The 72089-nt window shown below is 45.4% G+C and overlaps 1 protein-coding gene across 1 annotated transcript; it reads right to left on the reverse strand.

Annotated features, from left to right (window-relative positions):
- Window positions 1-13745: 13745 nt before the first annotated feature.
- On the reverse strand, window positions 13746-41674 carry LOC144828449 (fucolectin-5-like). Its single transcript, XM_078686625.1, has 3 exons — window positions 41589-41674; window positions 23578-23854; window positions 13746-14938 (listed from the first exon to the last, which is right to left on the reverse strand). The coding sequence occupies exons 1-3, from the start codon at window positions 41671-41673 to the stop codon at window positions 14764-14766; spliced, it is 537 nt and encodes a 178-aa protein (XP_078542751.1). The 5' UTR covers window position 41674; the 3' UTR covers window positions 13746-14763.
- Between the last annotated feature and the right edge of the window lie 30415 nt (window positions 41675-72089).

The following is a 72089-nucleotide window of genomic DNA, read 5'->3' on the forward strand; positions in this document are numbered from 1 at the left end:
GCAAGTAAATGGTGTTCTTAATATGAAGTTTGAAGTAAATTTGAAGGACATAAATAGAAGGGCAGCTTCCCTTGTGACTTTTGTTACAGCGACTTGCACTGCAGGTTCACCTGCCAGTTCCCCCTGCAAAATGTCTCTTGCCCAGCTTGCCCGCAGTCTGCCACCCTCTGCTGCCTGTCTACCTGCTGCCCTCTGTTTGTGCCTCCTCTGCTCGTCGCTTACTCTGTTTTTCCTTTCTGCTCATCTTTCTGCCCTTTTCTGCTGTGTTTTTCCTTTTCTGCTATTTTTTCTGGCCTCTGTTTTGCCTTTTTCTATTCGCTTCTTACCTCAACCCAACATTTCTATCCTCCCACAGGACCTACATAATAGAGGCTGCAGCACGACCCCTTTGAGCCGATGCTCGTGCAAGCACTCCTGCAACAGTTCTCCTGTCTAGGTTGCCTGCAGTCCGCTACAAACTGCTGTCTGTCTACCTGCTGCCCTCTGTTGGTGCCCCCTCTGCTCATTTCTTGCTCTGTTTTGCCTTTTCTGCTTGTTTTTCTGCCCTCTGTTTCTCCTTTCTCTGCTTGTTTCTTCCCTCTTCCCACCATTTCCCTCCTCCAGTCATCCAGTGCCCCACCCTTTCCATAACCTACAAAATGGAGGATGCAGTGCGACCCCATTGAGCAGGTCCGTGTCCCAGCTCCCCTGCGACAGTTCTCCTGTTCAGCTTGCCCACAGTCCGCTACCCTCTGCTGCCTGTCTACCTGCTGCCCTCAGTTTGTGCTTCTTTTGCTTGTTTCATTCTCTATTTTGCCTTTTCTGCCCTCGGTTTTCTGCCCCGTTTTCGTTTACTGCTTATTTTTCTGCTCTCCATTTTGCCTTTTCTGCTAGTTTCTCTGCCATCCATTTTGCCTTCTTTTGCTCCGTTTTGCCTTTTCTGCTTGTTTGTCTGCCCTCTGTTTTGCCCTCTTCTGCTCTGTTTTGCTTTTCTTCTCTTTTTCCTGCCCTCTGTTTACCTTTTCTGCTTGTTTTTCTGCCCTCTGTTTAGCCTTTTCTGCTCCTTTTTCTACCTTCTGTTTGGCCTTTCCTGCCCTCTGTTTTTACCCTCTTCTGCTCTGTTTTGCTTTTCTACTTTTTTTCCGGCCCTCTGTTTACCTTTTCTGCTTTTTTTCAGACCTCCGTTTTTCCTTTTTCTGCTTGTTTCTCCCCACTATTTCCTCAAGACCTGGCTTTTCAACGAAGACTTCGCACCCCAGCACCCTGATACCCCAGGGGTGACAGTGCTGTGCTCTACAAATGCTGATTGATTTAAGGCATCACTATATTTAAAATTCATGTTAAATCGGTATCAGAGCACTGTGCATTTATTTGAAAGATCTTTGAGCTCTGCTGCTCCAACCAAAGCATACATTTAGGAGAGAAGCACAGGTATGGTTCATGGATCTTTTCCAGATTTTCTTTCCAGCAGCTAACACTCTGCTCTCCCTGACTCCTCTCCAGCTTCTACTTTTAGTTTCCCTGTTTCCTGTGGGTATAGCCTGCTCTTTAAAACAGCAGTTTTCCAACTCTTTACTCCTTCTATAAGTCACATCGTGGCATTGCTTGTGTTTCAGTCGAAGGACAAAGGTAAGGAAGATAAAAAAGGGCGCACTGGCCCATGTCTTCATTTTTCAAAACAACCATAATTGGAAATCAGTTTAATGGGGATAGCATCCCCCTATGTCCCAGGAATTAATGCAACTGCTACACTAATCATAGCCATCCTTTCTCAGTCATTTCGAATGCCTCTTTTTGTAGTTTGGATTGGGAGGAATTATTTTTAAAATTATCCAAATAACCTGTAAATGTAATCAAGGAATACAAGCACAATATTTATAACACCACGCAAAGCTCCTCTCCAAGGTTTCACTATTTTTCATGTTAATAGCTCACTCAGTCCATATTTTTTTTAATTTGCAACATGCTATTTGTAGATGTGTGTGTGTATAATGGTACAAGCAGGACTACAAATACCAGAGCGTAAAGCAAAAAATATTTACATAATGGGGTATTATGGCATGATTTCAGGAAAGTGGAGAGTTCTGAGTGAGTTGTGATAAGCCTGAAAGCTGGACATCGCATATTGAATTTTTTATCTGCTCAATACTTAGGCCATCATTACGATGGTGATCGTAAGGCCCGCCGACCACCATCGTATCGGGCAGGTGACCATCTGACAATGAGTCAGTTGTCCCACCTGCCCTCTTATGATAGGACTGCTGTGCAGGCAATCATAAAGTGCTCTTTTCTATTGCAGCTTCTGCTGCAGCCCATGAAAAGAGCTGCAGCACAAGCTGCAGTTGAAAAAGGCATTTTGTGTACATCCACGCACTGTGTGCCAAGTACCATCTGGTGCCTGGTGACGATGCCTGGATGTGTGTTCTGCATTCTGTCCATCAACTGTTGTTTTTGCATTTGTCACCCCGAGTGAGACGGGTATGCTCAGACGTGAGTTCCGTGCTCTCCATGCCACTGGAATCAAGCTATCCTGGCTGATGAGGGCTGAAAGCCCGAACCCGGTCCTAGGATGCTTGTTTCCAGTCCAGGGAGTACCTTGCTTTGCAGTTCGGGCTGGACTGTTCCCATGGGGCACACAGTCAAGACTGATTTGCATATGGCTGGGTTCAAACTGGAATGGCATGGTGAGCATAAAAACAATGGATTTAGGCCCAGATCCCTGTACTGGGGTGAATGTATGACATTGTTCTGCATTCTGTCCATCAACTGTTGTTTTTGCATTTGTCACCCCGAGTGGGACGGGTATGCTCAGACGTGAGTTCCGTGCTCTCCATGCCACTGGAATCAAGCTATCCTGGCTGATGAGGGCTGAAAGCCCGAAACCGGTCCTAGGATGCTTGTTTCCAGTCCAGGGAGAACCTGGCTTGGCAGTTCGGTCTGGACTGTTCCCATGGGGCACAGGGTCAAGACTGATTTGCATATGGCTGGGTTCAAACTGGAATGGCATGGTGAGCATAAAAACGATGGACTTAGGCCCAGATCCCTGTACTGGGGTGAATGTATGACATTGTTCTGCATTCTGTCCATCAACTGTTGTTTTTGCATTTGTCACCCCGAGTGGGACGGGTATGCTCAGACGTGAGTTCCGTGCTCTCCATGCCACTGGAATCAAGCTATTCTGGCTGATGAGGGCTGAAAGCCTGAAACCGGTCCTAGGATGCTTGTTTCCAGTCCAGGGGGAACCTGGCTTGGCAGTTCGGGCTGGACTGTTCCCATGGGGCACACGGTCAAGACTGATTTGCATATGGCTGGGTTCAAACTGGAATGGCATGGTGAGCAAAGAAGCAATGGATTTAGGCCCAGATCCCTGTACTGGGATGAATGTATGACATTGGTCTGCATTCTGTCCATCAACTGTTGTTTTTGGATGTGTGTGTGTGGGGGGGAGCACTACATATGCCCCCTAGGCCACTTAGCAGTAGTAGGTGGGATTGCCATGAACAGGCAGTCGGAAAGGGTTATCCTAATCCCTACGGACTGCCTCCGCAGGCACCGCCTCCATTATAGGGTTAGAAATCCAATCGCTGTCCCGATGGGATCGTTGATCGTGTTGGAGGTGTAGGTCCTACCCGGACCTCTGCGGTTGACTGGCTGCATTGTAATGCAGCGGTCGGACTGATGCACTGGATGGAGGTCCGACCGCCATCGTAATAAGGGCCTAAATGTCAAAAGACAGTGCTTTCCTTTGAGCAGTGTGTATTCCAAGCACATGATGTGCCTGCGAGCCTGCTTTGTGCAAATATTAAAACAGGAGACTATTATTGACTTTCACACTATGGCCGACCAAATGAGAGTTTTCTTGGGTGACCTTGAACACCTAGGAAATAATGTTTGAAATACGGTGGATTGAATAGTAACAGTAAAAATAAGCTAGTTCACATAGAGTTGAGATGATGGCATAATGAGTGTTTGACATGCACAAAGAGGGTCACTGGATACTTGATTTGTTATCAGCTGAATTCTGAAGTTCTATTAATTGGGCAGCATGTAATGTGCTTGGACCAGTAAATTGTAGATGCTTCTTAACTGGGTTGTATCTGCCACACTGCATTGCTCAGTATATGCTCTGAGCACACAGCGTCACTCATCATTTTGTATGCTAAGCACCGTCATATATTTAGAGCATTGCAATGTTAATGCTTTTCAAATTAGCGTTTTGTTTTTGGTTTAGAGTGTTGAGTGAGTGAGTGATGGTATTTATAAAGCGCACTAATGCCGAGGCATCTTGGCGCTGTGCAGGGTAACAAGCTGAGAGTGCTGACCACCATCCTATCTAGTGAAAAGCCACGTTTTGATTTCCTTCCTGAACTGCAGGTGGTTGGAGATCTGCCTGCGCTGTTGAGGTAATGCGTTCCAAAGCCTTGATGCCAAATGGGAGAAGCTCTTCCCTCCCCACCGTTGTCTATTGATCTTAGAAACCAAAACCAGCCCGTGAGAGGCAGACCTCAGCGGGCGGGTTGGCATATACCTGGAGAATAGGTGTTGAAGATCGAAGGCCCCCATTCCCGCCAATGCTTTATGAACTAGACACAGCGCCTTGAAATCAATCCGCCTCTGGACTGGGAGCCAGTGCAGCTTCCTGATGGCCTGTGAGGTGGAATGGTATTTGGGCAGACCGAGTAGCAGTCTGGCAGAAGCGTTCTGGATAGATTGCAGTTTGGCCAGTTGTGCACACCCCGCTCCCAGATAAAGGGCATTGATTTGATTTTGATTTTTTTGATTTTTAGCATTTATAGAGCGCCTGGCTACACATAGAACAGTGAGTCCCCGCGCTAATTACTGATAAATTCTACCTAGGGCCTGAGAAACAGGATTATAAAGTGGGGAAGAGGAGTGTTTTTAATTTCCTCCGGAATCCTATTTCAGATGGCTCCATTCTCATGTTCAGAGGTAGAGCATTCCAGTATTTAGGGGCTAGGTGCCTAAATGAGCGGCCGCCCATTCTGGCCCTAAGAATACGGGGAGTTTTAAACAACATCGCACCAGAGGATCTTAGATTGCGAATGGGGCGATGTATGGCCAGGAGGTTTTTGAGATAATCCGGGCCTTTGTTCTGGGCTATGCGATGAGTGTAGCAGAGGGCTTTAAATTTAATACGCTCCCTGACGGGAAGCCAGTGGAGTTTAGCCAAGGCAGACTTTCCTGAAGCTCTGCGCGGAAGGCCAAGCACTAAACGTGCGGCGGCATTCTGCACGCACTGGAGTTGGTGTAGTGCTTTTTGGCTTAGCCCCAACAGCATGGCATTGCCGTAATCAAGGTGTGGAGTTACTAGGGCGTGAACAATAGTTTTTCTGGCTACAGCAGGCAAGAGGTCCAAGACCTTACGAATACCATTGCCATAATCTATTCTAGAAAAGATAGTGGCAATTATGACCATTTTCCTGAGGTGGTAAGGAATAAACGGCAAGACCTTTCTCAGCCCCTTATGCACAAAAAAGCATGAAGACACTACCTGGTTCACCTGTGGCTTCCAAGCCAGATCTTTATAAAAAATGAACCCCAGGTTCCCTGCTTTCACCACTGGGACCGGACAAGCTCCCGCAGACGCAGGCCACCAGGTGTGGTTCCAGATGGAGGCTTTCTGTCCAAACTCTAGAACTTCTGTCTTTTCAGTATTCAATTTCAGAAAGTTCGATTTCATCCACTGCATAACTGCCAACATACAGTAGGTGAAATCAGCTGACGTCGAGTCTGCAGAATGGGGCATAGAGACGATCAGCTGGGTGTCATCAGCGTATGACACCAGCTTAAACCCCAGGTTCTTTATTATCTTGGCCAAAGGGGAGACATAGATGTTAAACAGGGTGGGCGATAACGCCAATCCCTGGGGAACTCCTCCAGGAAGGGTAAAATTGTCTGACTGATGGCCATTCCAGGAGATGGCTTGTTCCCTATCTGACAGAAAGGAGGAGAGGAGGTCTAACGCTAGGCCCTTGACACCGATATCCTGCAACCGTTGGATAAGTACCTCATGGTTTACGGTGTCAAAGGCCGCCGTGAGATCCAGTAGAATCAGCGTGACCCTGCCTCCCTCGTCCATCCCCTTCTGGATTTCCTCTGCTGCCATCGACAGGGCCGTTTCAGTGGAATGATTAGCCCGAAAGCTATGCTGAGTGCTGTCTAGAATGTGCCATGTCTCAAGATAAGAGGATAGTTCGACATTCATGGCTTTTTCCACTATCTTAGCTGGCAGCGGCAGACAGGAGATGGAACGGTAGCTCTTCTCGTCAGAAGGGTCTAACTTGGGCTTCTTTAACAGGGGCCGAATACAGGCCTTTTTCCATATTAGCGGAAAAACTCCCGAGCTCACCACCTGATTCAAAACCGGCAGTAGTAGGGCACTAATTTCTGCCGGTGCCAAGTGGAGCACAAAAGGTGGACAGGGATCTATTGGAGAGCCTGACTTGGTGTTCAGCAGTAAGTCAGCCAGCCTGTTCGCATCCAGCGAGGAAAACGATGAGAGAACACCTTGTGCATTACCTACACCATCACCCCTGCTTTGCTCTATGGATATCCTGTCTGCTGTTGTAGACAGATCATTGTAAACAGCTAGCACCTTATTCTGGAAGTAGGTCGCCATTTTATCAGTGAATGCCTTATCTGGTTGAAAGCTGTTGTTCAGAGGGCAACTCAGTAAGGTGTTAACTGTGGAGAATAATTCTCTGCTGGAATGGGCGGCCTCTTGGATCTTCCAGGAATAAGAGGATTTCGCCTGAATAATTGAATTCTTGTAATCCTGTAGTGCAGCACAGTAGTTTATCCTCTGTGCTGGGTCATAGTTCGTTCTCCAGATCCGCTCTTTCTGCCTACATTTAATTTTAGCGGTTTTCAACTCTGGTGAGTACCAAGGGGCAGATACCCGTTTTTGCCGCACTCTAAGTATTTTCTCCGGTGCTACCAAGTTGGCAGTCTTCATAAGGCTTGCTTGTAGAGCCAAGGCCCCCTGGTTAGCATCTGAGCAGGCCACTACTCTTTCCTCAAGGGAACCTAGTAAGTCAGACCTTGTAACTGACTTCCAAGCCCGGTATTTCTTAATGGAGGGCCTAAGTCGCCTTCTGTGGGGGGCGTTGGGGAGCAAAGTAGTAAAGAATACAGCATAGTGGTCAGACCATGCCGTTGGAGTTATATTTTTTGTGACAACATGAGGCATACTGGTACAAATACCATCCAGGATATGACCAGCCTTTGGGTAGGTTCGTTAACAATATTGTGGCAGGCAAGTATATCAAGGAGATTGATCGTCTCTGTGTTATTTGTGTCCTCCAAGTAAAAGTTCAAATCTCCCAGAATGGTGTAGTAATCGTGCTCGAGGGAATTTTCTAAATGAGCTTGCATTATTCCTTTCCAAATGGGTCATAATTGAAATGGGTGCGGTTGGCATGCTGTCACGTTTAGAACAGGACCTGCACGAGGCTCCGGGATTTCTTCAGAGGATTGTATACTACTGTGCATTTCTTCTAACTGGACTCTATGCATAGCTCTCGACCGGTCTGCTTTTCTTATGATTCCTATTAAAACGTAGGCGAATCTATACATTGTTAGGGAAAGCCACTAGACCAATAATATTTTTGGGCGGATTAAAACAGCGCAATTAATAAGGCCAACTTGATAGTTGTTTTGTCATGCCCAGGGAGCTGCATCATACACTTTTTGAATTAGACAACATATCATGTGAAGAGGAATTTCACTGAAGCATTTCAGACTGGTCTTATCTAGCTAGCTTGCCCAGTTTGAAAGGAATTGCTAATGAAACATTACAAGCTTACCACATATAGTATGCTATTGGCTGTTATGGGGTTGGTGCATTGCATTTTGCAGGTTTTTGTAATCTGATTCTGAGCAAATGCCAAGCATGTCTTGTATTGCACTGCACATGTTCACAGCTGGGCACATCATGCTTCTCAATCTGTAACGAGGGGGCGTTTGATACTGAAGTGTTGGTGTAAGTCAAATTTACTATTGACAATAATTAGACTGAGTGATGACTTTTTGAGGGTCTCAGCAAGAATATAATTTTTTATGGTGAAGATTTAGCAAAATAAGGGTTGTTATACCTCTCAAAAAGGGTAACTTTAGAGTATGTCATTTGTAGGGCTTTACACTTTACCTCTAACAACTGACCAGAGTCGCATTAAAGCCCAGAACACAGTGTCACCACACACTATTAGTAAGTTATATTTCGTGATGTTATTTTCTGTAATTTCATCAGGTCAAGGATCATGTAATATCATTAATAGGTCAAAGGGCATGTAATGTTACTTCTGCTACTCCTGGCATTTTGGTGAATCAAATTTGGTGATTTGGTGAATCAAATTTGGGTCTACAAATGGCAACCATTTATTCATTCAATGGGTACCACAACCAGCTCCAGGACAAGTAACAAGGGTAGAGGCAAGAGGGGACATCCTTGTATTATACCGTTCACATTAGGGAAGGTGTCTGACAGAAAACCACACTATCAGTTTTGGTGCTGGGATCTGTGTTTAACCCCTTCACTCTGGCAATAAAGACCTGGCCATTGCCTGTTCATTCCAACGTTCGAAACAAGAATCCCCACTTGACACGATTGACCCTTTCTCAGGGTCCAATGAAACCAGTACCATTCAGTCGGGATCCCTTTAATTTGTCAGGTGATGTTTGCAAAAGAGTTGGTATGATTTCTAGAAGCACAAAGTCCATCTGAAAATCATGTCTGAGGCTTGGTTTTACATTTTGTAAGCTGTGAGCCAGTGTTTTTACAAGGATCTTCACATTCATGATAATGAGGGAGAGAGGTCCGTAATTGGCAGCTGCAGGAGGGGTAGGTAGACAAAATTTCGATTTTTAAATATCGACATGCAATAATGTCGATGTTTAAATATTGAAAGGACAGAATATAGTAGGTAAGTAATCTCAATATTTTTAATATCGATGGGACAGCATTTCAAAGGTAAGTAATATCGATTTTGTTAATATTGATGTTAGTAATATCGATGTTACTAATACCGATGTGAGTAATATCGATGTTACTAATATCGATTTTTATATGATTTGTATGTATATTATTATGTATTTAATATGTATTCGTTTTTTAATGTAATTTATTTAAATTTTGTATTTTAGTACCGTAGCGGGTTGTGGGTTTATAGGGGAATAGGGTGGGAAGTAATTTAATTATACTAATTTAATTATTAATTTTTAGGAATTATAAATTAATTTCAATGAAGTAGTCATTCATTTTTATTAATCGGTAATTAATTTAAATTAATTGATTAATTGGTAATTATGTTCTGTAGCGGGTTGTGGGTTTATAGGGAAATAGGTTGAGAAGTAATTTAATTATACTAATTTAATTATTAATGTTTATGTATTATAAACTGATTTTAATTAATTGGTAATTCATTTTTATTCATTGGTAATTAATTTAAATGAATTGATTAATTGATAATTATTTTCTGTAGCCGGTTATGGGTTTATAGGGGAATAGGGTGGGAAGTAATTTAAATGTAATTAAGTAATCATGTATTTTAATTAATTGTTTTTGTTACTTATATAATTGTTCATTAATTTTTAATTGGTAATTCATTTTGATTAATTGATTAATTGATAATTATGTTCTGTAGCGGGTTATGAATTTATAGGGGAGTAGGGTGGGAGGTAATTTAAATGTAATTGAGTAATAATTGATTGTAATTAATTATTTTTGTTAATTATTTTATTGGTGATAATTATTAATTGGTAATTAATTATTATTAATTGATATTTATTATTCATTTATTTTTACTTAATTATTTATTGGTAATTATGTTTTTAATAATTATGTATTGGTATTTGTAAATAGTTTAGATTTATTCAATAATTACTTTTTTAAATATTTAAAAATATTAATGTATTTATAAGTATGGTATTTTTAACTTCTACGCTATCCAACACTTTCCCTACTGTTGCACTCTGTGGAGTGGGAATAGTAATTTTTACCCCCCACGCTATACAACACTTTCCCTACTGTTGCACTTTCTGGAGTTGGAATAGTAATCTTTACCCCTTTGCTATCCAACACTTTCCCTACTGTTGGACTCTCTGGAGTGTGAATAGTAAGTTTTACCCCTACGCTAGCCATCCAACACTTTCCCTACAGTTGCACTCTTTGGAGTGGGAATAGTAATTTTTACCCCTCGCTATCCAACACTTTCCCTACTGTTGCAATCCTTGGAGTTGGAATAGTAATTTTTAATCCCTACGCTATCCAACACTTTCCCTACTGTTGCTCTCTTTGGAGTGGGAATAGTAATTCTTACCCCTACACTATCCAACACTTTCCCTACTGTTGCACTCTTTGGAGTGGGAAGTAATTTAAATGTAATTAAGTAATCATGTATTTTAATTAATTGTTTTTGTTACTTATATAATTGTTCATTAATTTTTAATTGGTAATTCATTTTGATTAATTGATTAATTGATAATTATGTTCTGTAGCGGGTTATGAATTTATAGGGGAGTAGGGTGGGAGGTAATTTAAATGTAATTGAGTAATAATTGATTTTAATTAATTATTTTTGTTAATTATTTTATTGGTGATAATTATTAATTGGTAATTAATTATTATTAATTGATATTTATTATTCATTTATTTTTACTTAATTATTTATTGGTAATTATGTTTTTAATAATTATGTATTGGTATTTGTAAATAGTTTAGATTTATTCAATAATTACTTTTTTAAATATTTAAAAATATTAATGTATTTATAAGTATGGTATTTTTAACTTCTACGCTATCCAACACTTTCCCTACTGTTGCACTCTGTGGAGTGGGAATAGTAATTTTTACCCCCCACGCTATACAACACTTTCCCTACTGTTGCACTTTCTGGAGTTGGAATAGTAATCTTTACCCCTTTGCTATCCAACACTTTCCCTACTGTTGGACTCTCTGGAGTGTGAATAGTAAGTTTTACCCCTACGCTAGCCATCCAACACTTTCCCTACAGTTGCACTCTTTGGAGTGGGAATAGTAATTTTTACCCCTCGCTATCCAACACTTTCCCTACTGTTGCAATCCTTGGAGTTGGAATAGTAATTTTTAATCCCTACGCTATCCAACACTTTCCCTACTGTTGGACTCTCTGGAGTGTGAATAGTAATTTTTACCCCTACGCTAGCCATCCAACACTTTCCCTACTGTTGCACTCTTTGGAGTGGGAATAGTCATTTTTACCCCTCGCTATCCAACACTTTCCCTACTGTTGCAATCCTTGGAGTTGGAATAGTAATTTTTAATCCCTACGCTATCCAACACTTTCCCTACTGTTGGACTCTCTGGAGTGTGAATAGTAATTTTTACCCCTACGCTAGCCATCCAACACTTTTCCTACTGTTGCACTCTTTGGAGTGGGAATAGTAATTTTTACCCCTCGCTATCCAACACTTTCCCTACTGTTGCAATCCTTGGAGTTGGAATAGTAATTTTTAATCCCTACGCTATCCAACACTTTCCCTACTGTTGCTCTCTTTGGAGTGGGAATAGTAATTCTTACCCCTACACTATCCAACACTTTCCCTACTGTTGCACTCTTTGGAGTGGGAATAGTAATTTTTACCTCTACGCTATCTAACATTTTACTTACTATTGTTTTGTTTGGAGTTATAATAGTATTTTATTCCCTCTGTTATTTAATATATTTTGTATAGTTTTAGCTAATGTAGTATATAATTATTTTTAAAAATATTAAAAGTAAATTTCATTTTTTAAATTTGTTTTGCATAATTATTTAATTTTTATTTATGTTAATATTTTATGTGTATAGATGAATTTGTAATTTATAATATTTTATATCATTTAAAATATTTTAAAATAATTATTAAAATGATTATTAAGTATATATTATATGTATATGTTTAATTAATTTGTTATTAAATTATGTATATTCATTATTAATTTTAAATATTATAAAATATGTCTAACTATGTTTATTATATTTTTAAGTATTATTTAATTTATTGTACATATTTTTTTAATTTAAAAAAAGATTTTTTTTAAAAACGATATTTTTGACATTGATATTTTTTTCTCGATATTTTTGTACTCACCTTGTAGTAGATAGGATGTCGATATTGTTTACATCGATATTAATGCTCCGATATTTTTGTACCTCGATATTATGTTTTTCTATATTTTGTCAGACATTCGCAGGAGGACCTATGCCCGATTCGGGGATGAGGCTTAATTAGGAGCTTTCGATTGTTAAATTCTTCCGAGGGATGGCCTGTAATTTCCTTCTCGTTGTAGGCAGCTTGCAGAATGGGGAACACTAGGCATTCGTTAAACCTGTAGTATTCCATGGGTAATCCATCATCTTAATGTACTTGTAATAAGGCGGACGGGATAACTGTCATGTTTGTGATCAGGCCCTTGGTTTCTCATGAGGGTCTCCAAAGTATTTTCCACCATTTCATCAGGAGTCGTTGAGGCAAAACCCCATATCACTGTACACACAAGTACATTTATTTGGAACATATTTTATGATCAGCTTTGTGTTGTGCAATTTATATGATTCCTTTTAAGACATCTATGTATTTGAAAGCTGATTTGCTGCTTTTTTGAGTTGGGAAAACCGAAAACAATTTGAATGCTAAATTTGCAGCTTTCATAGAGAGCTCCTACAATTCTTTAAACGTTCTGTGGGGGTAAATTTATGATTTTTAATTTTGAATCGAGCCTCCAGAGAACCAGTCACCTCACCATAGGCCTATCTTCCCTTACGTGGTGAACTTGGCATCCTGAGAAAATCTATAATGTGTCAAAGAGGAAATTCCATCAGACAAGATGACATATTGGCTGCTTCTTGGATCTTTATGGATAACTTCTTTTATGTAGGATGGTTTGTTTCGATGGTCTTTGTGTTTATTTTATTTTGGCTGCTTACCTGATTAATTTTCATGTGTTTATCTTACCATTTGTTTTGTGTATTTTAGTTTTTTTACTTGGAGATGAATATTTGCAAAGGCACATTTCCAATCGTGCAATCAATTTGCTTGTCTGTGTGTTTTTTGTGATCTGTTGGGTATGTACTTTCTCTTTGGAGTGTTAATAATATATTGAAAATGTAAAGAGAAAGAGAGGCAGATACAGTGAGGCGACTTTACAAAGTGCATCTATTATGGACTAAGAAATCTGACCAGAGATGCGCAGAGCTGTCTCACCCCACGCTTCATAGCGCTGTCTCAACCCACACTTCATAGTGCTGTCTCACCCCATACTTCATAGCGCTGTCTCACCCCATACTTCATAGCGCTGTCTCACCCCATACTTCATAGCGCTGTCTCACCCCATACTTCATAGCGCTGTCTCACCCCACACTTCATAGCGCTGGCTCTCTCATAAGGGGGCACAGAGGAGGCAGATCTCTGACCGGAACAGGCTGATCTGTGCTCACCCTGTGCACTAGCAACATTGTAGTGACAAAGGGCCACAGCAGACGACCCCTCGTGCCCATGCACAAGGGGTGAGACAGCTGGCACTATCAGCAGCAGCAGATTACAGAGCTCAAAACTCAAGGGGCAAAACAGAGCATTGACATGAGAAGAGGTGGGAGCCACACACCTGGCACTCACCAGTGCCTTCTACTACAATAAATACAATAATGATGCAGCACAGGGTTTTATTTTATTTGTTTTGTAACAGGATGTACAAAAGCTGAACAATTCTTCAGAAATGACCCCTTTATTAAAATTCAGTCCCTCAGCTATTGATTATTTAATTAGTACCCCAAACTTGGGTCTTATAATTATTTATGCACCACGACTGTTTCTAGCAGTGTGGAGTAACACAACATGTACACACAGAGTAAGGCATATGAGCTGCACAAAGCAGTGAATAGATGAGCAGACAATCACAGCTTGGCAATGGATGTGTGTCTCAGCAGACCTGCATGCCCACTGGTGCTGTGCCTGGCACTGTGCCAGCAGACAGGTGCCAAGGGAGAGCTGGGAGGAGAGGAAAGGTATGACACTGTCACGACTTGTCTGTAGTTTGTGTTGCTGCCCAGTAGTCCATGCCAACAGGGGGCAACATTCTCCTTCAGCACAAGGTGTTTGCACCACCAAGTATAACCAAGAAAACACAAAGGTGAGGAAACGTAGGTATCTGTTGGATCCTGGGTGTCGCGAAACAGTCGCCACTGGATACGAAATAAACGCTTTGATTGCTCATGGAGTGCATCACCTGTGGTGTTTAATCTTCATGGCTATCCTATCACTAAGGAGATAAGTAGTGTTGTCTGTGAGGGAATGATAAAAGTAGTTTATTAACTAATGTAAGGGGACAAGTAGTTTCCCATCTGAGATAAAGGTCTATCTGTGGGAAGGGTGAGAGGAGTGCCTTATGTCAAGGAAAGTTGAAAGTAGTGTCTTATTTGAAGTAAAAGTAGTGTATTTGTTCAGGGAAAGGTAGTGCCATATCTGAGGAAGAAGTAAAGTAGTGTATTTTCTCAGGGATAGATACAAATAGGTGGCTTATCTGGGAAAGGGTGAACATTGAGCTTTATCTCAGCGAAAAATAAAACTATTGGATTTTCTGGGGAGGGATAAAAAGTAATGCCTCATGCCAAGAGAAGCTTTTCTGAGGGACATGTAAAAGTAGTGTCTTATATCAGGGAAAGGCAAAGAGTCTTAGCTGAGCATAAGGTAACAGTAATGCCCTGGTGGATTAGAGAGAGAGATCGTGAGACCAGGATCTCATCTTCGCTACCAACACACATTTGGCTGCTGCTTCTGCGGCACAACACCGTAAACCTCCACTCCGCACAGGGTGAGGAATTCGCTGCGGCCCGGGATTACGACAGTGACGTAGCGGCCCGCCATCCCTTTACAGCAGAGCGTAGTAACAGATCCGGCACTCAGGTCAGTGATGGTGCCGCACCTGTAGAACCAGAGACAAAAGCAGAAGGCATTATTAGGTAAGCAGTTTCACTTATGTCCATTCCCAAATACAGAACATCAGACCTTGAAATTAGGATGCACTTTAAGATAGTGCATTCATGAGGCTCAGGCATTATCTATTGATGCTACCTCGACAGCCATACAAAGCACGGTGTGCACCCTGAATATCGAATTTACAGTATCGATGGGACATAATGTTGAGGACAGAATATCAAAAATAAAATATCGACCGGTAAGTCTAGATTTTCTGTACCTAACTCCACATATAGGTACCTACACGGGACATATATCTTCAAGGTTCTTATATGTGAAGATGGGAATAGTAAATATACTCCTCTATCTACACTTCCCTTTCGATATTTGTCCCTCATTATTCTGTCCTGCATATTCTTCTATCTTGATATTGTTGGTGTCAATATTAAGTAGTACCATCACATAGCATAGTTATTCAGCTGATTGTGACAAATTAGCCGCTCAAATTAAAGAGATGCCATTAGCTGCCAGGAGAAGAGGTCGAACCTGATTTAGAGTTGTGGGGTAACAGAGAATCCTTCGATTTCTGCATAAAGTTAAACATCCAAGCGAGACGCTCCCATCAGATTTTCCTCCGCCATTGGATGGTATGGCACTGGTATCTGGCTCTGTCATGGTCACCCCCAGTCACCTCCTTCTTGAACTGACGTCTGTCTCTTTCATGATTCTCCCCCAACCACATTCCACGGTCACTCCCTTCTTCAATTGGGTTTTGTATTTATTATGACCCATGCCCAGTCACCTCCTTTTTCCACTGAGTCTGGCTCTATTATGAGCCTCCCCTAGCCACCTCCTTCTTTCACTTATGTTTGGCTTTATCATGGACTTTTTCCCGCTAAAGCGGCAATATTTTTATCGCCCTATTAGCAAGCTGTCGCTAACAGCAGTTAGCGACAGCTTATAGGAGATAGCTACAGGTTTGGGGCCCGCTTTGCATGTCAGCGATATATATCGCTAATGACATGCAAAGTGGGCGTACCCAACCTGTTAGCGACTGAAAGCTGTCGCTAACACAGCTATCACCTATTAGCAAGGCAGGCGAAGTGATTAAAAAATGTGCCCTAAGCGCGAATAGCGCCAGAACCTAATGCCGCTTAGACCATGACTTAACCTGAATATCCACCTCCCATTGGATATAAAGGTTAAGTTCCCATTAGGGATAATGCCTGAATATCGCTGGATTTCCAGCTATATTAATGCATTGAGCAGCTATCGCCGGAAATGTTATCGCTTTAGAGATAAACGTTGCTAATAGCACGGTCTCTCTGCGATAATATCTGGCGATAGGCGGAGATAAAAAAAATGCGCTAAGCGCATTTAGCGATAATTATCGCTATTTGTTGCTAATATGCCCCCACCTTCTTCTACTGACATCTGGCTCTATTATGATCCTTCCCCATTTATCTCCTGTTGGAAAATGTGCCTTTCTTCAGGGTCACCCTCACATTTTTTGCTGAATTCATTTTGGGTGGCCTTAGGAGTCTGAGCACTTTATCACTACTAACCGGTGCTAAAGTGCATGTGCTCTCTCCTCTGAACATGGTCACATTAGCTTATACCCAATTGGCATGTTTAATTTACTTATTAGTCTGTAAACCATTACACACTTCTCCACACACTAAAACATCAAATGGGTTTTGAAGGCATAGTTCTTAAATGGTTTGAATCATACCTATGGGCAGATCTCAGATGATCAAAATTGAAAACTTTCTCTCAACATCAAAGGCTGTTGATCATGGTGTCCCTCAAGGCTCTGTCCTTGCTCACACCCTATTCAATCTCTACATGGAACTTCTAGAACTACTACAAAAATGTGGGATTCCTTAGTAGCTCTATGCTGACGACAGCCAACTCTACCTCAAGGTGTCCTCAACACATGACATTTCACTCCTCACCACCACCCTCAACTCACTTCAAGAATGGATGACATCTCACCATCTAAAATGAAATCTTTTGAAAACTGAATTCCTTCTTATCTAAAACTCAAAATCCCCATTTGCTGTACAATTTTGGATGGGTACTCTGAAGATTCTAACTGTAAATCTACCATAGTTGACAGGGCTAAATCCCTAGGAGTCATCCTGGACAAGAGACTCAGGAACCTTATCATAAGCACAGCGGTCCATAGGACCGCCGTACTTGTGGTGGAGGTCCGACCACCGCCACTCAGGCCTGCCTGCAGTTTTAGGAGTATGGGGGTTGAACTGCCACAGAACCCCTGCATCTGTCGGGTAGCCAGGATCCTGTGGTGTTGGCACAGTGGTCAGGAGCACCGCCAAGCATATTAGGAGTTGCACTTTCACAGCCCTTTTCAGGGAGGTGAGCCTGCCATGAAAAGGGTGGCGGAGAGGCAACTCCTGCCGCTCTTGATCTAGGGGTGCATGCGGGGCAGGCACATGTTGTCCTCCCCTGGAATTGCACCTCCAGTGTCTGCACGGTGGGGCATGTGAAGTTGGCGCTTTGACAGCGGTGGTCTGCATGTCAGCCTGACAGACCTCTGCCTTAGACCACCTCCTGCCAGACCAGGATTTTACTCCTCATCTGGCGGACGGCAGCACCATAGCTCTGGCGGTCCTACAGCAGATGGCTAATTGCACCATCCATTTGAGGACTGCCAAAGTTGTAGTAAGGTCCTTAACCTCCAATCCCAAATCAAAAAGCACGCTACCAACTACACCTTCTTAGGGGTATCCGACATTTCATTCCTGAACAAGACCTGAAAAACATTGTTTAATCTTTGGTACTCTCCAGACTTGACTATTAAAATTCATTCCTTTAAGGCCTTCCCAAGATCCACCTTCCTCCTTTAAAATTCATCCTTCATTCAGCACAGCGCTTCATCTATGGGGCCAAAAGAAACAACCATATTCACGCCGATGGTGATAGCTCTCTGCTGGCCAGGTCAATATATAAGACTGCTTGTATCACCCATAAAGCCATTCTTACTTCCACCTCTTGCTACCTAGCTCATAAACTACAAATTTCAGGTTGATACAGACTCTCACATAATACCGAAAACCTAGTGCTCAAACCTCACACTTTCAAATGGGAAAGAAGTATGACGCAGTCTGTCTCAGTAAATACAACCAGAATTTGGAATTCACTTCCTCCATACCTTCGCACTACCACCTCTTTTCGCATCTTCAAAAAGGACCGTAAATCTCTTCTCTTCTCTTCCAAAGACACTGTTATCAATAATTCTAGAACTCTGACTGTTTGATATTCCTCACTGGAGAACTAGTTCGACCTTCCACTACGACTGTGGAATATGTACTTATGAAACCCTCATCGCTCCAACTTTAGTTTGTAATGTGTAATTTTTAGAGAATTTATACTTTGTAATATGCAGCCATTCAATCTGAGTAACTGTAGTAGTTATATGTTTTGTCACCTTTACCATGTTACCTGGAATGTCTGATCTAACGTACTTTGCTCTATTGTAAAGCTCTGTGACACCTCTAGGTAAAGTACGAGCTATATAAAAATGGCTAAATAAATTATTAGTCCCTAGTACAGTTCATTACATGTGCTTAGGGCCTGTAAACTAAATGCAACTAGTGGGCCAGAAGCACTGATTGTTCCACCCACCTAAGTAGCCCCTTAACCATGTCTAAGGCCTGCCATTGCAGAACCTGTGTGTGCAGGGTTACACTGTCATGTCGACCTGGTAAATTCCAACTTTTGCTAGGCCAAAACCTTCCCTTTTTATACATGAAAGTAATCAATTAGGTAGGCCATAGATAACCCAGAAGGCATGTTGCAATACATCTAAAAGTCACATACTTTTAAGTTTTACATGTCCTAGTAGTGAGAAAGTCTTAACTTCGTTTTTCTCTACAGCAAGGCCTATATCTCTTATAGGATAACATTGGGATTACCTTATAACATTTTATAAGAATAATTTCCAAATGGGAAGATAGTACTGATTCAAGTTTGGGGTCTCTGGGATCATGATTTAAGATCTAAACTTACGATGGAGTAAGATTTTAAATTGCAATTCTGAAAATGTCACTTTTAGAAAGCTGACATTTTCTTACTTTAGCCATTTGTTACCTGCTGCCTGTCTCTGATCTCTTGTCTGGGGTGGGTTACAGCTGGGCTTCGTGTATTCCCCCGAGACAGCCTCACACAATGGGAGCTTAGTTGTGACTTGATGGGCCAACTTGGCAGGATGGGAACGAGGAGGTGGACTCCTCCTCACTTACAATTGAATTGGCTGTGTCCTGTCCCCACCCAAAGGGCTGTATATCTCCCTGCAGTGAGTCTAGAGCCAAGGAAGGAAGGGAGAACCTCTGTTCACTTCAAAGGCCTGTCTTTGAAGTCTACCCCACTACAAAGGCACCACTGGGTATAAGTACTGGACCTTAGACACCACCACTTCATTACAGTTTTAGACCTGTGGATATTCTGCCAGGAAAAAAAGACTGCAGTGATGCTGAAGGACGGCCATTCTTCTGCCCTTCTGCTTTGTTGAACTCCTGCTTTGCTGTGCTGAGCAACTGGCCAGCTGCCCTCTTGCCTGGGTGAGAATAACTAGACCTGCATCACTTGTCCCCAGATCCCAGAGTGACTCTAAGAGCTAAATAGCTGGCCTCCAAATCTGGTTTCACAGGGACATAAAAAAACTTCAAACCCCCTGAACCAGGACTCTGCCATCTGGGAGTCTACCCTGCCAAGTGGTGGCTCCACAGTCCTGGACCCTCGGAAGTGGGCCTAAGGTGCTTGCCAGCTGAACCAACGCATCTTCTCTGCTGGGCAATGCATGAATTGGACCCGTCGCAAAAGACCCACCTCGCTGCAGCCTCCGGCATCTGGGACCAACACATCGCCTTCAGAACCAACGCTGCATGGCGCTTTACCAGGCACAAGCCCCTTACATCCCTCATCGAGGGCAGTCTCAATGACGATGATGGAACTTCGCATCACAGCTTCACGGCTCATCAGAACTGACTCATCGCCTCTGCTGTGCCTCGCATCTGCGACACCGGAATTCACATCGCAAGTCCCGTTGGCAGGATCTTAGACGTCAAAGCATCAGGACTTCACAACACAGCCTCGTCGCCTCTCAGAACCGACGCATCACCTCAGCTGTGCGACTCATCTTTAACGCAGATCCACACAGCGCTCCACAGCCAGGATTAAGGTACTTTGTTCAGCAGGCCTAACTGGGTCCCTATAGCCTGCCTGGTCTCCATTGTGGTCAGCTTGAACTTGTGACTTTGTCCCGGTCCAGCGTGTGTGTGTGTGCAGTTGCCAGTATGTAGTTACAGTTAAGACCATGTTTGAATAGGAGAAGTGTGGTTTGACTTGCCTTCACACATTTTTTCCCAAAAAGTATACTGGTGATTCCAGTTGGGCATGGAAAGTTTCGGGGTGATCCATCAAGCGGGGGCAGAGAAAAAGGGGGAGGGGTCAACAAAGGTGTGTTTCCAATGTTAAGTCTCATAGGAGCTTTGAACATGACTACAGCCCGAACCGCTGGACGGAATTACACCGAGTTTGGCGGAAAGGTAGAATTGGCGGAAATCCATTCAGTAGTTTGTGAGAAATTAAAGGAAATCCAAATTTGTATATGTGTGATCGGAAAACCCTTCTGAATAATAACCAGCTCGTGCAGAGATCTGTAGAGCTCTGACTGACTGCCAACACTTCAACTAGGAAGTGTTGGCAGCCATCTTGGGACATGACTTCAATCACCCTTACAGCACAGTCACCCTAGCACTATGGTGCCAGGGTGCCTACGTTGGAGCATGGCAGGTCGTTGTGCGCCAGGGCATGGGAAAAGGACAGGAATGGAGAAGTGTGGCTCAGGGGTTAGAGGCGGCAGACCCGGAATCTGAGATCGGTCCTGCACCAGGGTTCAATTCCCCGCCCCGGCGGGTCTTGGGCTAAAAATTCCACGGACTCGATAATTCTCGCCCCGGTGCCTCCTCGACTCACGGGTTCACACTCTGCGACTCTGGGCAACAGCTTGCTTAATCTCCACAACGCCCCTCGCGGCGGGATGCCTGACTTTCACCTTGTGGATACCCTGCTATCTCACAGGGGAATATCAGGAAGGGTTCCCTAAGCAAGCGCCGGGAAACCCACTGCGGGTAGCTGTGCGCTATATAAGCTCAACTACATTTACATTTACATTTTGCTCTGTATTTTGTTGATACGGAGCAATCCAGACATTTTCTTTTTACGCACGGCAGCACTGGTGGAAGGCTTGCTGCGCTGGCATGTGTCAAAATATTGTAAATGGGCCTTTGGTGTGTAGGAGAAGCAGCTTCTCCAGGGGGAAAAAAGATTTACCTGTGGGGGAAAAAAACTGAAAATGAAAAACATTGTACAAATTACACTAAAAGCTGCATTTCTACCTGCCGGGATTTTACAGTATATACAACTCAACACAGGGGAAATGAGAGCTCAGGGAACATGTCACATGCCATTCTCATTTTTAGGCCCGGAAACCTGTGCCAGGCTAAGCTGGTATACCCCAGAGAATGTTGCTGAATTCCAAAAAGTTGCAAACCGGCACGTGATAGTCATACGAAAGGTGCAAAATGTCTACTTTTTATGTGAATTGGACCCATTATTGCGAACTATTTTACTACTTTGCTTTTCTATCTGATCCCCGACATCTCTTTGAGTTATAGGAATGGAAATACCACTCAAATCATAAATAGTGTAACCAATTTTGAATTTGACTCAGGCCTCCTTAATGCTTGACGCATGTCTCCTTAACGCATCTTTTCGATAAGAGCATGGGGTACCATCTCCTAAAGCCTTGGAGTCCCGGATTCTACACTTAGGGCCGACTACAAGTTGGGCGATTAATTCAGTCCAGTGTGTAAACCCCAGTTTATGCCTGGGATGGAATTATGAGTTTCGTTTTATTTAACGCTTCCTATAATTATCAGATGCCTTAAATAACATAACCTTCATTACATTTCAGCAGGTCAAACCTGCTGAAATTTATCAGGGGAATATATACGAGGGCATGTGTACAAGCCTCTATCGTACCGGAAAGTCACTTTTTTTGATGTAACACCATTTCCCATGTTTAACACCACCTTGTAAATATACCCCTTTCCGCTGCAGTCCTCTGCGGTATAGGGCTGTACAATCAGGGCCAGACTGGCTGGAGGGGGCACCGGGCATTTTCCTGGTAGCCCAGAGGGATAGGGTGCTGTTTTGTGCCTGTGGGGGTCGGTTTTGCAGCAGTGTTGCAATATTGGTCCCCTGTAACAAAAGCGAGAACAGTGCTTCTTGCTAGCACCCCTCCACCCTCCACCCCCTGCTCCCAGGGCTGGTCGAACTGCAATCTTCCTGCACATAAACAATTGCCTCTTGTGAATATGGCACATCCCTGCGTTAAATTTTTTTCGGAGTGCGGTGTTTCCAAATTTGGCGTAGCACAGCGCTCTGATTATTAAAAAAAAATATGCCACACGGTATTTACCGTAGCATGCAGATTTTGGTGCAGTAAATCCCCAAATCTGCATGTTATTCCCAATAAACTTGTAAAAGGTGTTATTTATTGCACCTGACAAATAACGCACCCCATGGTACTGTTATTTATCAGGGGCGATAAATAACACCTCAACTTGAAATCAGGCTTTAAATGTACATCAAACCCAAAGAAAGAAATATCGGTGGGTTACTAAAGGCCATGTGTTGAATTAGCCTCGACCTGTGGAATCAGTAGTCTAATGTTTACAGTAGCACCTTGATTTCTTTTTATGCCACATTAAAATGGCATATTTGTCTTCACATAAGGGATGGGAAGATGTACTGAATCTTGATTGGATTATAATGGATGGTTGGTCTTCCAAAATCTAGTGTTGATGCCTGAAAAAATAAGTGTGTCAACAAGGGTAAGAGATATTGGGCATCTCTGCGTGCAGTTGAACAAAGCATAAAATGGAGATGAATATATATTTTTTTGCATGAGTTTGTTTACATGTGTATTGTTGGTACAATAAACAAACCACCCCCAAGGACTTACAGCCAAGAGCATCTTCAGATTCATGAGCACATGGTAAGTGTAGTCAAGATCCTATGGTTGCATTATATTAAAACACAACAGCTTCATGTTGTGGATCACCACCAGTTCTATGAGATCTCACTTAGGGATCATATACTCTAAGGCTTCCACTGACGAGTATGTGGATCCCTTTCACATTTCAATCAAGAACATACATCTTGTTATTGCTTCTATAGTAATGTGACACTGTTGTTGTACCATGACAAATAGCATCCGACATGTGGAGTGTGAGGCTTAAATGTTCATCTGAGAAGCTGACATGGAAAGCAGATTGACAAACCAACAGCACTGGTCCACTCTATTTCAAAATAGGGTCATAGCAGATGTTTGGATCTCAAGGTGTGAGGTGGCAGTGGTAAATGTGTGCAGTATGTAGACGTGGAAGCAGGTAATGATATTCCTACCATATGCACTTCACAAATCTATATATCGAACATGTATAAGGTAAACTACCGCCAACCTTAGAGCCCTCCATGCCAACCTAATACGTTCTTTTGTGCAAGGTTATGGAAAAACACACACTGCCATCATCTAAACAAGTTAGCAGGACTCACACAGGGTTGTTGTTGTTCTCATTGTCTCCAACCCGAACCTCAGCCCCATTGAGCCGCTCGGGGCAGCAGTCGGCTCTGTTCACCACCACAATGGATCCGATGGCTTGACTTTGTCCCAGGTCCAATCTCCACCAAGGATTTGGTTCCTCATCGGTGTGAGAGCAGGTCTTGTCAGCATACTTACCATTGCGTTTGGTATTAATCGCATATGACGGCAGCCCCAAGTATGCATATTGGCTACTTTGTGAAGCTGTACCTTTCAGTGCCAAATCTTCAGCTAAAAAGGAAATGAAAGGCAGTAAGAGCCTGAAAATAAATTACAGACAGGCAGTCCTACAGAGGAGAATTTGCATTTTACCTTAAATATGAGCGGGTGTTGTTACCACCTGCAAAAGCTATCAAACTATTTTACAAAGCAACCTTGCCACCAAGATGTCCACTTCTAGCCCCCATGCATTTCTTACATCACACTACCAGGTAAATTATGCCCTAGCCTTGTATTTGTATGTCTCTATGTGTACACAACATATCTTACTATTGACTATAACCAGTTCTGATTGATGCACAATGAAGTTATCAGGTTCCCATATGAAATGTGACGACTATAAATATGAATTTTAACATTTACAATTTGGAAGAAATGGTAAAACTACTAAAAATTCAATGAAGTTGGAATGACTTCCTAGATTTCTTGGGATCTTGATCAGTGCTTAATTTGTGAAATAAGTAATTGTCCAGCAGTAGCATCCGGTAATTTTAGCAGGGAGGGGATCACGGGGGGGGCCACACACGTACACATACACACTCTCTCTCCCACACACACACACACACACACACATATATATATATATATATATACGCACACACAGCCCTTCACAACACTCACTCACTCAAATACACATATCTACAGGCATGCATTCACCAAATACTAAAACTGACCTTCACTGAAGTCAAGCAAGGTCCCCAGAGGGTTGGGACTGCTGCCTTCCCTCATTGACTGACCAAGCCACTGAGGGAAGGCAGAAGTCCCTCACCTGTCACAGAGTGGGATGGGGTTAGTGAGACTGCTGACCCACCCCACTCTGGGATGAGGTGTCAGTGATTGACACTGGGCCACAGGCACTTCAGGGCTTAAAACTGAAGAGCTCAGATCTGAGGCAATCAGTGATGCCCCCCCTTGTCATGAGGGGGAGGGCCTCAAGGCCCTTTTGCCAGGCTGAGGGAGTCACACCTACAGGGATGTGAAATCCTCAGCCTGACAAAGTTAAGCTCAGGCAGCCAGGAGATTTTGTGCATATCTAGCTCCTGGCTGCCTGACCTTTGTTCAGCCTGACAGACACTCTTCTTGTCTTGAAAAAGGTGGGGGCGTGGCCTCTTAGCCCATATGGATGGGCTGTTGCCGGGGCTTCAGTGCTGCTGCTGAATGCTTGGGTTGTAGAACACTAAGGCTGCCTGGTTCCAATTCCACCTCACACCTCTTTCTTCCAAACTACACTTCCTGTCTCTTTGTCTTACTCTTGTGGGTGTTTTCATCAGGGCCGGACTGAGAACCAAAACCGGCCCTGGCAAAGTGCTCAGCCAGCCCCCTGGAGGTGCGACGAGCTCTTTGCCGGGGTCGGTTTTCGGCTGTTTTTGTTAATGGGCTGCAAAAACCACCCTGTAACAAAAACGGCCCCCAGGGCCCAAAACCGGGCTTGTTTTTCATCCCTGCTTTCTCCCGTCGTCATGGTTTTACTATCTTTCTCTGTTTTCTCTCTTTCTCCCTTTCCTGCCTTTCACTCCTTTGCTCCGGGTCATAGTCTGATTGAAGTAAAGTAAGTCTTGGTCCCCAAAAATAAATCTCGGTGTCCTCCAACTTCAACTACTGGCATACATTAAGCATTGCTCTTACTAATATACAAAAGCAACATTAAATATCATTATGTCCTTACAGGTAGCCAATATATCTAGTTAAGCTGAGTAAGGTAATATTTTATGAAAAAAAGGTAACAGAGGTGTAATGCACCCACTCAAATTTTCAAACAATTTCAAGAGGAATCAAGTATCAAAGGGTTCGCCTAAGATAATAAAATACCTTAAACTAAGAGAAGCAGGGGAAGGGAATCAATAACAAGCATTGAAAATGCAATAGGTCTCGCAATATCGCAAGTCAGAACTATTACCATTGTAAATGAGAATGCCCTTTATTTTTGCGTTGTTGTTTTTGGAACATAAATAAAAGGTTTTTCCATTTACAAGGCCTATAGCTCAAATTTGCGTTAAAAGGAGACCTATTGCATTGCAATGTTGGTGGTGCTGCTGAGTTTTCTCTGAATATGCACTCACAATATGCATCCACAATCTGCACTCCCAATCTGCATCCACAATCTGCACCCACAAGCAGCACTCACAATCGGCACCCACAATCTGCACCCACAATCAGCACCCACAATCTGCACCCACAATCAGCACCCACAATCTGCATCTACAATCTGCACCCACAATTTGCAGCCACAATCTTCAGATACAATCTGCAGCCACAATATGCAGCCACAATCTGCACCCACAATCTGCATCCACAATCTGCACTCACTATCTGCACCCACAATCTGCAACGACAATCTGCACCCACAATCTGCTCCCACAATCTGCACCCACAATGTGTGAGTGGCGTTGCGTGTGTGAGTGGCGTTGCGTGTGTGAGTGGCGTTGCGTATGTGAGTGGCGTTGCGTGTGTGAATTGCGTTGCGCTTGTGAGTGGCGTTGCGCGTGTGAGTGGTGTTGCGCACGCATGTGAGTCGCGTTGCGTGTGTGAGTGGCGATGTGTGTGTGAGTGGCGTTGCGTGTGTGAGTGACTTTGCGCGTGTGAATAGCGTTGAGCGTGTGAGTGGCGTTGCACGTGTGAGTGGCGTTGCGCGTGTCACTCGCGTTGGGTGTGTGAGAGGCGTTGGGTGTGTGACTGGTGTTGCGTGTGTGAGTGGCGTTGCGTGTGTGAGTGGCATTACATGTGTGAGTGGCGTTGCGTATGTGAGTGGCGTTGCGTGTGTGAGTGGCATTGCGCGTTTGAATTGTGTTGCGTGTGTGAGTGGAGTTGCGTGTGTCAGTGGCCTTGCGTGTGTTAGTGGCGTTGCGTGTGTTAGTGGCATTGCATGTGTGAGTTGCGTTGCGTGTGTGAGTTGCGTTGCGTGTGTGAGTGGCGTTGCGTGTGTGAGTGGCGTCGCGTGTGTGAGTGGCGTTGCGTGTGTCAGTGGCGTTACGCGTGTGAGTGGCGTTGCGCGTGTGAGTGGCGTTGCGCGTGTGAGTGGCGTTGCGTGTGTGAGTGGCGTTGCGTGGATGTGTGGGGTTGTGTGGATGAGTGGTGTTGCGTGGATGAGTGGTGTTGCGTGTATGATAGTATGCAATTAATTTTATTTTTTATAATTTTTTTATTTGTATGTCTGTTTTTGTTAATGTATTTTGTGTGTGTTGTGTGTGTTAGTGTAGTGTTTTGTTACGTAAATAATTATTTTTAATGTTTTTAATTTTTTAATGACGGACGCAATACGTCCCCTTGACGCTACTTACGTTTAGTAGGTCAGCAGTCTAGTTTTTTTTTTTTTCTTTAGACTTCCGTGTTCTATATTTATTATTGACATTTTTGTCAGCCAATCGTAGCGCTACGTTTTTGACGTAGTGTTGCGATTGGCGTGCGTCACCGGGGAATTTTCCAGAAGATCGAGAATGGTGGTGTGCGGAAGGCGTGTTCTTGTTGCAGTGCTGTTTTCGCGTTGTTTAACAGGTAAGACTTTATTTGAATGTTTATGTTTAAAGTCTATTGAATCTACTATTGATAGTGTGTTTAAAATAAAGAATGTATAATAATGTTTTTCTACAAATTCTTGAATGTTGTGTTCGCGAATCAAACAATTTCTAGAGGAATCAAGTATCAAAGGGTTCGCCTAAGATAATAAAATACCTTAAACTAAGAGAAGCAGGGGAAGGGAATCAATAAAAACCACACAAGTGTACAAAGATTTAGAAAACCATCCTTCGTCTTACAACATTTTTCGACAGCTGTGAGGATAATGGTGTGGTTGTGTGCGACTTCATCATGTAATACACTCACAACATTGTCTTGGGTCCAGTCATGCTCGTTTGTTCAACCTTAGCTCCATCATGGGTTGCTGTGACTTCAAGCAATCAGGCTTAAATAAAGGAGGAGGTGTAAAGTATTCGAAACAACCAAATAAGAAAGTCACACAAAAGAGATCTGACACCAATTTATAAAATAGTTCTTATTTGTATGCATTTTTAGACTGCATAATGAACAAAATCAATCAAAGAGTTCTGTAGAAAAAGATTTTTAAGTAAGACATAATTCACAGCTTTTCTTTCAAAATCTATACAAGCATTGGTAGCTAGTGTAGTTAGGGGAAACTTTGTAAAACTTTTATAAATTTGTATTCCTGTACTCTGGCCCGGTTTAGGCGACAAACTCCGGCAGAGTAAAGGGGGCCAATAAAGATTTGTAGACCAGTTACTTTGTCACCAAAGCAGTCTCAAGTCCAGTTTCAGGCTCTATGGGTGAACCGTCACAGATATCAATGGAGTGGTCTTGATGCAAGGGATACAGGATTCTGAAGATGGTATAAGATGATAAGAATACTGTGCAATAGACAAGGGGCTTCTTGGGGCTACTTCTTGGCCCACGGTCTTGGTGAGATGACTTTGGCCACAGGGGTCGGTGTCCCTCAAAGTTCTCCTAGGTACAGCAAAAGTCCAGTTTCCACAGGACCACTGATCTCCTGCCAAAACAAAACCAGCGGGTCCCTTTGGTGAAAGCTACTGTCCTTCTTTGGCAACGAAACTGCATCCTGATGGCTGTCTCGAGTCCAGCAGACTAGGGTGTTACTTTTGAGCATCAGGACTCGACCTCTCAAGCTGTATGTCGGCGGTCACTAGCGGTCACGAGTGTGTGCTACTTGCTTGCTACGGTGAAGTTCTACTACTTTGATGAAAGACAGCTAACTGCCTCCTCAATTTGCCTTCTCTGTCTAGGGCTCAGGGGTCGACTTTCTCACAAGCAGGGCACCACAAACACAGTTCTACCTTTAGAAGCCCAAGATCAGCAGATGCATTCCTTCTTTAGTGCAGCCTCTCTTTGCCAGGTCTAGGAAACAGCAGGGCAGTCCTTATTTGGTCCTCTCTCCAGTGCATACGTGATCAGAGGTCTGCGTGCCTGGGGTGCCATGTTATGCCCAGAAAGTGCCCTCACAGGATGCACCTGTTACTAGTCAATGGGTTACCATATCCCCTTGCACCTGGTGATGACCTCCTGCAATGTGTGCCATCTGGCAGAATGCAATATTCTACCTGCTCCCAAGGTGGCAGAACACCTCTCTTGGTGTGTGGAGCTTGGTAGCCCATTTTAGAATTGTGTCACCCTGAGGGCTACACGCCCACAGGGAACCAGTTTGACAACTACTTTCCCCTCTTTGTCCCCAATGCCAACCTGTCTACTGGGACAAAAGAGCAGCCCCTCTAGTGTGTATCCACCATTTGCCTATCAGAAGCGCCTTTCCACTTGAAGCTCATCTTTTGGGCCCCCACCCTGTGTAGCTTCCTGCCAGGGAGAGGTAACATCTCTTTCAAAGGCAGGCCTCTGTTGCGTCATTTCCTGGGAGTCATTCACACCTGTCCCCAGGAGGGCAGAAGCTGTCTTGTGGCCAGTATCTGTGAATGGCCTACTGAACAACTTGGACAACAGAATAGCAACTTTCTAAAAGTTGTTTTTATACAAAAGTTACATTAAATTTGACTTGGGCATCAAGTCAGGTTTAATGTAATGGTTTTAATGATACATTCAAGTACCATCTTTAGTAGTACCATTCCAAAGTTAGCACAGCTGAGTTATCAGCGTGTAACTCAGTACTGCCAATGGGGCTACTTACCTTTCATAGTAAAAAAACAACCATTTAGGGGTTTTACTGTTAAAGCACAAAACTGAACAGCCTACCTTGCAATATGCAGCATCCTGCCTTAGGACTCGAAAGGCCTGCTGTAGAGGTGGTGCATGTATTATAAATGTATTTTGGGGCTGGACATTGGTTTAAATGACAAAGTCGAGTTAGCAGTTAAAAGCAGGAGACATGTTTTAGTTTGATATGTTATGTTAAAAAAATGTATATAGCGCGTATACCTGTGGGTGTCTTGGCACTTGCTGAACCTGAGCTCGCTGAGATTGGAGCCATGAGTTGCTGAATAGCCACATTTTAAGTTCCTTCCTGAATGAGAGCTGGGGTGAAATAGCTGTAAGAGGTGGAGGGAGTATTCCAGAGCATGGCACTGCCAGTGGCAAAGCTCCTTCCTCCCCAGTTCACTTTCTTGAATCTGGCAGTGGCGATTGTTCTAGATGTAGCCGAATGCAGGTGTCAGCTAGGGGTGGGGAGGGGACTGACCTGCCGGTGGTGCTGGACTCTACTGCCCTAACCCGCAACATATGGACTGAGTAATATTTCGGGAAGGTTGCCTGTGATCAGGTACCTCCGGAGGGCCGGTGCCCTAGGCGGTGCCCTGGATTTCAAGTAATGAACTGTTTCCATCACGTTGGGGCCTGCCGGCACAATGTGCGCAGCTGACTGAGTCCGGCAAATTCAAGCTATGCGGTGCCCTGGATTTCAACTAATGAACTGTTGGCTGTAGCGCATTGGGGCCTGCCGGCACAATGTGCGCAGCTTAGTGGGTCGGCTGAGTCGGCCAAATTTAAGGGTAAGGCCATGCTGAAGTTCAAGTGTAATGTCTTGCCCTATTTCCTTCAGGCCTTGGATATGTGGATGTCGCAAAATCTGAAGCTGTGTATAATGATATATCCAAGTACAATGCTTTACACTTGTAATATACAACTGTTTGCTGTAGCACGTTGGGGCCTGCTGGCACAATGCGCGCAGCTGAGTGGGCTGGCCAAGTCGGCCACATTTTAATTCTAGTTTAAGGCCAAGTGGAAGTTCAAATGTAATGTCATGCCTATTTGACTTTCTGCCTTTTGACATGTCAATGTCGCTAAAGTCTGATGCTGTGAATTAATTATATTTATCCAAAGAGAATACTTCCCTCTTGTAATGGTTTGTGGTGAGTCACCTGATTTCATATGAATAAAAGTCAACGCCTTGGACAATATAACCTGATTCCTAAAGTTATTGGGTCCGGTGGGGGAGGTTAAGGCAGTTTAACCAGTTTGCGCTGTTCAAATAAGAAAGAAACCAATAACAAAAGCATGTGATGATAATTGCCACCTTGCATGGATATTTTGATTAAAACTGTTATGTATAATTTTTTTACACACTGATGATTAATGTCTGTATTGAATTATATTGATTTTTGTTTTTAATGTATTTGTCATATATGATATGACTTTTAATGTGTCTATTAAACTGATGTTACTATCTATTTTTATTTTGTATGGTTTTCCTTGCTGTCATCTTATGTTACATGATCTCCTATGTGTTACTGCCTAGGAATTTTCTTCACATACATTGTTATCCCTGTCCTAGGAGTCCTTTTGATGTCACTATTCAGGGGGTCCTTGTTTGTTACAAACCCCAGGTACAGATTATCCCATTGTGTTACGTGTTGTGACACTGGGCCATGTGGATGTGAAACAGTCTCAAGTGGAAAGTATTGTTGAACAATATTATGCAGTATTTGCAAATAAAGTGGTACAGGTGAAAGGGTTTACCACCGTTTTCAGCTAAAAGAAAGGGACTGTCCCTGGACAACACGAATTCCGTATGGTACCTTTAGGTGTGCATCAACAACTTAAACAACATTTGTATGTAAATGTAAATGTACAGGAATTTATATAGCACAACTCACCGAGCGGTTTCTAAGCGCTTGCTTAGGGAACCTGTCCTGGTATTCCCCTGTGAGATAACCCCGGCAGGGTATCCGCAAGGTGAAAGCCAGGCATCCCGCCGCGAGGGGCCGTTGTGGAGATTAATCAAGCTATTGCCCAGAGTCGCAGAGTGTGAACCCATGAATCGAGGAGGCACCAGCGCGAGAATTGTCGAGTCCATGGACATTTTAGGACTCAAGACCCCGCCGAGCAGGAAATTGAACCCTGGCTGACCTCTGCTTCCAGGTCTGCCTCCTCTAACCAGTGAGCCACACTTCTCCACGTGGACATGTTGTGTGCTGAAGGTATTATTGAACCTCAACCAGTTCACAGTGGATTTCGTCTCCTGTTATAGCATTAAAAAAATGGTGACTTGTAAAAATAAGTGCAAGTTTTAAGTCAAAGAAATAGATTACTTGGGTCATCGAATCACACGTGAAGGAATTCTTCCCAAGACGGATTTGGTGAGCGCGATACCAAATGCTATCAGACCTTATGATAAAGATTTGTTGAGATATTTCCTTGGAGTAGGAGAGTATTATGCAAGGATTATGAGTGGTTATGCAATCTCTGTGGAGCCATTGAGAAAAATCTTGAAGAAAGGGGTGCTGTTTGTGTGGTCCGAGCAGCATGATGATGTGTTTGAGAAAGCTAAGACATTGATTGCTCAAGCACCCGCATTCAAAACATTTGATCCAAAAGGTGAATCTTGTGTGACAGTGGATGCAAGTTCCATGGGTTTGGGTGCTGTCTTCAGTCAAATTGCAAATCGAAAAAAAGGTATTGTTGCTTTTATTGCCAGAGCTTTGCGAGGTGCTGAAGTACATTATAGCACAATTGAAAAAGAGTTAATACCTTGTGTTTGGGTAGTTGAAAAATGTAAACATTTTTTACGTGGCAAATCTTTTATGTTTTTCCTGGATCACAACCCTTTGACATGATGGGTGGGGTCGGATCTGGTAAGGCTTCTTCAAGATTAGTGAGGCTTTTTTGCTAGGTTGCAAGAATTCATTTTTGAGATTCAGCATATTTCTGGGGGCAGCGATGTTAAAGCTGACTACGTATCCAGATTGCTGGAAATGTAAGTTGATGGTGAAGCTGTGAGGGATCAGCATGAGTGTGTTGTGGCAGCAGTGGTGGTGCAGTGTCCAATATGAATAGATTAAGATGTGTGTAGAAGTTTAGCAAATGGTGAAAGTGAAACAGTATCTTAAAAAGGGGTGACTTCCAAGTAGGAATTTGGAAATTGGATTACAAAGTTTCTAGTGAATTGAGTGTAGAGAAGGAAATGTGGTGAGACATGATCTGCTTGTGCTGTTCAAAGGTCTTAGACATTAACTTATTTATTTGGTTTACCCTGGAAATCCTGGTGTGTCTAGCACTAAAAAGGTGCTCAAGTTACATTATTGGCTTGCCTTTTGTATCTACTTTAAAAACTCGATGTAGAGCAATGAAATACATTTTTCTCACCGCCTATCTGATACAGGGTGGTACATAGAAACAAACAGGACTTTCTTAATACAAATATGCACCGTGCACAGATATCTCACTACTGAGACACCAATACACTTGTCACAATGCTCCGCTATTTGTTCTTTATACACTTGTCACAATGCTCCGCTATGTGTCCTTCATACACTTGTCACAATGCTCCGCTATTTTTCCTTCATACACTTGTCACAATGCTCCGCTATTTGTCCTTCATACACTTATCACAATGCTCCGCTATTTTTCCTTCATACACTTGTCAAAATGCTCCGCTATTCTTACTTTAAACACTTGTCACAATGCTCCGCTATTATTCCTTCATACACTTGTCACAATGCTCTGCTATTTGTCCTTTATACACTTTGTCACAATGCTCCGCTATTCTTCCTTCAAACAGTTGTCACAATGCTCCGCTATTTTTCCTTTACACACTTGTCAAAATGCTATGCTATTTGTCCTTTACACACTTGTCAAAATGCTCCGCTATTTGTCCTTCATACACTTGTCACAATGCTTCGCTATTTGTCCTTCATACACTTGTCACAATGCTCCGCTATTTGTCTTTCATACACTTGTCACAATGCTCCGCTATTTTTCCTTCATACACTTGTCACAATGCTCCGCTATTTGTCCTTCATACACTTGTCACAATGCTCCGCTATTTTTCCTTCATACACTTGTCACAATGCTCCGCTATTTGTCCTTCATACACTTGTCACAATGCTCCGCTATTTGTCTTTCATACACTTGTCACAATGCTCCGCTATTTTTCCTTCATACACTTGTTTCAATGCTCTGCTATTTGTCCTTTATACACTTGTCACAATGCTCCGCTATTCTTCCTTCAAACAGTTGTCAAAATGCTCCGCTATTTGTCCTTTACACACTTGTCAAAATGCTCCGCTATTTGTCCTTCATACACTTGTCAAAATGCTCCGCTATTTTTCCTTCATACACTTGTCACAATGCTCTGCTATTTGTCCTTCATACAATTGTCACAATGCACCGCTATTTGTCTTTCATACACTTGTCACAATGCTCCACTATTTGTCTTTCATACACTTGTCACAATGCTCCGCTATTTTTCCTTCATACACTTGTCACAATGCTCCGCTATTTGTCCTTCATACACTTGTCACAATGCTCCGCTATTTTTCCTTCATACACTTGTCACAATGCTCCGCTATTTGTCCTTCATACACTTGTCACAATGCTCCGCTATTTGTCTTTCATACACTTTTCACAATGCTCCGCTATTTTTCCTTCATACACTTGTCACAATGCTCCGCTATTTGTCCTTCATACACTTGTCACAATGCTCCGCTATTTGTCTTTCATACACTTGTCACAATGCTCCGCTATTTTTCCTTCATACACTTGTCACAATGCTCCGCTATTTGTCCTTCATACACTTGTCACAATGCTCCGCTATTTTTCCTTCATACACTTGTCACAATGCTCCGCTATTTGTCCTTCATACACTTGTCACAATGCTCCGCTATTTGTCTTTCATACACTTTTCACAATGCTCCGCTATTTTTCCTTCATACACTTGTTTCAATGCTCTGCTATTTGTCTTTCATACACTTTTCACAATGCTCCGCTATTTTTCCTTCATACACTTGTTTCAATGCTCTGCTATTTTTCCTTCATACACTTGTCACAATGCTCTGCTTTTTGTGCTTCATAAACTTGTCACAATGCTCCGCTATTTTTCCTTCATACATTTGTCACAATGGATATATGACGTTACCACGCGTTCTTTTACCACGCAGACCATTACCACGCATTTTTTACAACGCAGGACCCTTTACCACGAATACCTTTACAACGCAATACACTACAACGCAGGTACATTACAACGCATACCATTACAACGTAAGTATAGGTAAGTAAATAATATGGTAAAATAATGTAATTATTATTAATATTTTTTTTATTAATAAATTATTATTTTAATATTTAATATTTTAATTATTTATATTATTATTAATTTATTAATTTTTAAATATATATGTTAAAAATACCCCTGTACCCCAAAACCCAAACCCAGCCCTGAAACCTAAAAATACCCCTGTACCCCAAAACCCAAACCCAACCCTGAAACCTAAAAATACCCCTGTACCCCAAAACCCAAACCCAGCCCTGAAACCTAAAAATACCCCTGTACCCCAAAAACTGAAAACTGACCCTGAACCCTAAAAATACCCCTTTACCCAAAAACTGAAAACTGACCCTGAACCCTAAAAATACCCTGTACCCCAAAAACTGAAAACTGACCCTGAACCCTAAAAATACCCCTTTACCCAAAAACTGAAAACTGACCCTGAACCCTAAAAATACCCTGTACCCCAAAAACTGAAAACTGACCCTGAACCCTAAAAATACCCCTTTACCCAAAAACTGAAAACTGACCCTGAACCCTAAAAATACCCCTTTACCCAAAACTGAAAACTGACCCTGAACCCTCAAAATACCCCTTTACCCAAAAACTGAAAACTGACCCTGAACCCTGAAAATACCCATTTACCCAAAACCCAAACCTAAAATATTTTAAATAAAATAATATACTTACCAATACTTACGTTGTAATGGTATGCGTTGTAAAGGTAACTGCGTTGTAAATACCTGCGTTGTAATGGTATGCGTGGTAAAGGGTCTTGCGTTGTAAAAGTTGCGTGGTAAAGGTAGGTCGTGGTAAAAGTTGCGTGGTAAAGGTTGTATACCGTCACAATGCTCCGCTATTTGTCCTTCATACACTTGTCACAATGCACTGCTATTTGTCTTTCATACACTTGTCACAATGCTCCACTATTTGTGCTTCATACACTTGTCAAAATGCTCCGCTATTTTTCCTTCATACACTTGTCACAATGCTCTGCTATTTGTCCTTCATACACTTGTCACAATGCTCCGCTATTTTTCCTTCATACACTTGTCACAATGCTCCGCTATTTGTCCTTCATACACTTGTCACAATGCTCCTCTATTTTTCCTTCATACACTTGTCACAATGCTCCGCTATTTGTCCTTCATACACTTGTCACAATGCTCCGCTATTTGTCTTTCATACACTTTTCACAATGCTCCGCTATTTTTCCTTCATACACTTGTTTCAATGCTCTGCTATTTGTCCTTCATACACTTGTCACAATGCTCCGCTATTCTTCCTTCAAACAGTTGTCACAATGCTCCGCTATTTTTCCTTCATACACTTGTCACAATGCTCTGCTTTTTGTGCTTCATAAACTTGTCACAATGCTCCGCTATTTTTCCTTCATACATTTGTCACAATGCTCCGCTATTTGTCCTTCATACACTTGTCACAATGCTCCGCTATTTCTCTTTCATACACTTGTCACAATGCTCCACTATTTTTCCTTCATACACTTGTCACAATGCTCCGCTATTTGTCCTTCATACACTTGTCACAATGCTCCGCTATTTGTCTTTCATACACTTGTCACAATGCTCCGCTATTTTTCCTTCATACACTTGTCACAATGCTCCGCTATTTGTCCTTCATACACTTGTCACAATGCTCCGCTATTTTTCCTTCATACACTTGTCACAATGCTCCGCTATTTGTCCTTCATACACTTGTCACAATGCTCCGCTATTTGTCTTTCATACACTTTTCACAATGCTCCGCTATTTTTCCTTCATACACTTGTTTCAATGCTCTGCTATTTGTCTTTCATACACTTTTCACAATGCTCCGCTATTTTTCCTTCATACACTTGTTTCAATGCTCTGCTATTTTTCCTTCATACACTTGTCACAATGCTCTGCTTTTTGTGCTTCATAAACTTGTCACAATGCTCCGCTATTTTTCCTTCATACATTTGTCACAATGGATATATGACGTTACCACGCGTTCTTTTACCACGCAGACCATTACCACGCATTTTTTACAACGCAGGACCCTTTACCACGAATACCTTTACAACGCAATACACTACAACGCAGGTACTATTACAACGCATACCATTACAACGTAAGTATAGGTAAGTAAATAATATGGTAAAATAATGTAATTATTAATAATATTTTTTTTATTAATAAATTATTATTTTAATATTTAATATTTTAATTATTTATATTATTATTAATTTATTAATTTTTAAATATATATGTTAAAAATACCCCTGTACCCCAAAACCCAAACCCAGCCCTGAAACCTAAAAATACCCCTGTACCCCAAAACCCAAACCCAACCCTGAAACCTAAAAATACCCCTGTACCCCAAAACCCAAACCCAGCCCTGAAACCTAAAAATACCCCTGTACCCCAAAAACTGAAAACTGACCCTGAACCCTAAAAATACCCCTTTACCCAAAAACTGAAAACTGACCCTGAACCCTAAAAATACCCTGTACCCCAAAAACTGAAAACTGACCCTGAACCCTAAAAATACCCCTTTACCCAAAAACTGAAAACTGACCCTGAACCCTAAAAATACCCTGTACCCCAAAAACTGAAAACTGACCCTGAACCCTAAAAATACCCCTTTACCCAAAAACTGAAAACTGACCCTGAACCCTAAAAATACCCCTTTACCCAAAACTGAAAACTGACCCTGAACCCTCAAAATACCCCTTTACCCAAAAACTGAAAACTGACCCTGAACCCTGAAAATACCCATTTACCCAAAACCCAAACCTAAAATATTTTAAATAAAATAATATACTTACCAATACTTACGTTGTAATGGTATGCGTTGTAAAGGTAACTGCGTTGTAAATACCTGCGTTGTAATGGTATGCGTGGTAAAGGGTCTTGCGTTGTAAAAGTTGCGTGGTAAAGGTAGGTCGTGGTAAAAGTTGCGTGGTAAAGGTTGTATACCGTCACAATGCTCCGCTATTTGTCCTTCATACACTTGTCACAATGCACTGCTATTTGTCTTTCATACACTTGTCACAATGCTCCACTATTTGTGCTTCATACACTTGTCAAAATGCTCCGCTATTTTTCCTTCATACACTTGTCACAATGCTCTGCTATTTGTCCTTCATACACTTGTCACAATGCTCCGCTATTTTTCCTTCATACACTTGTCACAATGCTCCGCTATTTGTCCTTCATACACTTGTCACAATGCTCCTCTATTTTTCCTTCATACACTTGTCACAATGCTCCGCTATTTGTCCTTCATACACTTGTCACAATGCTCCGCTATTTGTCTTTCATACACTTTTCACAATGCTCCGCTATTTTTCCTTCATACACTTGTTTCAATGCTCTGCTATTTGTCCTTCATACACTTGTCACAATGCTCCGCTATTCTTCCTTCAAACAGTTGTCACAATGCTCCGCTATTTTTCCTTCATACACTTGTCACAATGCTCTGCTTTTTGTGCTTCATAAACTTGTCACAATGCTCCGCTATTTTTCCTTCATACATTTGTCACAATGCTCCGCTATTTGTCCTTCATACACTTGTCACAATGCTCCGCTATTTCTCTTTCATACACTTGTCACAATGCTCCACTATTTTTCCTTCATACACTTGTCACAATGCTCCGCTATTTGTCCTTCATACACTTGTCACAATGCTCCGCTATTTTTCCTTCATACACTTGTAACATTGCTCCGCTATTTGTCCTTCATACACTTGTCACAATGCTCTGCTGTTTGTCTTTCATACACTTGTCACAATGCTCCGCTATTTTTCCTTCATACACTTGTTACAATGCTCTGCTATTTGTCCTTCATACACTTGTCACAATGTTCCGCTATTCTTCCTTCAAACACTTGTCACAATGCTCCGCTATTTTTTCTTTACACACTTGTCAAAATGCTCCGCTATTTGTCCTTCATACACTTGTCACAATGCTCCGCTATTTTTCCTTCATACACTTGTCACAATGCTCCGCTATTTGTCCTTCATACACTTGTCACAATGCTCCGCTATTTGTGCTTCATACACTTGTCACAATTCTCCGCTATGTGTCCTTCATACACTTGTCACAATGCTCCACTATTTGTCCTTCATACTCTTGTCACAATGCTCCGCTATTTGTCCTTCATACACTTGTCACAATGCTCCGCTATTTGTCTTTCATACACCTGTCACAATGCTCCACTATTTTTTCTGCATACACTTGTCACAATGCTCCACTGTTTGTCCTTCATACACTTGTCACAATGCTCCACTGTTTGCGCTTCATACACTTGTCACAATGCTCCACTGTTTACGCTTCATACACTTGTCACAATGCTCCACTATTTGCGCTTCATACACTTGTCACAATGCTCCACCGTTTGCGCTTCATACACTTGTCACAATGCTCCACTGTTTGCGCTTCATACACTTGTCACAATGCTCCACTGTTTGCGCTTCATACACTTGTCACAATGCTCCACTGTTTGCGCTTCATACACTTGTCACAATGCTCCACTATTTGTGTTTCTTACACTTGTCACAATGATTGCCTTGGGATAAAGGCAAACATGCCCAGCTTACTCTATAATGGTTTTGGTTGTTTGGAGGCTGTTTACATGATATTGGGAAATACACTGAAGGACTCTGAAAGTCGAGTTGTGTCGTGAAAACAAACTTTGAACTATTCAGAATATTTAACTTGAACTTTTCTAAAGACTGTAAGACTTTTGCATTGCACTTGAGGTTTATCCTGTGACAGAAAGATGGATTCTTAAGACAGGACTATGTTGGAAATTCTATTTATATATATTATACATAAGTGACACAGGAGGCAACTATAAATCATCTTAGCAGAGAGTGCATAGTGACATAGCTGGAGTTTCAGAAATAAGTTCCACATAAAAGTGCAGAGAGCTAGCAACACAGCAATATTAATACGGTGTATCATTCACAGTCACAGGTAGATGCAAGACTTTCATTGCTGGTTAATAAAGGCAGCTCTTATTGCATTAAGATACCCACTGCAACCTGTAGCCATCGGTGCCCAGCAGAAATTACAAGTCAGACTGATGGAGTCCTGTGTCTCTGTTTACTCTCTTATCCCTTTCCCCTTGCCTTGTTCTACCAATACTCCTTGTAGTCTTGTGTATGTGGCTATTGGTGGAGGTAATGAGAGACAGAAGACTGCATCACTCTCACATTTGTTGAAGCCAGTAACATCTTGGATGATGGTCATGCCCATTTCGGACATGCGCACACTACATACAGCCCTTCATTTTCCTTCCGAGATAAACCTAGAATGGAGATGGCCGATGGTGGCGATGGGTGATGATTTTGCTGTATTTGTCAGTTCCTTGACAACATCAGCCCCCACATTGAAACTACAAGGTTGTGCCGGACAAATACATCATATTAAAATTGAACGTTTTTTTTCTCCTTGACTATTTACAGGTTATCTTCATCGTACTTTTGTAGTGTAAAATAACCATCACTAGGAGTGAAATTGAGGAGTGTTCTAAACTGTCTGGTAAATGCTTATTTGTGATCATTAATCAAACCGTTCCATTTATTTAGTATGGTCTTTATAAAACTACCCTGATGATATTCAGCTTGTAATACCAAATCTAGCAACTTTGCAAAATGCTTGGCATCTACAGTTCAATGGATGAAAGAGACAAGTCTAAGGATAAACCTCTCAATAACAGAGATTTAGTGGTCGTGGGTTCACAATCTGAATGGATGGAAGAAACTGGTCCAGAAGCATTGGGATGTGTCCTCCTCCTGTTTCCTGAGTGGTGAACTTGTGGATTGCTAATGGACCAAGAAATATCCCAGGATCCACAAATTATTATTGTTATTAAAATAGGCTTCTTTTCCTTGAGATTTATAAAAAAAATGGTGTCCCTTCTCAGCTTCTCAAGTAGGATCCAAGCAGCGTCTACTAGTCACGTCTGTGCTCACTATGCCAATGGTGAATATGCTGGTATTTCACACTATCTACTCCCTTGCTTCAGTACCCATAAAATGTAACTGCGCATGCACTATCAGGCATCAAGAAATGGAAGCACATTTAGCTGGCAATGGCCATATTGCACATTTCTAGTAAAGGAGAAAGTATATAGACAGTAGTAATGAAATAGTAAAAAGAGAGTGTTTGATCCCTCTTTTGAGCCACCAAGGCTATTTGCTTATTTCAAAATTTTGGAAAGCCAGTCTGACTGGGACAGATTTTTTTGCAGCAAAGGAACTCCTCCCTGCAATGCATGCCCTGTTTTGTCGTTTTGCCAACTACTTAGTCCTCAGAAGATCTTTGGAGCATGTGTGTGCTCAATAATAAAATTATAATATAGCATAACTTTGACATTAGTGTCAGGAAAATGAACTGTACATGCATTGCTATGCCTAGATTTTAGGATTGCTTTGATCAGAAGGTTGGTAACCCACATAGGTCAATGCAGCCAATGTTGGGTGTTGATTGTAACATTGATTTTTAACTGATAAACACTTTTACTTATAAATTGGCACACATTTTAGTCAAAATTTCTTAAAAAGAAATTGAACATTGAATTTTCAGCACAAGCAAATACTAACAACAGTCACATGAATGCAAGACACATCAAAACCAATTTGATAGAAATTACAATCTTTCCACGGGAGTAGGTATGATTGTGGCATGCTGTTTTGGCTTAAGAACCATGCTGAAAAGATGATTTTTAAATTTCATATGTTAATAGAATATATCAGAATAATAATACAAATATGATGTGCTAAAAGTAGATGGTTTCTTACTTGTTGGTGTTGGGTCACATGCAGGATCTGTCCAAACCCCTCCAAAGATACTGAATCCAAATAGAAGAACTGTAAGGAGCTTCATCCTGCTGAGAGGGTACAAATGTTAATAGAGGGGAGATCCAGCTAGCCCTGATTATTCCTTCCCTACATGAGGTGCCAATAAATGTGATCTGTTTATACCTAAATGTGTATTGTTTGAACTTTCCAAAACCTTGCTATTGTTCACCAGAGACTAAGGTATCTTCTCAAAACAAAGTATTAACATCTACATGGTGGTCTCTTAAAGAAGACTTTATGATACAGGAAATTGCAGCAAATGGAAGGTTCTGCCTTCTCGATCACTGCATCCCACTTCCAATGCCAACTCCCCCCCCCCCACTCAACTGTTGACCACTCCATGTCCTTTGTATCTAAGGTTGTACCACACAAATTCCTAAAGATACATAGATACATGAAAGATCAAAAGTGATATGTGCATATAGAGCACTTTTCATATTAGGGAATGTATTTTTATCTTTAGAACAGGTTCTTAATATTCAAGCTTGACTTGGACCAGGGAGAGCTCCGCTCCTTCTTCTTGTATTGCTGCTGATTATGAAGGATCCTCCCACATCTCCTTTGCCAAACACCAGGCAGCAACAAACACGGCAGAACCTGGGATGGCCAGCCTTGGCTAGGTTGCCCATGTCCCATTGGGCCTCCTGCTGACACTGGTGTCACTGGCCTCTCTTGGGGGGTTTACTGGCAGATCAGTGTGGTGACCTGTGTAAATGACAGTCCGGCGGGATATGCCCCACTATTGAATTGTTTGCAGTCCTTTTTTTTGAGCCGGTGGTTGCAGGTGGTGCCCACAAACATTTTAGGACCTGCGACTTATTTTTCCTCATCGAACTTTGACCCAGAACAAGAGAGAGAAGAGCAGCAAAGAGGGAAAGGAGGATGAAGAGAAAGACAAAAAACTTTGGCAAAGGGAGAAAGCAGGAATTGAAAGGGAAATAGAAGAGTCCAATATAGAAGCAGGGAGAATATATTGATGGATGAAAGACGCATGAGTTGAAATAAAAACTAGACAACCTTGGTATTTGGCAACCTTGAATTTCAGCACTGCCAGCTGGGGGGCTTCTTGGAAAAATCTAGGCCTGGCACCAATTCTTAAATTTTGGTTGGTTGGAGTGCATCTGGAACCTCACAGATGTAGGAGGTCTTGGGGAGGATGCAGGCCCTACACAGCTCTCTTACAACTCTAGCAGGGGACCAGGTCATACTGAGCCTGGAGTTACACCACATGGCGTATACAATGGAGATAAGTGTGTGGGGGAGGGTGGTATCCCGCAGAGGTTTCCATTAATGCATCTTCCTGTCACAATAAATGGACAAATGTTATGGTATGTTATGTTAAAATGAATTTGTCAAGCGCACTTACACCATAGGTCTCTTGGCGCTGTTCCTACACTAGCAACTGCGAGGATCCAGTTTAATCAGTTTGTCCAAAAAGCCAGGGCATATTACCAACAACTAGCAATAATTATCGCTATGTTGGCTTAGCGGCAATATTTTTATCGCCGAGCTTCGGAGATTTTTTATCGCTTAGGAACCTTGCTATTATCAAGGTTTATCTCGTAAGCGATAAAAATCGGCCGAAATGCATGAATATCGCTGAAAAGTCAGCGATATTCATGCATTACCGAGCTAATGCTCTTAGCCATGTTATCCACCTACCATTGGATAACATGGCTAAGAACTGCTATGGGGCAGGTGTTAGCAGGTGTTAGCTTTTGGAGATATTCGCGCTTAGCGCGAATATCTCCAAAAGTTGGTAATAGGAGATAGCGATGTTAGCGACTGTTTACAGTCGCTAACATCTTGGCACGCCCACTTTGCATGTCATTAGTGATAAATTTCACTGACATGCAAAGCTGGGCCCAAGATGGTCGCTATCTCCTACTAGCTGTCGCTAACTGGTGTTAGCGACAGCTAGGTAATAGGGAGATAATTTTATCTCCGCTTTCTTGACTTTTAAAACCAAAAAAGCAGAGATAAACCCCCTTGATAATATGCCCCCAGGTTTTTAAGGCCTTTCTGAATCCCAAGAGACTGTTGCAGTTCCTGACTGAGAGTGGGAATGAGTTCCAGAGCCTGGGGGCCAAATAGGCAAACCTACGCCCGCCTAGTCGTTTTAATTTAATTGATGGGATAGACAAAAGATGAAGATGGGCGGAACGAAGATTGCGTGTGGGGACGTGTCTAGTGATTAAGCTGTTAAAAAATTTGGGGCTAGTGCAATGCAACGCCTTAAAAATTATACATCCCAACTTAAACGCAATACGTTGCACCATAGGTAGCCAATGTAAAGTGCGCAGTAACATCCTGGCAGACTGCCATCTCGGCTGCCTGTAAATCAATCTCGCCGCCTGATTTTGAATTATTTGTAGGCGATTGACCAGGCCCAAAGGGAGGCCGGTATACAGAGAGTTGGAAAAATCAAGGCAGGAGAGCACCAGCGCAATCACCACCTGGATCAAAGCTGGATGAGACAACAGGTAAGCGATCTTTCTTATTTTGCGTAATTGGAACAGAGAAGAAGAGACCACAGTGCCCACATGACCCCTCAGAGAGAGATCGGAATCTATGGTCACTCCAAGACTTTTCACTGATGAGGACGGAACAGGAGGGGGGCCTAATTCGCCCGGCAAGAAGTGAGGTCCCCAACTAATAAAACTCTTCCCAGGCAGCACCAGTTCAGTTTTCCTGGGATTGAGCTTCAGTTGGTTCTGATCCATCCAACCTTGAATGTGCAGCATTGTAGCTTGAAATTCAGCGGCTGCGTTATGGGAATCTAACTTAAAGACCAACTGAAGATCATCAGCATAATTAAAAACTGTGGTATTCCTAGCCTTGAGTGAATGAATCAAGGGACCGATATACAGATTGAACAACAATGGGGACAAAGATGAACCCTGAGGAACTCCACATGAGGTAGGCAGGTTAGGAGCCGTATAACTCCCAAGGTGCACAGCCTGGGTTCTAACTGTTAGAAAAGATTTTATCCACCCATGTGCTGTTCCCCGGATTCCCGCTTGTTCGACACAGTGCAATAAGATGTTATGATCGACCGTGTCGAACGCGGCCGACAGATCTAAAAGCACGAGTGCCTGCGGGGTCCCCTTGTCAGCGTTAGCTCTTAGAGTGCCCATCACCGCCAGGATTAGCGATTCTGTAGAGTGGGCAGGCTGAAAGCCAGCTTGATTCGGTTCTAGATAGTTGGAGTTTTCGATAAAATTAGAAAGGCATCTAGCCACATGGGCCTCCAATATTTTTGAAAGATAGGGAAGAAGCGAAATCGGGAGGTAGTTGGCAGAGACGGAGGGATCTGCTCCTGATTTCTTGAGCAGGGGGACTAAAACAGCCTTTTTAAGAGCCGTAGGTACTTCCCCTTTACTCAGGGATTCATTAAGAAGGGGTAGGAGGCTGTGAGGTAAGGCCGAGAATACTTCCCTCAAAATAGCAGGAGGACAGCAGTCTTTGGGAGAGCCCGACTTGACTCGAGACATTATTTCAAGTAGGGTATCAGGACCAATCTCCATGAGTTGATCTATGATAAATGGATTATCAGGGTTAACCCCTGGGAGTTCCTCATGCGCTACGAGGGGATACTCGCCAAATGGTTGGAACTTCTTCACCAACCATGCAGGCATTCAACCACTGAAGCAAGCTACAGGCGATGTGAGCTAAAGAACAATGATGGATTCAACCCAGATCTGTGACTGGGGATTCATGTCTGAAAAGTTTCATTGCTCCGTCCATCATCTCCTTGTGTTTGCCTTAGAGGCAAACATAACCTAGGAAACGTGAGAACACACGTAGAAATCTGTGGTGGATCACCAGTATTCAATGTAGAGGATGAACCCTACCATCTGACAGTGATCCTGCCATGTTGTGACCACCAAGTTACTGATTCCACCTTTGCCCCTCTTGCTAAGCCCTCTTAATTGAAATCCTGCCACCACTGCTTGATATGTTCCCTTAGACATTCTCTCTTCCTCTCCCCTCTGTTGTGTCCCAAGTGTTGAAGGCAAACCCCACTGTTTACAGAACTTCGTCACTAGGTACTTTTAATTATCGGGGTCTCCATATATTCATACATACAAAGTACCACCGGCACAGCTGCCCGGTTAATTTAGCCTTTAAATTAACCAACAATTTTCCCTCAAGGGTCATGGGGGTGGTCCTTTACAATACGGGAGACACGGATTAGAGGGGTGGGTCATCCTAAGTGGGTATGGTAGGTTTGTGTGACTAGTAGTGTCATGTTTCATCAACGGTTTCATAAAGGTCAGGGTGGGCTTGACCACATTTCATGGAGGATTTATTAGAAGGTGACCAGGGGGCTTAACTAGAGATTAACAATCCCTCACCCTCTCCTAGGTATCCCTTTATTAGAGGAGGTGGTGGGGAGAGTAAAAACAATAAGTTGGGGGTAATGCTCCCCCTGTAATGAAAAGGACCACTCCCATGACCCTTGGTGGGATACTTGTTGGTTAAACTGATTTATCTGGGAGGACATATCCCTCCATATCCCCTTCATACACGAAGGGCCCTCTGAACCCTCTAGATCCATCAAGGTCTCCTTTATTTGGATCTTAAGTTTATCTAATTTAGCCTTCAGCCTGGACTTAGCTCAGATCAGGTGAAGCTGTATCACCCAATGACAGCTTGCAGAAGGAAATGGAAAGGGGACTGGGTGCTAAGTTCTGATTTGCTCCCCACCACAGGTAACGCGGAAACGTCACACCAAGAATCCAGCGGGGTAGTATTAACTGAACTAAACTTTACATCTATTGGTCAGAGCTTTCTATCTTCATCAGTCATTGGATGCCATCCTTAGAGAGAGTCACTGTCTTGGAGCTTCTCGACGGTCCATGAGGATGGAGGGTATCTCTTCCAGGGCTCAGCAGGGCTCAGCGGGGCTCGCTTCAGCCTACTGCCAGTTGGCCGAAGGTTGACTGAATTGGGATTGAACCTTTTTATTAGGGTATTGTGGGCTGTTCTTAATTTTAGTTTCTTTAATTTGGGGACTTTTTATGTGTGCTCTGATTATACATAGTCAGATGAAAAGAGGCCTCTGAGCATATAAATCGCTTACACACGATACACACAAAGTTTGCTTAGGGCTTTTCATGCAGAAAAAACAACGACATTCTGAATTTTGAAGGGAAAAGCATGCAGTATCACTGGAGAACTTGCAATGAGGAGGTAATACCCCACCCAGGTAATACCGTACTCTTTGGTGTCCTTATTTACTCTGTACAGTGTTACCGCTCCCTTTTACCAGGGCTCAGAATGAGCCCTTGAAGAGAGACAGCCTCTCTCCCCACCCAGGCCCCATCTGCTCAGTGTCTGCTGATTGGAGGCACCTGGCCTGCTTACAGTTGCTGCTTCAGAGAGTGGATCAGCTATATGTAGAAGTTGTTATAGCTTTTATCCTTTTTAGCAGCCTAGTTACAAAGTGTGGATCTTCCTGTGTTTGATAAACTCGACCGCCAGACTCGAGTTCGGAGGAAAGACACAAGCAGCCATTTCTGGGCTCCTTTTGTGTGGGACAGACAGGCTGGCATCTGTTGAAGTGCTTTTATCACACTCCACCTCCACATGATGTGTGCAAGTCTCCTGCATGTAACTTGTCTGCTTCTTTGGCTCCAGGATTCTTTTAGATCTACGTCCGCTTTGCTACGGGGCGTGGCTAAGGAGCCGACGCGGATGGTAGCGTGAGCTGAGAGCTCCACGCCAACCCCGTTACTTATCCTGTTGGGGGGCCACTTTCGTGGTTAAAAGTGCACCTGGTGGTGTGGTACACCTCTCAGAGGATGTCGGTGCCGCTTGCTGGCGGAGACGAGGCCGCCGCCGGGCATCGCGCAATAACCACTCCACGCATCAATTAGCGTAAAAGGCCATTTATTAGGACAGGCATGACATTCAGCAATAAACATAACATCATTAACTTGAACAATCCCCCCAACATCCTGCCATTCACCCCATCATCCACTCACGTGTTCCACCAGCCACTCCCAATTCACACCATGACCTCTTTGCATCTCATTCACTTTCCCCTTTCACTTTCCAACTCCTCCGTCATCTCCATCCATCACACTCCCGTCTACCACTCCCCCCATCCTGCACCTGTAACCCCCTCCCTGAAAGGGTGATTTTGCCCGTCATGGACTCCCCACCCCTCCCAGTTACCGTCAGCACCCCTATCTTGCCATCCTGTCCTAAACTGGCACGTTGCCCAACATGGCAACTTCAACAAAAAACGCCCAGGGCACCCCATTTCAGCTGTAGGGTGGGTGGGTGGTAAAACAAACTTCTTTCCCTGAGGCACCGGGGACAGGAAGAGGAAGTCCTTCCCCCTCCTGTCCCCTTAAATAACCTCCTAACCCCTCCCACCCCTGACCTAACCCCCTAACTAACTTCCTGCCTGTCAAGCCTCGTGCGAACACCCCGGGGAAAAGACTGGTCTGCCGACCTGCTTTCCCCCGGGGGCCGCATCGCGCAATAACCACTCCACGCATCAGTTAGCGTAAAAGGCCATTTATTAGGACAAGCATGACATTCAGCAATAAACATAACATCATTAACTTGAACAATCCCCCCAACATCCTGCCATTCACCCCATCATCCACTCACGTGTTCCACCAGCCACTCCCAATTCACACCATGACCTCTTTGCATCTCATTCACTTTCCCCTTTCACTTTCCAACTCCTCCATCATCTCCATCCATCACACTCCCGTATACCACTCCCCCCATCCTGCACCTGTAACCCCCTCCCTGAAAGGGTGATTCTGCCCGTCATGGACTCCCCACCCCTCCCAGTTCCCGCCACCCAGGGAACCCCCGGAGGGCGGTTACCTGCCCCACCAAGCGTGCACCTTTCGAACTCAGTCTCTCCTACACCAGATCGATTCATTCCACAGATGGCTAATCAGGTCCCGCAACTCCATCAGGTAAAATGCATTCCCCATGTGAGAAAGGTGCACGCCGTCATCTCGGAAAAGAAGTGGCTGCTCCAGCTGAAGCCCGACATGAGCCAGCACGTTGATACCCTTATCCGCACAAAAGAGTCTCATTGCTCTGTTCATTTTCCTGCGGGCCCGTTCCACGGCCGCAGGCTTGAGCGCACCCCTCCAAATCCTTTGTGGAACAAACTCAGTCCACACAATACAGGCGCCAGCCAGATTGCGTTTCATTGCTTCCAAATCCCTCAGCATCAAATGCAAAAGTGACACCCCCGATTGCCTCACCAAGTCATTCTCTCCCAAGTGGATGATAAGCATGTCCGGGCAGCCCAGCTGCGACACTTTCCTTGTGAGACATGGTAGCAGTTCTCCCCAACGCATTCCGCTCTTACCCCACCATTGCACTTCGTGATGGCTGCTCCTCAGGCCCAGGTTACGGCAGTACACCCGCCTGGCAGCGTATTTCTCCCCCCTGTGCACAAAAGAGTGCCCAATGACCCAGGTGACCGTCTTGGCCCCCGGCCCACGAACACAACCTACGAAGAGAAAGAGATTAGTACCCCAACAGAACAAGAAAAACAACAACAAACAGTGCAGCCGGCCAAGCAGCATGCCCCACCCCTTCATTTACGCACGTAACGCTCACAGCACCGCGACTGCCATCGACCAATCCTCCGGATTTCCTCCCACGACCAACCCAAACCCGCCACTGCAGTGGCTGCCCCAATCCGAAACTAGTGCGTGCCAAAACGTGCCGGGTCCCTGCCCAGCCTCCGCAAAGCCATCCGCAGAACCGCGAGCAACTGAGAAGACGTCAAGCACTTCCTTGATGCATGCACAAAAATCTACCCTTCCAACCTCCGCTCTCGACCACAAAACCCCAGCCACTCTCGCACTGGGCACACACCCTCGCACCCACTCTCCGACAGCCACACCCATTTGTCCCGACCCAACTGGTCTGTCTTGGAACGCCCCGACCATATGCCCAACCGAACCCCATCCACACGTACATCCGCAAACATCCGACCCGGCGCCCCACGTGTCCGAAGCAACTCCGACACCCGAAAGGCACCAAAAAACATCCAAATCATGCATAGGCGAAACAGCGCCACCTCTTCCCCATCATAGCAACAGAAAAACAACTCCCTCAAAACCTGCTCCAACAAATCAAACGTAACCGCCGCACGCGGCAGTTCCCCCCCACCCATTTCTGCCCTCACCCGACCCCAACCCTTCAACATTCGACTCAGCAGATCCGTCCTAGCCGGATCAAAACCCAAATACACCATGCTGTAGAAAGAAACTCCCGCCAACTTGCCAGCAATTGTCGTTTGCGACAGCCCTTTAACCATGCAATCCAACACAAATTGCACCACCCCCCGCTCACACTCCTCCTTGGACAACCTTCCCACTGCCATCTCTCCCCCCACCAAGGACCCAAACTCAGCCCACGCCAACCTGTACGCCGCCTAGTGGACTCCGCTATCGGCCTCTCAACCAGCCCAACCACTCTCACTCCCCCCAGGCCCAGATACCCTCCGGCACCTTGGTCTTGCAAACTTCCGCTCCCGGCGCCAGCTCCCTGAAGCGCTGCCACTGCAAATGAGATAACGCATCCGCAATTTCGTTACTCACTCCAGGCACATGTTGCGCGCGAAACAGCACATTGAAACGCAGACACATCAGCATGAAACTTCGCAGCAAGCGCAGCACTCGCAGGTCCCTCACCTTCTGGTTGTTCACCAAGTCCACTACAGTCATATTGTCCACATGAAACAACACAGACCTGTTCCTGAACTCCGGGCCCCACACCAACAATGCCACCAACAAGGGGAAAAAAACTCCAAAAACGCAATGCTCCTGCCCTGGCGCAGCCAATGAGCTGGCCACTGCTCCACACACAAACGGCCGTCACAGAAAATCCCGAAGCCAGCCGCACCCGCCGCGTCCGAGTAAAGTTGAACCTGCCACACCATCCTGTCGCGCGCAAAATCCAAGGACACACCATTGAAATCTTCCAGGAAATCCAGCCACACTCGCAAGTCCGACCAGACCCCCAGCGTGATCCTGTGGTGTGGGAGGGCTGCCCCCGACATGGCCATGCCGAGCCGCCTACAAAACGTCCTCCCGGCCCTCACAACCCTGCAAGAAAAGGTCAACAACCCCAACAAGCGCTGCACAGACCTCAACTCCAGCTTCCGGACCACAATCGCACTTCTCAAAAGCTTCCTGCATCTCTGCCTCCTTCCGTGCCGGTAGACGCGCCTGCCAAGCCACCGAATCCAACTCAATCCCAAGAAAAGTCAGGCAACAACTAGACCCTTCCATCTTCTCCGGCGCCAACAGCATCCCAAACTCCTGCGCCAACAACTGAAACTGCTGCAAAGCCTCTCCACAGGCACCAGAGCAACCCGCGCCCACAAACAGAAAGTCATCCAAATAGTGGGACACCAGCCGGTGTCCACTGCGGTCCACAAAGGCCCACTGCAAAAAGGAGCTGAAAGTCTCGAAAAGCGCGCAAGAAATCGCACAACCTATCGGCAGAACCATGTCCACGAAGATAGACCCGTCAAACTGCATGCCCAACAGGGTAAAATCCGGAGGATGAATGGGGAGGAGGCGAAAGGCCGACTTGATGTCACATTTGGCCAACTCCGCCCCCTTCCCACAGGACCTCACCAAGCCTATGGCATCATCCACCGATGCATACAGCACTTTAGAGTCCTCCTCAGCAATTAAATCATTCACCGCCCCTCCTTCCGGCCAGGACAAGTGATGAATCAATCGAAACTCTCCAGGTTCTTTTTTGGGCACCACCCCAAGAGGTGAAACAATGAGATCCGACATTGGCCAGTCTGCAAAGGGACCCGCAATCCTGCCCTCCGAAACCTCCTTCTCCAATTTACATGCCACCACCTCCGGCAACTCCTTGGCGGACCGCAAGTTCTCAGCCCAACGTCTCTCCCTCGGCCCCTGATAACCAATTCGGAAACCTTCCATGAAACCCCAATATAAACGCAACGCTGCTTCCTTATCAGGGTACCGGGAGAGCCATGGACACATGGCCTCCACCCTGACCGGAGTATGGGCCCTTCGGCCCAGGCTGCCCCCTACCCTTGGCAAGTTTCCACTGCTCTGACGGCGAAGCCAACGTGAGGCACTGTGTGGCTGCGTGCCGCCCCCGCACTTCGAACACTCCTGCTTGAACTTACAAGAGGGGCGGTTGCAGAAACCTTTATTGAAACCCCAACAGGCTCCCGAAGACACTAGCTTGTACTGTTGTCCCGCAGCCCCTGACCATACCGCCTGGCTTCCCAAACTACCTGCACCTCCTTGACTACCCGCCCCAGACTGGGCGGGGCGCGACTGAAAAGACCGATAAGTCACCGGAAGACCGCTAGCCGTATGAGTGGAAGCCGCCGCCTGCGGCGAAGACATCCACTGAATCCAGAGTTCCTGGTCCACCTCCCCCCACGGCTTGTCTGGATTGACGCTGACCCTGGCCCTAAACTCCTCGTAAATCAAGAAAGCCGACGTCCAATTCTCCATCGTTACCGGCACCCTCGGCCGCCTGGTCAACTCCCATTCCTCCTCTTTAGACCCTTCCTTCGCCTGAATCTCTCTATGTAGCAGCTTAAACACATCCACATATTCATGCCTCCAAATCTTCCCTCTCGTTTTTTCAGACAAATGAGAACCCAGGGGCATCGCCAGCCCCATGTATGGCAATTTCTTTCGGAGCTTCTCAACTCCATCCTCCTTACCCCCCAAATCCTCCACCTTGTCAGTTTGTGCACTGGCCGTCGTGACCTGCTTCCCCCCCAGCAGCCGCCACCGGCTCCGCCCCAACATGGGACCCCATCCGCACAGACCCATCACCCACCCCCACCGACCGGCAGGGCTTCTTCCTCCCTCCTTTCCCCCTTCATTCCATGCGTCCCACCAAGCGCCCTCACCTGACAAGGGTGCAGGAGCGTCCATCTCCCGTCGCCGTGCGTCCGCCGGCTTCATGGTCCCCTTGTTGGCCCGACTGGCGCCATCTCGTGCCTCATGGGAAACGTCGACCGTGGCAGATGCCACTTTAGCCCTGTCCACACACTCAGACTCGCGCAACTCACCCTCTTCCAAATCATCCTCCTCATCCTCATAATCCAACCACTCATCCTGAACATCCAGCGGCATCACTTCCGTAACCACTCTCTTAGCACCCTTCCCTTTCACTCCAGGCATAAACTCGCATCCCAGCATCGTTGGTACCCGCTCCCTCGATGGAGGGCAGGCCGCCGCGGACCCCCCTGCTTCTTCGTCCCGACGTTTGGAGGCCGTTTTGCGCCCCGCCGACCCACCCCGGCCTCTGCCAGCTGACCCCGCTGGCCAAGCCCCCCCAAGCCGAATGCGCTCGGGGAGGCCCCGGTGCCAACAGGTCTCTGATCCGTCAAGGCAGTCCCTGAACTGTCCACCCAGACCCACTGCCCACGTGTCCCAGGGGCCCCCCTGCCTCTACTTCCAGTTGCCCCCCTGCCACGCGCAGGCGCTAGGGCCCCATCGCCCGTGAGCAGCCCGCCCGCCTTCGCCTCCCTGGCCTCGCATAAGCGCTGCCACTCCTGCTCATATTCGGCAATGACGCGCCGCTGGTCGCGGGCCCTCTCCTCCTCGGTCATGCGCTCCCACCTGTCATACATGGACAACCGCCCAGACTCCCCCAGGCCTCCCCGCCCGGCACGGGTGCCGCAGCACCCCCCACCCCACTCTGCTGCTGCGCCTTCAGGGGGCCTTTGCCCTTGGAACCCTGCTGCTTGACAACCCCTTTCCGGCCCCCCGAAAGGTCGACCGGTTGCTCCAAGATGGTAAACTCCTCCTCCTCCCCAGACAGCGTCAGCGCAAAAATCTCACCAGCCGCCACATCCCACTCACCCAGGTCCTCCCCCCCGCTGCCCTCACTGCTCTCGTTGTACCCCACCAGCTGGCCCACGCTCCCTGACCCCCCAGCACGTAGTGTCAGCGGAGTCTCGTCCGCCCCGCCATCCTCACCGGAAACCGCTCCTTGGTCTCGATCTTGGCCGGGAGGCTCAGCTGCCTCCCCCCTTTCTTGGGTGCCTCCTGCTGTTTTTTGCCCCTAGCCCTCTTAGGCGCGCCTTCCCGAGCCCCAGCGGGCTCATCCATACATGCTGCGACAACTGCAGCCACCCCCGCCGACGCCGACCAGGGCGTGCGGATCATCCCCACCCATGCCTGGTCTAGGACACCGGGCTGGAGGAGGTCCGTCCTCACGGCCGGCCAAGCACAAGTAGTGCAGCCCTCACCGCCTCTGCATCAGGCGTTGCCATACCTCTAACAGTGTTTTCTGACCGTCCGCGAGATGCGTGAGGTTTGGCACCCTCAAATCCAGTCCGTCCGCGAGATGCGTGAGGTTTGGCAACCCCGACCCGTCCGCGAGATGCGTGGGATTCCGCACCGCCGCGCGCCGCACCGGGACACCAGGGGCTATCCGCTGTAAAAGTAGCCTAAATGACAGCCCACCTAACTACACACCAATAAACCTGCCTATTGAGTTGTACTGGGGCACCAGAAACGACCAAAAATCCCTGAATCACACACCGCCTAAAGCTCCGACTAAAACTAACTTCTTTCCCTGAGGCACCGGGGACAGGAAGAGGATGTCCTTCCCCCTCCTGTCCCCTTAAATAACCTCCTAACCCCTCCCACCCCTGACCTAACCCCCTAACTAACTTCCTGCCTGTCAAGCATTGCGCGAACACCCCGGGGAAAAGACTGGTCTGCCGACCTGCTTTCCCCCGGGGGCCGCATTGTGAGCTGGTGTGCGGCGAGACCCCACGCGCACAAAAATGGTGCTGGATTAGAATGCGGGGAGAAGATCTGCCACTGATCGCGGCGGTCGGCTGCCGAGATGGCGGAGCGGGAGAGCGGACAGCTGTTGCTCATTGCAGAGAACTGGTGAGGTACCGGTGTGCGCTGGAGAAGGGGCAGCTGAGCAGAAATGGGAGCGGCGGCAGCTGCGTAATGGCACAAGGCTTCCCCCCCCCCCCCTCCTCCTGCCTCTTTCCTCCCGGTGATGCGCGGGGCGCCCGGGATTGTAATAGCTGCGGCAGGAACCGTGGCGCAGGACTTTGATGGGCAGTAACGGACTTCGAGGATGTCCAAGGAATGATCTTTTCTGCTTGTGGCAGCAGGCTGGGCAAATAATGAACTGCCCGAAATAACAGCATAGCCTCCATTTTGTTTTGTGGTGGTATGGCTCGGTGGCAGGAGATCTTGGGACACTGGATCACTGGTCTGGGGGCTGGTTGGTTGATGGCGAGTCCCTTGCGGCTGTGGCGATGGTGAGCCGGGCTGGGCGCTGGAACGCTGCGCAGTGGGCCCCGGGACAGTCCAGGAGGGACTTGGAGGAATATCTGCAGTGCTGCCACTGTGCACTGAGGAGGCACTGCAGAGTTGGAAGCGGAGACCCTGGGTCAAGAAGGGAGTTAGCTAGCGTGGATTAATGTGCTGATTATTGGCCATGCGGACCATAGGATTGGGCTGGAGCATTGAGACTGGAGACCCTGGAGACAGCATATTGCAGGAGGGTGATGTGAGTGTCCTAAACACTCTTTGCTCAGACCGGTGCTATTGGGACGGGGCTGGTTGCACCCATTGCCGCAAGATCCTGTCTGGAAGAGTGGCCCTGAGAGCGGACCTGCCAGTTGGACCGGGGGCCTGGCTGGGTGCGTCGACAGACAGCGCCGCGACTGGTAAGGAAACTGGAGGAGTGCCCTGGGGCCATTGAGGACTACAGGGTGATTGACCCCCATTGAAATGTGAGAGGAGTACGCTTTTCGGCAAGGAGCAACAGGTGACATCACTGGCTGGCTGGCGATTAGAGAAGAAACGGCTGGAAATCATTGTGGACATTGGCCCCGTTGAAGAAGTCGATTATGGGAAAGCCGCGGGGGCGCACCCCCGGAACAGGAAGAGGAGACTATCGAAGGTCGGAAGACAGAAGCATTGGTTACCCACCCTGAGGGGATGGCGTAGCAGCAGGTGGAACTTATACTTAAGGCCATCACGGATACTAGAGACGCCCTTAAGCAGGACATAGCGCAGGTATCGGTGGGTCTGGGCCGTCTCCGAGCGGATCACGCGAAACTGGCAGACTGGGTAAAACAGACCGAAGCCACTTTGGAAGTCTTGGATCGAGCACGCAAGGCGCTTGAGATACAGATGGGTGAGGTACACTGTCACTTGCTACTCTTGGAAAAGAGGGCAGGAACAGAAGAAATAACGTATGGGTGGTTTAGCTGCCGGAAGGAGTGCAAGGAACCAGTGTGGTGGACTATCTGGAGACCTGGTTTCGGTCAGCTGTAGCACCAGAGGGATTGTCCCCTTTCTTTGCCTTGGAGAGGGCACATAGGGTGCCGACACGCCCGTTGAATCCATAGAAGCCACCCAGACCTGTGGTGGCACGCTTGCTCCACTACAAAGATCGAGATCTGCTTTTGAGCAGGGTGCGTACAGTGGGTACTTTCAAGGTGGATAATAGCAGTGTGATGTTGTTTCCCGACTACTCTTTTGATGTGCAGCAACAGCGATCCTCCTTCTTGGAAGTCAAGAAAGCACTTCGCACGGAGGGTTTACAATACTCACTGATGTTTCCAGCACACTTAAGAGTGGCCACGGACGGGAAAACCTTCTTCTTCAATACCCAGTAGGAAGCATGGGACTGGCTGAAAGCCTACAGAGCAGGACAAGGAGAGGCTGGTCGAGGATTGGGAGTCACCGAGGGGGTGTTGCACCCTCCGCGGCCACAGCGTTCTGAGAGGCGGCATCTCCGTTCCAAGAGGCCGACGGTCTCTCAGACGGAAAGAGAAAGGTTGGAGGCATTCACAGCGGTGACAGAGATATCTCAAGAACAGGAACCAGAATTGAAAGGGGCGTCCAGTTCTGAGAAGGGGTCCGGCATGACGACATCAGAGGAATCGGACTCAGCAAGCACCAATTTGCCCCATGTCACACCAGGGGCTGCGAATGGGTTGGTTGATGCGTAATGCAGTAAGACTTTATTCAGGACTGGGTTGTGATTTAGTGTATTGATATTCCCCTATGAGTGTTCGGACAATGTGAAGTGCATGGTGGTGGTGGCGGGGGGGTGGGGGGTGCAGGGGTCTTGAGGCAGTGCTCCCTCAATCTCGGGTGCTGCAGCAGGAGTTATGGCATTATTGGACGTGGGGTAAGGCGTGAGATGATTGAACAAGTTTGATTAGGAAGCGTCTGGCCCTTGGGCGACTCCCCTGTTGATACAGTTAGAAATCCCCGGTAGCTACCGAGGACGTGACTTAGTTGAGAATTGGATGAGAGCTGTTTTGTTAGGACCTGTTCTGGGGAGGGGTAGTTGGGATAAGTTGTGTATGTTGTTTGGGGTACTAGGGGCTGCTGGTGTGTCCATGGTGAAGGTGTTGAGGTACCAGGGATTAGAGAACTACTATGGGGAGCCTGCTTGATTTTAAGTGCCTAACATGGAATGTAAGAGGGATGCATACAATGCGTAAGTACCACAAGGTGCATGCTTATTTGGTGAGGAGGGGGGCCAATATATATTTCCTGCAGGAGACCCACATTGATCGAGCGGAGAGCAGCACGTTACAGCGTAGATGGCAAGGGCAGGTCTATCGTACAACATATTCGGCTTTTGCCAGGGAAACGTTGATATGGGTTCGAGCGGGGTGCCCTTCCAGATGACCTGCCAGTTTGCTGAACCGGAGGGGAGGTTCGTAGTGGTGGGGGGTAGACTGAATGGCTTAGATATAACATATAGCATATACGCACCTAATGTTGACCAGATGGCCTTTTTTAACCACCTTTCAGGGAAGCTAGCACCTTACTTAACTGGCCCAGTGATATTAGGGGGAGATTTTAACACCATACCAGACGTTGTTATGGATAGATCACATCCACCATTGCCGGAGGCCCCTGTACATAGAATAGCTAAGGCCAGAAGGGAATGGCAGGACAGATGGGGACTGGTGGATTCCTGGCGAATGCAGCATCTTGAGGAAGGTGACTACTCTTTCTTTTCTGCCTTGCATGACCTACATGTACGCCTGGATGCTATGTTGTGCACGCCCGACATACATGCAAAAGTACTCCACAGTGAATACTTGGCCAGAACGATATCGGATCACAACCCTTTAATACTAACGATTAGGTGGGCGCAGGAGAGACGTGCAATACCGATGTGGCGCTTAAGACCGGAGATACTGGAGGACACTGCATTCCATGGGGACATAGAAACAGGCATTGAGCAATACTTTGCTGAGAATGATGGGACAGCGTCAGAAAGAGCGATAGAGTGGGATGCATTTAAGGTGGTGGTGCGGGGACTGTGTATTGCCAAACAGGCAGGCGTAAGGAAGACATTGCTGCGAGAAGTGGAGGCAGCGGAAAATCGGCTGTGATGGCATAGAAAAAGAGATATGGGCTTTCGGAAGTACAGGATGAATTATTGGAGGCAAGAGAGGGAGTGGTGAGTCAGATAGAGAGGTTGCGCTGTTATGATCACAGGGCTTATCTGGCTCGAGCACATGCTGAGCGGGATAAAGCGAGTACACTGTTGGCTTGGCTTGCTAACCCAGCACTACCGGGCACGCCTATCCTGGCGTTGCGCTCTTCAGTGGGTACACCGGTCTACACGCAGAGGGGGATTAATGATCTGTTACTAGAATATTATGAAGGGCTGTATAGGAGCTGCTTGATGGACTCCGATGACATCGTGGAGGAGTTTTTGGCGGATATTGCGTTGCCCTGACTGGAGGAAGAACAGGCGGAGCTACTAGGACAGGACATTACGCTGGGGAAAATACGAGGTGCCATTAAACATATGGCGCGTAACAAGACACCGGGCTCAGATGGTCTGCCTATTGAGTTTTATTTAACTTATATTGACGTACTTGCCCCACAATTGTTGATCGTTTAAAAAGAGGCACGGACAGTGGGGAGGCTTCCGATTTCTATGAGGAAGGCTGTTGTTGTCCCTCTTCCGAAGCCAGGAAGGGACGCCTTACACAGGTCGGCGTATCGCCCATAGTCTATGCTGACGTCTGACTATAAGATATTAAGCAGAATATTGGCGATGCAGCTTCTACCTTACATGGTGCAATTGGTCCACCGTGACCAGGTGGGCGTTATCCCGAATCAGAACACGGCGGTCAATGTGCGGCGCCTGCTTGGTATATTGGATGCAGACCATGGGGACACTCCCAGTGCTGCGGGGTGCTCTCAGTGGACATAGAGAAGGCATTTGACAGCCTAGAGTGGCCATATTTATATCGCACCATGCGCGCCTTTGGCCTTGGAGAGGCATTTGTGGGCAGGACGGGACTACTGTATAGAGATGCGACAGCCAGAGTGCGGACGGGGATGATGGTGTCCTCTCCCTGTTCAGTAAATCGGGGAACGCGGCAAGGATGCCCGCTGTTGCCACTGCTATTTGCATTGGCCATCGAGCCACTGGCTGTGCAAGCTAGAAAGGGGCGCCACTACCAGGGCCTGGCCTTGCGGGGCACGGCACATTATATATCCCTATATGCGGACGATTTGTTAATTTTCCTGGCCAATATGGGGGAGGTACTGGAAGGAGCCAAGACACTGCTGAGGGTGTTCAGAGAGATTTCGGGGTTAATTGGGGGAAGACCTGTCTCTTCCCGGTGCTTTCGGGAAAGGCAGGACCTGTCCAGATGGCGGGAATTCGGTGGTAACCATCGTGTTTGCCCTATATTGGGACTACTATTTATCATGCCCTGGAAGATTTGATGGAGGGGAATGTGGGAAGGGCCCTGCGCGGACTACGAGGGAGCCTGGTCTTTTGGAGTACTCTGCCACTATTGGGGGCTGGTAGGGTGGCGCTCCTGAAGATGGTGGCGCTCCCCCGCCTGTTATATTATTTTAGGACGTTTCCGCTTTGAATACTGGGGTCAATCTTTAAGCAGATTTGGTCTATTGTTAGCAGCTTCTTATGGGGCAATGGTAGAAGGTGAGTGGCACTGCCCACCATGATGAGGCCCAGGGGGATTTCTATGAGAATTGGGTACTACTGCCATTCCAAACACTGCAGGAAAGGTATGACTTGCCGCAAGGGGACTATTTGCTGCATGCAGCCCTGGTTTCAGCTATACGGCGCCACTGGAGGGAAGGGCTTTTCGAACCGCAGACTTCTATGGCGTGTCAATATGTAGTGATGGCGGCAGGGACATTTAAGGCAATCACATGTATCTACAGGAGGTTAGTTACGGAGGGCCTTCACCCACTGATGGAGTTACAGGGAAAGTGGGAGGCAGACCTGGGGAAGGAAATACCGGAAACGACGTGGGCCCAACTGATCCGATGGGCCTGGAAGAGTACAAGGAATGCCAGGTTTCAATTGATACATTTCTGTATCTTGCCTGGGGTCTATTTAACCCCGGCCAAGTTTAATCGATACTTTAAGATGGAAACTGCCCAGTGCCCGCGCTGTAACTTAGGGGGGGGGGCGGAGTTATCTCATATGCTGTGGTCTTGCAGACAGTTGGGAACGTACTGGAAGGAGGTAGTAGAATTGCTTTGTGAACTTACGGAGCGCCACATAGATACCGACATGGGAACCTGTGTATTGCAAAACAAAGACTCCAATCCAGATCAATGTGGCATTCCAAAAACAACAACATTGACCCGAGAATATGCCGCCCAAAAAGAAATAATATCCATAGACCTATAGACTGAACTCCCACGGAAGATAGCTTTGAACCCTTGTGAACATATATGGTTGTATCCAAGTCAAGCATGGGCCAATTGCTCAGGTGAGCTTTGGACCCCACAGGGCTTGTGACGTTACTGGGACCTTTGGGATCCATTGGGGAGACTGTGCTCTGCCTCCCCATTGGTGGTGGGGTGCTGGGCTTCCCGCAATAGATACTTCAGGTGTTTTGAGGTATTGGGATGGGAGGTGAGGGGTTGGGGATGTTGCTCATGTTTATGTTTGTTTTGTTAGGACACACTTTCGCTGCAAAGGTCTAAGGTCCATAGAGCCGCGTTCCCCTGTGCTATCCTTTGATGCCTATCAGCCCCAAATAGAACGATGACGGCAGAACCCATAGTGTATTCCTCTGGGCAGCTATATATAGTTAACTGGAACACCCGAGGTATGCTTGACAAGATCAAACAGGTTGCATTGCTCCAACAGGCCAAACGCATAGGTGTAGACATCCTCCTATTGCAAGAGACACACATGCGTGGCACAGAAACCCCTTGTTTGGCCCATTATGGGTATGTGCATACATTTCACGCAGGCTTCACACAGCGCTCCCAGGGAGTGCTCATGCTGATACACCGCAGGATTGCGTTAACGCTGATGCAGAAGAAGGCCGACACACACAGCAGATACATATCCATGCACGGGATCAGTGCCGGGGAACATATAGTGCTTGGCAGCATCTACACTCTCCCTCCCCTTGGCCAGAGTTTCTTCGACCATTTGGTGGGGATCTGGGGCACCTTTCCTGATGGGCTCGATGTGGTTGGTGGAGACTGGAATGATGGAATGTGCTCTGACATACACAGGTGGTGCCCCTCTGTCACTACCACTGGCTCTCCTGAGTCCAAGTTAAAGACCCTGGCTGATATGAGTGGGTGAATGGACACCTGGAGGACACACTACCCCACAGATGCCAGCTATACCTTTTTCTCTCACACCCACTCATCCTATTCCAGGATAGTTTACTTATTCATCTCCCAGGCCTTCATACACAGAGTGCTGAAGGCGCAAGGCAGCGTAAAATATCTGGGAGTCTACATAACGGACAGGCAGGAGGTCTCCCGAGTACGCAATATAGACACAGCTCTTGCCAAGGTTAAATTCGAGCTAAAGTCATGGTCGGGTGTGCTCCTTTCCCTGTATGGTCGCTTGCAATCTACAAGATGATATCCCTTCCACAGCTCCTACACCAGCTTCAAAATCACTCTTGCCAATTCCATGCTCAGCGGGTTCCTGTGGGGGGGTGGAGCGGTCAGACTGGCTCTTCGCACCTGCATTCTTTACACTTATTAAGGTGGCATTGCTGCTGCTAACATTCAGTCGTATTATGCAGCCTCACACCTCCAAGTATTAAACAACTGGTGGTATGGCTCTAGGGACGAACCAGCGTATACCATGGAGAGATGGCGGCTGGGGGATCCCTCACTGTACAAATACTTATATGGTCACCCGACCATCCAGGCTCTTACCCCAGCCACCAAAGTGGTGCTGACTGTGTGGCAGCAGTCCCTTCGCCGTAAAGGCTGGCAGAACAATCTCACACCTGAGGCCCCGCTGTGGTGCAACAGACTCCTAACCCAGCTACAGCACCTACAAGGCTTCCAAGGCTGTGACCGGATCGGAATATTCTCTCTAGGGGATGTCCTTCAAGGCCACACCCTTAAATCCTTCTAATAATTACAAGAAGAATTCTCTATGCCTCGCTTACAATCCTAAAAATATTTACAATTCCATCATGCCCTTATGCCATATCTTAAACATCTTATATCCCTCCATGAATTTAGCTCACTAGAATGGAAACTCCTCGTAGGGGACCTGTGGGAACATAAAATCTCCCAAATATACCAGACACTAGTTACCCATAGTGCCCCTACTCTATAGACACTCAGAAAAACCTGGCAGGTAGATGTAGGTCCCATTGACAATGATGACTGGAGAGAGGCTCTAGTGGGGGGGCAGCAATCTCCTTGTGCTTGCATTTGATCCAGTTTAAATACTTACACAGGGCATAATATACACGTTCAAGGCTTTGGAAGGCGGGCTCATTGCCTCCCCAGAATGCTTACGCTGCGGTGTAGAAGAAGCCACATCCCTCCACACGGTGTGGACATGCCCGGCTCTAGATAGGTTCCTGAAAGAAGTACTTAGGTGTCTGGCTGAGGTGCTTGGTTAAATCTTACACAGCACACCACGACTCACATTATTACATATTTAAAAGAATATAGGGGCGAACAGGTATAAGCACCACTTGCTGTTCCTGAGCCTTACCCTCGCCAAACAAGACATAGCCCACTCTTGGAAAGCAGAATCCCCACCCTTGCTGGGCGTTTGGACGCGAGGGTTGGATTTCTGTATGGGTATGGGGGAGTCAGTGTTTTCTGGCTCAGTTTTGCCCCAAAAAACCTGCACGTGTATGGCAGCACTGGGCAGAATACCGCAGCATTGTCCTGGTCCCATTGACATCAAAGTCCACATCATCAGACTTAGAGGTACTGCTCCACGGCTAAAACTCAGAACATACTCACTGCCGGTAGATTGACGACAGGGAATGATCATCAAGGATGCAACAGAGGCACACAGTCAGATATCCTTGACACTAGTCCTTTTATTTCCATTGCAGCACGTTTATTGTGAAGTTACAAAATGCTATATTGTTTAATTATGCCAATTATAAAGCTTGTTATTAAAAAAAAGTGTGCCTCCATATGTAGGTTTCTTCTATTGGACTGGCTTCTGGGAGTTTAGGGTGTGATTACAAGTCACAAAAGCAATGAAACAACAGCAGTTCTTTGGATGTATCACATATGGAGGAGTTCAGGGAGGAGCCTTATGTATGCAGAGCTCTTCCTGAGAAGCATCTGCACCTTACATGTTGAAGGCACAGTTTATTTTGGAAGGACAACAAGCCAGTCAGACGGTTGCACTACCAAGTTGCACCATCATTGGTGGTTTAGAATTCAACATGTTCGAATAACTGAGTTTGCATACTATTGGATAATAAAGTATGCATGCTATTGGGTTGATATCGGAAGATAACCAGAGTTCTTAGGTGCATGAAGGGATCAGGGTCTAGGCTAATCTTCTCTGGGATCCTGGCCTACAGCTGTCCATATGGTCCTGATTACTGTTCCCTGTAAGGTGCGCGCGCGCGCACCTATCTTAACTCGAGCGCGCAGTGTGTTGTTTGAAGCGCACACAGGTCAGTTCAGCAGCAAGTGCCTCCCTGCACTTATTGCATTTCTTTTGTTGAAAGGGCGCGGCTAAGGGGCAGATTGTGGGCCTTTGTGAAAGTATTCATGTTAATGGCAGCGCCCATCATGCGCTGCAATTAACATGATTACTTTAACAAAGCCATACAATCTGTCCTGCAGCTGCGCCCTTTTAATAAATGAAAGGCAGCAAGTTTAAAAGCACAATGTGTGCTTTCAGTGGATTCTGAAAGCACACGCTTGCTTGTAGACATGCTGCATTTCTTTTGGTAATAGAGAGCAGCACACAATCTGGCCCGCTCTATTACCAAAAGAAATGCAGCAAGTCTACAAGCACGCGTGTTCTTTCAGAGTCACTGTTGCTGCAGCTTCAGGCCCACCAGTGACCCTTTCCAGACCTGCAATATGCTCTGGGTCAGGCCCATTGCCAGAGCTACTCCTGATCCTGTCCTGATACAGGATCCCTGTGTGGGTCTGGCCTGCTCTATTCAGGGCCGGCTCGCCTGTTTCCACGTTTGTTATACTTTTAAAAGCACCTGCTGCCACATTCCCTGCCTCCAGCAATGTTCATACAACAATAAAAATGTCTGGATAACTCCGGTGATTAATGTTCTTCTTGGAGTGAGATCAGAGTTTTGTTTATGGGAAGTTTTGACTCAACCAAAAGTAGCGCAGTGGGTTAATATGCCTGATGCAAAGTACATGTGCTGTGGAGATCACTAAAGTGCATCTGATGTGAAGAGGTCAGTGCTTTTGTCAGAGAGATCCTTCTGTTCCTTGCAGTGTATAATTCCTAATATAGAAGAGTAAACTAACTGACATCTAAGAGTTGCATGCAAAAGGCAAGGTATTTTATTATTATAGCGTTATGCTTCCCCCCTATCCCCAGCCTTTAATTATTCTAAGCTTACAAAATAGCTTCATTTCTGTAAAAAAAAAAATCAATTCCTATTATTAAATGTAACTCACATACGGTGTTATGTTTAGAATTCTGAGTTTTTGCTTCACCAGACCAAGCACTCTACACTATACTGTCTACCAGTATGGATGACATGTGACTCCTACACCTTTTAGTCCGTAGTCTTAAGTAACATTTACAGTACATTGAGTTACACACATATGATTGATTGTCTCTGTGTAATGTTTGTGTGATGTAATGTGCTCTGACACCCTACACTGGTATGAGCGGTGCTATAAACCTAATTAAATGCATCTCAGTGAGTGAGTGGTTATGGAGACATGATGGGCACTGTTTAAGTTTGGTAACCACAGAATCTGTGGCGATGGTGGTTGTTGGGGGGGGTGTCAACAAACATTGTCGCACCAGGCGCCACCAGCGCTAAAGCCAGTTCTGGCTCTATTTCTCACTGCCCGAGACTCAGGCTCCTGGTGGGATATCTCATGGCTCTGGATTGGGGAGTTATTGAAAAGGCAAACTGTTCTATACCCATCCTTGAACGAAGCCTCTTTGGTGTGCTTGAAAACAACTCCTACTTGAAGTTGCTTGAAAAATATCACCAAATGATTTTTTTTTCTTAATGCTGGATCTGCACTGTTTTACGTGCTCGTGTTAGCCTGTTAGCCTGCATCCTAGGCTCTGTACTTGCAACATGCACTCCAGTGCTTTTAAGGCAATCAGAAAACTTTGTCAAAGAGAGCACTTAATTTATTGAGCTTTAACAGAACAAAAGATCTCTAACATTTAAAACATAATGGGTCAGATGTAGCCGAATTTTGGCCGTTACCGACCGGTATTAGGCTATTGAGATGTAGGTGGCTACATTTCAGGTTTGGTAATTTACCGAATCGGTAATTTAAGGAATCGGTAAGTTACCGATTCCTTAAAATACCGAATCGGTAAATTACTGAATCTGAAATGTAGGGAGCACTCAAATGAGTGCATTGCACAGTTAAGGATTCGGTATTTACCACCAAATAAAAGTTGGTGGTAAATATCAAAAACTTTTGAAAAAGCAAATTTGTGCTTTTTCATAGGTGGCATGTGGCAGACATACATGCCTGCCACATGTGCCCCCATGCACTATTCAGAGGTGCAACAGGGTGTCAATGTGACACCCTGCCACCCTTGAGAATGTTCCCCCTATTACCAATTCGGTATTTACCAAATCGGTAATAGTGAATGGCTTCCCATTCATTCCTATGGGCCTCCAGGCCCATAGCCATAGGAATGAATGGGAATTACCGAATCGGTAAATACCGATTCAGTATTTACCGAATTTTACCGATTCGGTAAAATTTACCGAATGATTACCTACATACTATTTACCTATTCTTAAATACCAAATCGGTAAAATTCGGTATTTAAGAATCGGTAAATAGTATTTACCTACATCTGGCCCTATATGTCTCCCTTTAAATAAATATGACTTCAAAGGTTGGATCCATTTGGATTTCATTGTTTCCAGCCTCACAGTAAGATGTGCCAAGTCGCTCTATATCATAATTTAAGAGTAAAACTGGGCTACAGTTCAGAGAGTCCAAAATGTGCTTAGTCTCTTTTGGAATTAGAGAAATGATTGCTAGTCATGTGGACTGAGATTTGTTCCCTCCATGTAAAATGGGAGAATGTGCTTTGGCCAAAATGGAAAAATGATCTAAATGTTGAGTAAAACCCAACTGGAAAGCCATCAACACTAGGAGTTATGTTGTTAGCCACCAGCCTAACTTCATGCATACTGCAAGGTGTAAATTAGAGGGTTATGATTTTTTTCTCCAGCCATTCATTATTCTAATGTTGTCAAAAGGGTTCATTTGGGTACAAAGCGACTCTTATTTAAGAAAAACCCTAACCCTGGTGTTAAAGTTTACATTATGAGTTTGTGCTTCTCCAGACAAACCAGTCTTAAACTATACTGCCTACCAGTATGAATGACATGTCACTCCTACACCTTGCTGTCCTCTGTCACATGTAACATTTCTTGTACAGTGATTTCATACCTATGATTGATTGTCTCTGTTTAATGTGTGTGCAATGTAAAGTAATCCCTACACTGGTATGAGTGGCGCTATAAAACAAACTCAATGCATCCGAGAGAGTGTGGTAATGGAGACTTGAGGGGCACTGTTGAATGGTAATAGTGAGGGAATCACTGGCAGAGGTGGTCATTGGGGGGTGCCAATAAACATTGTCGCACAGGCCCCCACCAGCTCTAAAGCCGTCCCTGTGCGAGGCATATTGTGTGCCTCTGAGAAAGTATTCATCTTAATTGCAGAACATGACGGGCGCTGTGAGTAGCATGAATACTCACACAATCTGCACTTGATATTTGTCGCTGCTCCCACATGCGTGGTCGGGTTTCTGGCTCATCTAGCCTTGGCTGCAGTGCACAGAGACCTTACACTGCCGCACACAGAGGAAAAAAATTAGAGGGAACATTGGTCCTGATGCATACAAAAACAAAGGGTTGTAAAGCGGTAATAAATATATGTGCTCCTACATCACGCTCCCAATGGTGGGCTAGCAGCTCCTCGTGTTAACTCGATCAGGCACGTAACTCATGCCAATGCCTTGTCTTTCATGGGGGTGTTTGCCAAGTAACACAGGTGGTTGAGCAGAGGATTTGTTTTCCTCTCCCGCATGGTGAGGCTCGGACGCACAGCCGACCTCCAATTTGGACCCTGGACCAGATCACCATGGAATAATGGTTCTTAGGATTTTCTCCCCGTCATACGGATGCTGATGTTGGTAGCATACAGGCTACTTTGGCTATTTAACTGTTAAAAGGATCGTTCAGTACTCCGTCTCTCGTTCATCCTGAGGTGGCCCAAATCATTAGGCCGAAACGCGTTGACATCACTTTTGGAGAAGTCTGTTATGAATCCAACAACATTCACTCAAGGACAACTGTATGCCCATCTTAAAGAAAAAAGTGGTAAGCTACTTTCCTTATACGTGTATACATTAAAAACTATGGGGCATATTATAAAGGGGGTTTATCTCCGCTTTTTTGGCTTTAAAAGCCAAGAAAGCGGAGATAAAATTATCTCCTTATTACCAAGCTGTCGCTAACACCAGTTAGCGACAGCTAATAGGAGATAGCGACCATCTTGGGCCCCGCTTTGCATGTCAGTGATATTTATCACTAATGACATGCAAAGTGGGCGTGCCAAGATGTTAGCGACTGGAAACAGTCGCTAACATCGCTATCTCCTATTACCAACTTTTGGAGATATTCGCGCTAAGCGCGAATATCTCCAAAAGCTAACACCTGCCCTGAGCAGTTCTTAGCCACGTTAACCAATGGGAGGTGGATAACATGGCTAAGAGCATTTGCTCGATAATGCATGAATATCGCTGACTTTTCAGCGAAATTCATGCATTGCGGCCGTTTTTTATCGCATTTCCGATAAACCCTGCTAATAGCAAGGTTTATCTGCGATAAAAATCGCCGATGTGCGGCGATAATTTTTGTCTCTAAACAAGTTAGAGACAAAAATTATCTCTATTGGTTGGTAATATGCCCCTATGTCCAGATAGGATTGTGCATAAAACAAATAGCACAGCCAACCATCAAATTTGTTGAAAGACTGAGTGTAGTGGAACTATTAATGTTAATGTTTGTTTATATTCATGTGACCAGATTGTAGAAAAACTTTGCACAGAAAGTGTTGTCATTTGTTTTTTCCCCTTTTTTATGTCTTTTTGTGTGACCCCTTGCAGAATTTAAACTCATTTTTAACGTGATCGAGGAGGAATATAACCTCAATGATTTGACCAAAAATAAACTTGCTTGAATTATGTGTTAAAACCCTGTGATTAATTAGGGTAATCACGGGTGCAACTGCTTTGCATATATTTATTCCCGCATTACAACGCTTTGTGTTTGGATGCATTTGCATTATAGCTCTTTGGTGCAGGGTGACTGGGGCTAACCCCCATATATTGTCCTCTTATGGTCCCGGTGGCCATGTGGTGCAAGCTGTTCGTGAACTAGTAAAGGATCACTCCTTCAAAGACTTACTCCCCACTGCTTGCTGAAGACAATAGGCAGAGCCACTAGAATGATGCCTCAAAAGAGCACCAAATTATGCGGCAGCAGTTACGAAATTATGCGTCAAGACAAAGCAAATTATGCGGCGTGATGTAAGACATTTTTGATAGTGTTACTTCATTATTTTGTTATCTTTTTCACGTGGTACTAATGTCTGTGCAAATATTTCACCTCATTAGTATCAATTTTACAACTGAAAGATGACCAGTTTATCTATGCGAACCGCATTCCTCTGCCCGTGAACACGTTGCCGTATTTTTAGTAACTTTTGATCTGTTTGAGCTAGAAACATGTTTCTTGCTCAAATCTGCAGATGATGGATTATGTGGCTAATACATGATTATGCAGATAAAAACGTAACAACATAGTTGCATAATTCCAGTGGCCCTGATTATAAGGCACTGTGTAGACTATTCACCTGTGCACTGTCCTATCCCAAATCCTATCAGAGTCCAGATGTATTAGCCACAAATGAATCCTAAAAATGTTCATCTGACTCATGTGCCCCTCCTGGTTTTATCCTGTGGCCTCTAGTACAGAGGGTCAGCTTTTCTCTTCCGGTGGCAAACGGAGACCTCTTGGAGTGTGATTTCTCCTTATGTATTTGAATGTCTTTGAGTCACTTTGGTTATCCCAGCTGTTTCTCTAATAAATTGTTTACATATTTGAATTGTGTAGATTCCCCTTCAAGGGCAGGTGGTTTTAAGATGGCCCATCTAGAAACGATGTTTGGAGCAGCAACAAAACGTCACCTTTTTGATGGTCTAACCTTTCCCTGTGAATCCAAGTATATCTCAGGTTCTCTTTGTAAATTGTTCAAAAGAGACTTTCAGACAGTGCTTAATTTGTAAAAGAATGCGTGCCGGTGCCCATAGCTCTGGTCAGAAGCTGGCAGCCAGTGGGAATATATGTTGGCGCTCTGAATACTACGGCTGCATACATAGTATTAACTTACCTCCGTTCTATTTAATTCACTCCCAGACACTCCATGCCTCCTCGTTTCTTCCTTGCAGCTCTCTGCTTTCTCCTTTTTTGGCGGGTTTTCCATCTTTTCTGGTTTGTTTATTTCCCCCCTCTTGCTCTGGTGGCCCCCACCGGCAGCCACCGGTTCAAATTAGGCACCGCTTTCAGATTATTCAGTCTCATGATTTCCAGCATCCCTCTCCTATTTGGTTACCTTTGAGACCTTAACTCTCCCTTGCACAGGCGCTCAAGACTTCAGAAGCCTACGTGGGTGGCTTTACAGTTTGCTTTGTTGTACAAAGGCACCTACCACTCTACTCAGCTCACTTGCCAGCTCCTCTACAACAGCAGTGTATTAAAGAGCGACCGACCCAGAACCAATCCCTCTGACCCCCCTGTTATTCTTGACACCATAATGAAAATGGCCAGATCTCCCATCAGCCTGTTCATAAACCAATTTACCAAGCTGGTTCCTGGCCAAGGACTCTTCACCATGTTTACAAGACTTTGGTGTGCAATGACGTTCAGTGCTTTACTGTAGTGTATGCGGTACAAATGGGGGTGGTGATGGACGGAGCATCTGAATCAATCAAACACTCTCACCCAGGCAAAAGATCTGGGTTTAATCCATCAACGTTCTTTAGCCCACTCTGCCACCCCAGTTCAGACATGGCTATATGCAAATCAGTCTGACCCTGTGCCTCATGGGAACAGTCCAGCCCGAACTGCCAAGCCGTGTCTTCCCTGGACCAGAAACAAGCTTCCGAGGACCGGTTTCTGGCATTCCAGCCGTCTTCAGCCTGGCTTGCTTGAATCCAGTGGCAAAGTGAGCAAGGGACTCACGTCTGAGCATACCCTGCCACACTTATGGCGGCCAAAAGCGGTACAAAAGGGGGTGGTGATGGACGGAGCATCTGAATCAATCAAACACTCCCACCCAGTCAAAAGATCTGGGTTTAATCCATCAACGTTCTTTAGCCCACTCTGCCACCCCAGTTCAGACATGGCTATATGCAAATCAGTCTGACCCTGTGCCTCATGGGAACAGTCCAGCCCGAACTGCCAAGCCATGTCTTCCCTGGACCCGAAACAAGCTTCCAAGGACCGGTTTCTGGCATTCCAGCCATCTTCAGCCCGGCTTGCTAGAATCCAGTGGCAAAGTGAGCAAGGGACTCACGTCTGAGCATACCCTGCCACACTTATGGCGGCCAAAAGCGGTACAAAAGGGGGTGGTGATGGACGGAGCACCTGAATCAATCAAACACTCACACCCAGTCAAAAGATCTGGGTTTAATCCATCACCATTCTTAAGCCCACTCTGCCACCCCAGTTCAGACATGGCTATATGCAAATCAGTCTGACCCTGTGCCTCATGGGAACAGTCCAGCCCGAACTGCCAAGCCGTGTCTTCCGTGGACCAGAAACAAGCTTCCGAGGACCGGTTTCTGGCATTCCAGCCGTCTTCAGCCCGGCTTGCTTGAATCGAGTGGCAAAGTGAGCAAGGGACTCACGTCTGAGCATACCTGCCACTATTACTGTAGTGTATGGGCATCATAGAGACCCTGGGAGGAGGGCTCCCTAGGGCCCTTCGGGGCATATTAACAAGCGGCAGTGATAATTCTTGCTGACCGCGCTTAGCGAGAAAATAGTTATCGACGGCTATCGTAGAAAATGATCGCCATGCTAACGCTGTATTAACAACGCATAGCGCAATGGTGATAATTTCCCATCGATTGCGGTGTTTTCCTTGGAACATCGCTGGTTTCCAGCGATGTTCCATGGAAAACGGTGATTATCTTGCTGATACGACCCTGTGGTTGTATCAGCATAACCCGCCCCAATTATAAGTATAGCTAAGTCTGTATTTTAGCAGATGTTAGTTTTTGGCGAAAACAGCGGTTTTCTCCAAAAACTAACGTCTGCTAAAATGCGTGGGCAGCCTTGTAAATATCGCAATGTGCACATCAGCGATATTTGCAAGGTTGTACTGCCCAGTGAAGCAAAGGGAGGCATCGGTAAAAGGGTGCTAGCATGCTAATGCATGTTATCACCCTCTTGTAAATAGGGCGATATTTTTATCTCCTCTTTTTTGGCTTTAAAAGCCAAAAAAACTGAGATATGGCCTTGTAAATATGCCCCTTCATCCGCAAGCCACTTTGGTGCCTCCATATTTAACCATCCAGACAGAAGCATAATTGGTGAAAATAATCCATCTTGGCCAGTCTGCTTGTCATGTTGGCATGGTGGGCCTGTCTGCATTTTTGGTTTGTGTTTGGACAACAACAACAAAATGTCTGTGATGGGTCGGGAGACTTCTCACAGAGCATCATGGACTTTGTTTTATTTCTCCTGTCCTGTCTTGTGAAACTGTATGTAAATGTATGTATGTAAATGTATAGGCATTTATATAGCGCACTACTTACCCGTAGGGTCCCAAGGCGCTTCGACCGCTGCGAAACCCTTCCTGGCTTCCCTGAGAGATGGTCCCTTAATGGGTATCTCCAGGGTGAGACCAG

Source organism: Lissotriton helveticus, chromosome 4_1 (assembly GCF_964261635.1).
Source record: "Lissotriton helveticus chromosome 4_1, aLisHel1.1, whole genome shotgun sequence".
Classification (NCBI taxonomy): Eukaryota; Metazoa; Chordata; class Amphibia; order Caudata; family Salamandridae; genus Lissotriton; species Lissotriton helveticus.

Coding starts and splice junctions, on each gene's coding strand:
- LOC144828449 (XM_078686625.1), bottom strand. CDS start 41,673: ATGAAGCTCCTTACAGTTCTTCTATTTGGATTCAGTATCTTTGGAGGG. Junction 23,855..41,588: donor ATGTGACCCAACACCAACAA/GTAAGAAACCAT, acceptor TTTCCTTTTTAG/CTGAAGATTTGGCACTGAAA. Junction 14,939..23,577: donor GAGAACAACAACAACCCTGT/GTGAGTCCTGCT, acceptor CTGGTTCTACAG/GTGCGGCACCATCACTGACC.